This window comes from Pelobates fuscus, chromosome 3, assembly GCF_036172605.1.
Source record: "Pelobates fuscus isolate aPelFus1 chromosome 3, aPelFus1.pri, whole genome shotgun sequence".
Taxonomy (NCBI): Eukaryota; Metazoa; Chordata; class Amphibia; order Anura; family Pelobatidae; genus Pelobates; species Pelobates fuscus.
In genome coordinates this window covers 320,059,464-320,131,552 of record NC_086319.1, presented here as the reverse complement: position 1 = coordinate 320,131,552, position 72,089 = coordinate 320,059,464, and the positions used below count along the sequence as shown (strand labels likewise).

General features: G+C 43.2%; 1 protein-coding gene across 1 annotated transcript; it reads right to left on the bottom strand.

Annotated features, from left to right (window-relative positions):
• Positions 1-30,857: 30,857 nt before the first annotated feature.
• Positions 30,858-66,978, bottom strand: TTLL13 (tubulin tyrosine ligase like 13). Its single transcript, XM_063445651.1, has 15 exons — positions 66,765-66,978; positions 63,643-63,967; positions 62,805-62,845; positions 60,522-60,640; positions 59,837-59,967; positions 58,074-58,230; positions 56,748-56,891; positions 53,341-53,426; positions 52,132-52,357; positions 50,774-50,955; positions 50,002-50,190; positions 48,631-48,814; positions 46,414-46,626; positions 41,929-42,274; positions 30,858-31,165 (listed from the first exon to the last, which is right to left on the bottom strand). Exons 2-15 carry the CDS (start codon positions 63,945-63,947, stop codon positions 30,921-30,923), a joined length of 2,568 nt encoding a protein of 855 aa, XP_063301721.1. The 5' UTR covers positions 63,948-63,967; positions 66,765-66,978; the 3' UTR covers positions 30,858-30,920.
• Between the last annotated feature and the right edge of the window lie 5,111 nt (positions 66,979-72,089).

Genomic DNA, 72,089 nt, shown 5'->3' with positions numbered 1-72,089 from the left:
TGTGGTGTAGTCTGGGGATTGGGTTGTGGATGAGGTCTCTGAAGGCCTTCGGATCCAGCCCAGGTGGGAAGTCCCGGTCATGGACGAGTGGCAGTAAGGGTGAGGGGTGTCGGGTGAGGCCATGTACCCGGACGCTCTATGCCATACCCGTAGGGTATGTTGTGCCAAAGAGGAGCATCCCTGGCCCAGGCCCCCTCCGGAGCACCATGGTAGGGTCGACACCGGCCCTGCTGTCTCCGTCTCTTCCACCGTTTTCCATTGTTTGAGGACGTTAGTCTTGGTCCAGTCTAGGACCCTCCGTAGGTGTCCTGCCGTGTAATATAGGTAGAAGTCGGGGATGGCCAACCCCTCCCTCTCCTTAGGTAGAGTGAGGGTCTGGTACTTGAGACGTGGTCTTTTCCCGTTCCATATATATGCGCTAGTCAGCGTGCGTAAGTCAGTGAAAAATCTTTTAGGGATTGTTATAGGGAGTGTCTGGAATAAGTAGAGTAATCGTGGGAGAAGGTTCATTTTAATTACCTGAACCTTTCCCAGCCACGATATATGTGGATGGGACCACTCGGCTAGTTCCCTTTTGAAAGTGTTCAGCATAGGGGTGAAGTTTTCTCTGTATATATCTTCTTTCTGTCTAGTTAGCCATGTACCTAGGTAACGTATTTTGTGTTCTGCCCATTGGAATGGGAAGCTAGGGCGGATGGGGGTAGTTCTGTTGTCAGGTAAGTCTATATTCAGTATATGGGATTTGGAGTAGTTTATTTTGAGGTTGGAAATGTGTCCGAATGTCTTGAAGGCTTGCAGAATGTTGGGGAGAGAGATCTCCGGTTTCGTGACGTAAAAGAGGAGGTCATCCGCGTAGGCGGCCACCTTGTGATGTGTGTCTCTTGTGTGTATGCCCGTTATGTCGTGGTGTTCCCTGATGGCTATCATAAAGGGTTCAAGGGCAAGGACGAAGAGCAGTGGGGAAAGTGGGCAACCCTGACGGGTGCCGTTGTGTATCGGAAATTCGTCCGTCAGTGCCCCGTTTACTATGACATGAGCCGTGGGCCCATCATACATGGCTGTGATCCAGTCCTGCATGTGGGGTCCCAGTCCTATTTGACCCAGGATCTGGAATAGGTACTCCCATCCCACTCTGTCGAAGGCCTTCTCCGCGTCCGTGGACAGAAGGAGAAGGCCCTCGGCGTCGCAGGTCTTGTTATGCATAAGGGCAAGAGTTCGAATGGTATTGTCTCTCGCTTCACGGTCTGTGACAAATCCGACTTGGTCGGGGTGTACCAGTGCGGGGATGTGCGGTTGCAGGCGACCGGCAAGCATCTTCGCCATCAACTTAATGTCGCAATTGATGAGGGAGATGGGCCTGTAGTTCCCGCAGTGCTCCGCGTCCTTGCCCTCCTTTGGAATGATCGTAATGTGTGCTGTCAACGCCTGTTTGGGGAAATGGTGACCTTCTCTAATCGCGTTAAATGAGGCCAGCATAGGTTGGTACAATTTATCTGCGAAGTGCTTGTAGTAGCAGAGAGGCAGGCCGTCGGGACCCGGACTCTTGCCAGGTTTAGTTCCTTTAATCGCCCTCGACAGCTCCTCAATTGAGAAGGGTTCATCAAGCTGGTCTGCCACCTGTTGATCTAGTGTGGGTAGTTTATGGGTCAGTAGATATTGTCGGATGGAGTCTTTTAGGTGGGCGGCCGCTGTCTCCGACTTCGGTCGGGGAAGCGAGTAGAGTTCTGAGTAGTAGGTTCTTATCGTTTGCATGATTTCGGACGGTAGGTGGCGCGTCACTCCCTGTTTGTCTCTTATTTTATTGATGTATGTCATTTGGCGTCGTTTCGCCAGCATCCTGGCTAAGAGCTTGCCACTCTTATTGCCGTGTAGGGAAAAAAAGGCCCTATGTCTGAGGGCGTCTCTAAGATGTTTGGACTGGATCAGGGAGGTCAGGTCTCGTCGCAGTTGTAGGAGTTGTGTGTGGCGGGCTGGGGATTGTTTTTGTTTGTGAAGCGTGTCGTGTTTGTGTATGTCTGTTATGAGTTCTGTGATTCGGGCTTCCCGTTGTTTCTTGAGTTCTGCACCCTTTTGTATGAAGTGTCCCCGTATGACGCTTTTGTGTGCTTCCCATCTGATTGTCGGTGAGGTGTCCTCTGGTGCGTTGTCCTGAAAGTATTCGGTCAAAACTCTACCAAAGTGTGTGGTCATGTCTTGGCGTGATAGCAGGTATTCGTTCAGTCTCCATTTGGTTATTGCGGGTCTAAGAAGCGGGGATCGGAGGGTGATAAGGACTGGGGCGTGGTCCGACCAAGTCGCTACTCCTATCTTCGCGTCTCGTATTAAGGAGAGGTGATAGTGTGTGGTGAGAAAGTAGTCTATGCGAGTGTATGTCCGGTGGGGATGGGAGTAGAATGTGTAGTCCCGTTCGTCCGGGTGATGTGCCCTCCAGCAGTCAATTAGTCTGTGTCTATTCAGTAGGGAGCTTATTGCTCTAAGGTGTTGTCTGGGGAGGTGGGAGGTGCCCGTGGAGCTGTCCCAGGTTGGGTCCATGGCAACGTTCAAGTCGCCCCCTATTATGAGGACCCCCTCTGTGAAAGCGTGGAGTTTCCGCAGAGTGCTTTTAAGGTAGCGGTGGTGTTTGTAGTTCGGTGCGTACAAAGTGGCAAAGGTGTAAAGGTGGTCGGACACTGTGCCTTTTACAAAGAGGTATCTCCCTTCCCTGTCGGTCATGCTTGCCTTCTCAACAAATGGTATTTTCTTATTAAACAGTATCGCCACCCCCCTGGATTTCCCCTCGTGGAAGTCACTGTAGTACCCTGTTGGGAAGTGATGGTTGGTCAGCTTGGGCCTGTCCCCATCTCTAAAGTGGGTCTCCTGTATCATTACTACGGATGCTTTCTGCGAGTGAAAGTCCCTCAGTGCCCCTGACCTTTTCTCCGGTTTGTTAAGCCCTTTGGCATTTATGGAGAGGACAGTGAGGTCGCACGGTAGTAGTGATCCGTCGGTCATCGTGGGCGTGTGCACTTGTCTGTGTTGGGTCCAATCAGTGCGTGTCGTGGGTCAGTCGGGTCGTCCGGTAGGGGAGGGAAGGGAGGGAGGGGGAAGGGGGGGGGGGGACAGGTACGGGGCAGGAAGGGGAAGGGAATCTAGGTGGGGAAACTATGTACAGTGAACCAATCAGCCACTCGGTGGTGGCTGTTTTAAGGGTCGAGCGTCGGGGGACAAGGAGTGGTGGGGTCCACCAGTGGTCCACCAAGTCCCGTCCACCTATCTGTGGGCGCTCTATTCCTATTGGGGAAAGCGGAGGAGGTCGAGGGTCTCCGTACGAGTCCCGCCCGGTATTCCCGGGGTTGTGTGGCCTCCCGTGCCCTCACACCCTGGGCTCTCGTGCGCCGGGTCTCGTCTGGAACCTCCAACTCCCCTGCGGCTTCAAGTGTGGGCGGTGGGTGAGTGATTGTTTCATCCTCGTCCTAAACTCGTATTGGCTGGAGGCTCTTAGTGGGTAGGGTTTGTTTCGTTGGGCGTTAGGTTTTGGTGTGGCGTGTGGCCCGGTGGGCAAGTCGGTGAGCAACAACAAATAATAACAGTTTAAATGAGCATATTAAGCAAGTATAACAGTTTAAATGAACATATTAAACAAGTATATCGAGCAATCTATCTACCATAGAAAAAGTCCCGCTTCCCCATTCCTCAGGATTGGTCTCGGCCTTCCCATGCTACTTTACGGTTATAAGTTCCTTTACGTTCCCTGATTTTGTGTGAAGGTTAGGACAGTGTGCGACTCTCATGGTGTGGGTGGGAGGGGGTACCCCGTCCGTGATTTTAGCGGTTGCCGGGGGTGGGTTCAGATTCCAAGTTTGCATTCCTTAGTGTCTTGCACCCATCCCTAGGTCGAGGTAGGCCCTATATTCGTCTTCCGCCCACTGGTTTTGGTGTTGAGTTAACTCCCCTATTGCTATCTAAGAGGGGGGTCGTGCCCCGGGTGAACCGCACCAGCATCGGCCTCCGCCTCTGCTCCCCCACCGGTTCCTTACAGGGCGGTATCACCTCCGCGGTACGGTCTAGCCAGGAACGCCCCCCTCGCCCCTCCGCCAGGGGGGGTTCGCTAAAGTCGACTTAGGTCGTGTGTCTGGACTAGGGGGTAGTGATGGTGGGCCGGTTAAGATTTGCTCGGATGTGAGCTACCTGTCTCTCATGGAGTTGTACCTCTAGCGGGGTCCCAGGCTGCCTCAAGGCATTTAGCTCCTCTCCCCCCATCCCCCTCCCTCCCCCCCATCCCCCCCCCTCCTCCCCTCCCCCATCCCCCCCCCTCCCCCCGTTACTTGTCGTAATGATTCAAGTGGAGTCTAGTGGAACAAAAGGAAAAAGTCTTGTATGTGATGCATGGGTGATCACAGTCTCTGAGTTCATGAAGCGTATTAAATACTTGCGGTTGGAATCAGCTGTAGAAATGTCTCTCGGCTTAAGAGGTTGCTCCTGATTGGCGTATGGTCTGGGCTCTGGTTCTCCGTTGTCTGCGGGGTTGTGAGGCCGTTCCGGGGTGGAAGGAGTAGAATGCCATCGGGTCTGGCCATGTGAGCTGAATAGGCGGTAGTTGCAGTTCAGTAGTCAGGTCTGCTAGGTCCTCTGGGGTTCTCACCACAAATAGGCCGCTGGGAGTGGAAGCTTGTAGTCCTGAGGGATAAGTCCATCGGTAACGTATTTTGTTAGATTGTAGGACACGAGTCAGGGGTTTAAGTGTCCTTCTGTAGGCCAGTGTTGCTGGCGACAGGTCGGGGTACAGTTGTAGGGGTGTGCCGTTCAACAGGACCCGGTCTGAGTCTCGGGCCTGTCTCAGGATGTCCTCCTTTAGTTGGTAGCTCGCTAGGCAGCAGATTGTGTCTCTGGGAGGGGACTCCGGGGGGCCCCTGGGTCTCAGGGCCCTATGTGCCCGCACAAATTCGATGTTAAATAGTCCCGTGGGCGTTGCGCGGATCGGAGTATTCTGATCCAATTCTTCCGGAATCCCCCTAACCCGGATATTTTGTCTGCGTCCCCTATTGTCCAGGTCTTCGAGGTGCAGGGCCATCTGGCGTAGTTGTGCCTCATGTACCTTCAGGGTATTTGTAGTGGCGTTTTGTGTGGCAGTCAGATGGTCACTGTCCGCTTCCAGCTGGGATACCTTGTGGTGCAGGCCCTGCAGTTCTTCTCGGAGGGAGTGGAGCTCTGCCGTGATGGAGTTTCGGAGCTCAGAGTTCGCCTCCTTAAGGTCTGCTTTGGTGGGTAGTGCCCGGATTAAAGTCACCCAGTCCGGTGTGTTTTCCGGGTGGGGGTTGATGTCGGGGTGTTCCGTGCAGGGCTCTGTGTTCGGGGAGTGAGGGCGCGAGGCCCACGAGGTCCCGGAATCCGTCGAGGCCTGTGAAGCCAGGTCCGCCGGGGTTTTCAGGTATTTGTGCAATGTGGACGCCGGGGTGCCCTTGGTTATGTCTGCGGGCTTACCAGCGTGTGATGAGCGGTGTGTTTTGCCCATTTTGTAGTTGTAGGGAGTGGATGGACGAGGATTCAAGATAAGCCTGCGGGGAGCTCTCAGGTTAAGCTGCCATTCCTCTCGGCCTCCAAGCCACGCCCCCTCCTTCTTCACATCTTCAAATGCCGTTTGCTGTTCTTGAGTCCATAGGAAGGGGTCGTGTTCTGTACCCTTGATAGCTGCATACAGAGGTTTTGCCAATATCGCGTAACTGGGAATCCATATCCTACAGAAGCCTGCTGCCCCCAAGAACTCTCGCACTTGTCTTCTATTCTTGGGTGTTGGTATTTGGCACACAGCTTCTTTTCTCTCTGGCCCCATTATCCTTTGACCTTCAGAGATATGGAATCCCAGATATTTGACAGTTGGCAGACACAACTGAGCCTTCTTCCTAGACACCTTGTATCCTGCCTTCCAGAAAATGTGTAGTAGATCGTGCGTTGCTTGCTGACATATTTCCCTTGTGACTGCGGCTATCAACAAGTCATCTACATATTGTAACAATACACACTCTCCTGGGATGGACTCGAAATCCAGTAGATCTTGACTTAGAGCTGAACCGAACAGGGTAGGTGAATTTTTAAACCCTTGGGGCAGTCTCGTCCAAGTCATCTGGCGTTTTGAGCCCGTTACAGCATTTTCCCATTGGAAAGCGAAGATACATTGGCTTTCTGCGGCAATTCGGAGGCAAAAGAAGGCATCTTTGAGGTCTAAGACTGTAAAATAGGTAGCCCCGCCCGGAATTAAAGCAAGCAGGTTATACGGATTGGGCACAACTGGATGTATACTAACAACCGCATCATTGACTGCTCTCAAGTCCTGCACAGGGCGATACTCATCTGTACCGGGCTTTTGAACAGGCAGCAATGGGGTGTTCCAGGGGGAAGTACAGAATTTTAGGATACCATACCGTATGAACTTATCCAGATAAGATTGAATGTTCTTCTTAGCCTTCTGCGGAATGTGATATTGTCGTAGGCTCACTGGATAAACCCCAAGTTTTAGTTCGATTTTAATAGGTGGAATATTGCGGGCCAGTCCTGGTGGGTTGTTCTCTGCCCAAACTCCTGGTATGTTGAATAAGGATTCATCACTCCTAGGGTTTTGGCTAGTCAACGCTGTATAAAGTTGCCACTCTTCTTCCTTTGGTACGGATAATGTCATAATGCCTGAAGGTCCATTAAACTTTAAGGATGTTGTTCCGTTTGGTAGGAACGTAATCTGCGCTTGTAATTTGGATAGCAAATCACGTCCCAACAATTGGACTGGACATTCAAGCATGTAAAGGAATTGATGTTTTACTACGTGGCCTCCCAATGTACAGAGTCGACTTTTAAGAACCGGTTTTGCAGCACTTCTTCCAGTTGCTCCTATTACGGTAATAGTTCTTCCAGATGGAGGAGCAACTAGGTTAGTCACCACCGAATGTTCAGCACCAGTGTCGATCATGAACGCACTCCTTTTTCCCCCTATTGATACATCGACCATAGGCTCCGCTCGACCAAGGGGGATGGAGCCCGGTCGGTATCAATAGTCCTCCATGACCGTGTCAGCCAATCCTACAAAGTCCCTACCTTCTCTATCGCGGGACCTTTGCGCTGCTGGAAAATACCTATCTTCCCTAACACTTCCTCTGTTCCCATTGCTCCCTCTATTACCATTACTCCCTCCGGGGCCTCCTCTACCTCTCGCTCTGCCTCTAAAGTTTCCATAACCTGCCCTGGGTTGGTCTCTCTCGTACTGCTCTCTTTGTGGACACTCGTTCCTCCAATGCCCTTCTTCCTTGCAATACGCGCACTGATTCCTACTCAAAGGCTCCCTATTCCATCTACTGTCGCCTCTATCTGGGCCCCATCTATCTACGCCTGCGATCGCTACCGCTAACATATCTGCCTTTCTACGCATCTTACGCTCTTCCTCTTTCTTAGTCTCTGTTTCCCTGTTCATGTATACTTTATTCGCTACCTCCATTAGTTGGGTGATAGACATACCTGCAAACCCTTCTAACTTTTGTAGCTTGCGCTTAATATCTCCGTAAGCTTGGCTGACAAAGGCGGAGTTCACCATTCGGGAATTATCTGCGTCTTCCGGATTAAAGGGGGTATACAAGCGGTATGCCTCCAATAATCGGTCATAAAAGACACTGGGCGCTTCATCACTTTTCTGAATCACCTCAACTGTCTTCGACATATTAATGGCTTTCTTTCCTCCGGCTTTCATGCCAGCAATTATAGCGTCTCTATAGGCTCTGAGTTGAACCATATCAGCACCATTTACATTCCAGTCGGGATCGGTGTTAGGATAATGTGTTGCGGCCCATGCTGCTGGATTGGCTTGATTCAAAGCACGGGCTCTATCCTCTAGCGCTTTAATGGCCGCTTGATTAATCCTTGTCCTTTCCTCATTGTTAAACAAAGTCATTAATAACTGCTGGCAATCAGCCCATGTCGGGTTATGTGTCTGAACTATCGAGGTGAACAGATCGGTCATAGCTTGTGGTTTCTCAGTATACGAGGAATTGTGGGTCTTCCAATTCAAGAGATCGGTAGTCGTGAACGGGACATATACGAAGACTGGGTCAGCATGTGCCATTTGACCTGCGGCATCGATATAGGCTGACCCGGGATTCAGACGAAGAGGCATCTGATAATGTTTTAATTGTTGGGTACCAGTCAGTTGTCGGGTTAGTATGGGGCTACGTAGAGGGGCGTCAGTTAGAGATTCCGGTCGGGGGGTAATAAAGCATGAGGATGTGGGAGCTTGGTTTTGGGAAAAGTTAGTAAATAGAACACTTCGAGCCGAGCTAGAAGAAGCTTGACCGGAAGTCTGAAGTGGCGCCAAATCAGGATATTCAGATCTAATGGGGGTTGGTTCTGGTTCCGGAAGGGGAGATTTAGTACGAGAGGGGGTGGATTCTGTACTGGAGGAGGAAGCGGAAGTGGATGGGGGCAATGGGGGAAGGGGTGCAGGACTTCCTGCATTCGCGTCACTTCCTCTTAAAGGAAAGTAAGGGGGCGGCAAAGGGATCTCGGACTCAGGGGGCGTGTCCAAAATGGGCCTAACACCAGTCCTAGTGGACAAACAAGTCCTAGCCACCATGAGGCGACATTGCTCCTCGTGGCATGTCTGAATCCATTTTGGCGAGTCATTTACGGCCTGTCTCCAACAATCAATATAAGGAAACTGCCCGTAAAGTTCAGGCCTACCCAATACAGCCACGTGTAAGCGCTGTACCAGAGTTGGATCCAAACTGCCACGTGGCGGCCATGCCGCAACCAAAGTAGGCCACTCCCTAGTACACAAAGTGACCAAACGTACAGGAGACATTTTAACCCCAAAATCACATGTTTTGAATCCCTTTTTAAAATTCTTCACCATACAACCTAAGGGATCCGGAATCGTTGACTGCGACGCGCCCATACTTATCAATGGAACGTCGTTGACAACGAATACTATACACGCGTACTATTCAACAGTCACACCCGTTTCCTCTGGCAACAGCACCACGTGGTACGGTTACCAAGTGAAACGTACACAATAACACAATAAACACTCAGGGAATTCCCGTACACGCACAGCTGTTACACCAGTCACTAGATAATCAATATTATGCCCTTTGGCGAAACTATACAGTCACCCACGCTATAATTCTCTATATATGAATTACCCGTCTATAACACACCCCAGTAACATCGTCTTTTACAAATAGCGGTTACAGTACGGTTAGCATAGGTCAAAGCACAATTTAAGGTCACAATACAATTATTAGTGGTTATGGTGTTAAACATGCAATAGACGACAGTGATTAGTACTTATATACAGTGTCAGTAAATATACAGGGTTATGGTACCGTGCACTATAATACAGCAACACACTATTAACACTCTCGCTAGACGGCTGAGCTCGCGCTATCTAACAAGATATACACTTTACTAACAATCTTTAACACATTTACAATTCCCAACTAAACTATTGGCCAGTACCTTGAATGGACTACCTAAAACTATGTACACCCGTTTTGGTTAGCCACACTGCCCAAGCACCACATATAGCGAGCTAGAGGACCGAATTTACACAGACGCCTCTTAGTCGATTACTATCAAAAATCTAGTGGGTTCCAAATTTACACGCCTTCCCACTTAGCCAAGATAGGTTGAGAGCTAGCGAACCGAATTTACACAGACGCCGCTTAGTCTCCCGGTCCCTCCGACCTAGCGAACAAAATATACACCCTAGAACGCTAGTCTAGACAAGACACCGGTGTCCGGCTAGGGCTATTTACACCAGAACCCCGCCTGACTAACAAAATCAAACGGTCTGACTAAAGAGCGTTCGATCGAGCGGTGCGCCTTCGCTCCTTCCCTCCGACAGAGGGGGCAGATTCCATACACAAATAACCCCTTATGGGCCTACCGCACAATCGGTATACCCCTAGTGGGTCTGCCGTCTAAAACAGCAGTTGTCTTACCTCCTCGTTCCTGAACCTGAGTTCACACTCATCGACGGGGACACCCCAGCACTTCTTACGTAGAGGCCGATGATCTCCTGGACAACAGACCAGTGGCGCCGAGACGAAGGGAGGTCCACGCAGAAGTTCAGGGGTGCAGCCGTAGAGAACGTGGGCAAAGATAGACCGTCTCACGCCTCTGCCTCTCAGCTACCGTTGAACGATGAGCTTCCCGGCCAATGCACCAAATGATACCGGAGAAACTGACGGAAGCAAAGCACAGAGAGATGGACACAGGTTTCTTCAGGAAGGAAGAGATTCTTTATTGGATCACCGATCGGGACTCAGAGGGACTAATGTCACCAAAATACAGCAAGTTCTGAGCCCCGGACAATAGTGCAGGCTCCTTATATAGGCACATAACTCCTCCCATATTAAGCTCCACCCGCACATTCTCTTGACCAATCAATACAAATAAGAATTAACTTCCTGCTTGACCGCATGGCCTGTCCAGCACAATGGAGGAGGGGAATACTACATCCTGTATTCTTGCACATGCTCCGTACACTACTGATCGTATCTTGCCTCGTGCAACCAACTGATCGATACGTCAGCATATGCACGTACACATGCCACGTGGTAATCTCGGCCTACTAAATTTATTTTTACCGAGATTCCACCACAGTATGTATATGTGCAAATGTCAACCCTACATAAAAGCACACCACCATATTCAAAAACCACACTACAGAAAAATGCACTCCTGCATTCAAATGCCAATACATGCAAACACACCTGTACATTTACTCACACATACTCCATACAAAAACATGCTTACATTCAAACACACAAACAGTGCTTGGTGCTAAATACATAAAAATAAAAACACTGCTCAGTGCTAAAGACATAAGATTTTTTATTTTTTTTTACATTTTTAGGGGGAGGTGCCAAATATAGGATCCGCCCCGGGTGCCAAATGCTCCAGGTACGCCCCTGGGTTAGTGTTTTAGCTTAGAACACCCATGAAGGTGTTTCGTAGGAGCTGTAGCCTTTTAGGTTCAGTAGGTGGTTAGTGAACAGTTCTGCTTTACTTCGATAGCTTAGAACACCCACGAAGGTGTTTCTTAGGAGCTATAGATCTTTAATCATAAGTCAGGTAGACACTTCTGTTTTTCCACAGTAGCGCTGAACATACATGACGGTGATTCCCAGGAGCTGCTTTATCCATACTCAGCAGTTGGTTAGACAGGAAGCTTATTTGCACAGTTGTAGTGACCACCTATAAGATCCTATCCTGAGATATCTCTCTACTTGCCTCCAAGTTTATCCTCATCCCTAATCCGCTTGTCCTCCACCCCCACCATTGTGCAGTTTACCTCTCAGTGGATGATGTTTAACGCACCATTTAGCGAATAATCCACTGGGGGCTGTTTTTTCCTGTTGATACAGAAGCATTATTTTGATGCTTCTATATTAGTATCCATAAGATATGCACTGTCAAGTATTCACCCAGGGTAAACTATCCACATATTTAGAGGTAACTGTTCACACTTCCCTGGCTGGGCATTTAGGAGCATTTGTAGTTTTTTATTTTTTGATTACAATAAAGTTTCCTTTTGATTGTAGATACTTTGTTCCTAGTTAGCCCATTACAGGTACTGTGGGTTTATATACTACCAAGTTATTGTAGATTAGTGATGTACCGAACTGTTCGCCGGCGAATAGTTCCTGACGAACATAGCGTGTTCGCGTTTGCCGCCGCGGGAGAACACATGCGCGGTTCGATCCGCCCCCTATTCGTCATCATTGAGCAAACTTTGACCCTGTGCCTCACGGTCAGCAGACACATTCCAGCAAATTAGCAGCAGACCCTCACTTCCAGACACTCCCACCTCCCTCCCAGCATCCATTTTAGATTAATTCTGAAGCTGCATTCTTAGTGAGAGGAGGGAAAGTGTAGCTGCTGCTCATTAGATAGGGAAATTGATAGCTAGGCTAGGGTATTCAGTGTCCACTACAGTCCTGAAGGACTCATCTGATCTCTGCTGTAAGAACAGCACCCCAAAAAAACCTTTTTAGGGCTAGAACATCAGTCTGCTTTTTTTTTTCTTTTTTTTCTGTGTAATCTAATTGCAGTTGCCTGCCTGCCAGCTTCTGTGTCTGGCTCACAGTGGATACTGTGCCCACTTGCCCAGTGCCACCACTCATATCTGGTGTGACTATAGCGTGCCTTTAAAAACAAAAAAGTTTTTCACTGTAAGCTAATAGCAGTTAGTTGTCTGCCAGCTTCTGTGTCAGGCTCACAGTGGATACTGTGCCCACTTGCCCAGTGCCACCACTCATATCTGGTGTCACAATAGCTTAAGCTTGCATTTAAAAACAAAAACATTTTTTTTCACTGTAATAGATTGAAGAGCAGTTTGTTGTCTGCCAGCTTCTGTGTCAGGCTCACAGTGGATACTGTGCCCACTTGCCCAGTGCCACCACTCATATCTGGTGTGACTATAGCGTGCCTTTAAAAACAAAAAAAGTTTTTCACTGTAAGCTAATAGCAGTTAGTTGTCTGCCAGCTTCTGTGTCAGGCTCACAGTGGATACTGTGCCCATTTGCCCAGTGCCACCACTCATATCTGGTGTCACAATAGCTTAAGCTTGACATTTAAAAATAAACATTTTTTTTTCACTGTAATAGATTGAATAGCAGTTAGTTGCCTGCCAGCTTCTGTGTCAGGCTCACAGTGGATACTGTGCCCATTTGCCCAGTGCCACCACTCATATCTGGTGTCACAATAGCTTAAGCTTGAAATTTAAAAAGAAAACATTTTTTTTTCACTGTAATAGATTGAATAGCAGTTAGTTGTCTGCAAGTGTCTGGGTGTCAGGCCTTCAGCGTGTACTCTGCCAACCTCTGCCAGTGTACTTTGCCACTCATATCTGGTGTCTCTATAGCGTGCCTTTACAAAGAAAAAAAGGTTTTCACTGTAAGCTAATAGCAGTCAGTGACCTTAAAGCGGGTGTCAGGCCTTCAGCGTGTGCTCTGCCAACCTCAGCAAGTGTACTTTGCCACTCATATCTGGTGTCTCTATAGCGTGCCTTTACAAATAAAAATGTTTTTCCCTGTTATAGATTGAATAGCAGTTAGTTGTCTTCAAGCGGGTGTGTCAGGCCTACAGCGTGTACTCTGCAGACCTCTGCCAGTGCACATTGCCACTCTTATCTGGTGTCACAATAGCGTGCATTTAAAACCAAAAAACTTTTTTCACTGTTATAGATTGAATAGCAGTTAGTTGTCTTCAAGCGGGTGTCAGGCCTACAGCGTGTACTCTGCCAACCTCTGCCAGTGCACATTGCCACTCATATTTGGTGTCTCTATAGCGTTCTTTTAAAAACCAAAAACCTTTTTTCACTGTTATAGATTGAATAGCAGTTAGTTGTCTTCAAGAGGGTGTCAGGCCTACAGCGTGTACTCTGCCAGCCTCTGCCAATGCACATTGCAACTCATATCTGGTGTCACAATAGCGTGCATTTAAAACCAAAAAACCTTTTTCACTGTTATAGATTGAATAGCAGTTAGTTGTCTTCAAGCGGGTGTCAGGCCTACAGCGTGTACTCTGCCAGCCTCTGCCAGTGCACATTGCCACTCATATTTGGTGTCTCTATAGCGTGCTTTTAAAAAACAAAAAACGTTTTTCACTGTTATAGATTGAATAGCAGTTAGTTGTCTTCAAGCGGGTGTCAGGCCTACAGCGTGTACTCTGCAGACCTCTGCCAGTGCACATTGCCACTCATATCTGGTGTCACAATAGCGTGCATTTAAAACCAAAAAACGTTTTTCACTGTTATAGATTGAATAGCAGTTAGTTGTCTTCAAGCGGGTGTGTCAGGCCTACAGCGTGTACTCTGCCAACCTCTGCCAGTGCACATTGCCACTCATATCTGGTGTCTCTATAGCGTGCTTTTAAAAACCAAAAACCTTTTTTCACTGTTATAGATTGAATAGCAGTTAGTTGTCTTCAAGCGGGTGTCAGGCCTACAGCGTGTACTCTGCAGACCTCTGCCAGTGCACATTGCCACTCATATCTGGTGTCACAATAGCGTGCATTTAAAACCAAAAAACTTTTTTCACTGTTATAGATTGAATAGCAGTTAGTTGTCTTCAAGCGGTTGTCAGGCCTACAGCGTGTACTCTGCCAGCCTCTGCCAGTGCACATTGCAACTCATATCTGGTGTCACAATAGCGTACATTTAAAACCAAAAAACTTTTTTCACTGTTATACATTGAATAGCAGTTAGTTGTCTGCAAGCGTCAGAAAGTCACCCCCTTGCCCGGCGTCTGACACCTGGTTTGTCTGAACTATTAGCCCGCCAGCTTTTACCATACAAGCTGGTGGAGTCTGAGACATTCAAAAAATTTGGAGCTATTGGGACACCGCAGTGGAAGGTACCCGGCCAAAATTTCTTTGCACAAAAGGCAATCCCCAACCTGTACTCGACTGTGCAAAAGGAAGTAATGGCATGTCTGGCACACAGTGTTTGGGCAAGGGTCCATCTGACCACTGATACCTGGTCTGCAAAGCATGGTCAGGGCAGGTATATCACCTACACTGCGCATTGGGTAAACCTGCTGACGGCTGCCAAGCATGGAATGCGTGGCTCTGCAGAGGAGTTGGTGACACCGCCACGACTTGCAGGCAGGCCTGCTGCCACCTCCTCTACTCCTCCTACTCCATCCTCTTCCATAACCTCCTCGGCTGAGTCCTCTTCTGCTGCTGCGTCTTGCTCCATATCAACGGCACCCCCCCCCCCCAGCTCCCCAAGTACTATTCCACATCCCTATTCTGCTCTGTGTCAGTTTGTATCAGGGATCCTTAGGATAGGTGTCAATCCATACCTGCCAAGTGACCCTATGTAGGGGGAACAGTCACTATCCTGCTCTGTTTCAGTGTGTATCATGGTCTCTGAGGACAGGTGTCAATCCATATCTGCCAAGTGACCTTACGTAGGGAACAGTCTCTATTCTGCTCTGTGTCAGTGTGTATAAAGGATCCTTAGAATAGGTGTCAATCCATACCTGCCAAGTGACCCTATGTAGGGGAAGAGTCTCTATTCTGCTCTGTGTCAGTTTGTATCAGAGATCCTTAGGATAGGTGTCAATCCATACCTGCCAAGTGACCCTATGTAGGGGGAACAGTCACTATCCTGCTCTGTTTCAGTGTGTATCAGGGTCTCTGAGGACAGGTGTCAATCCATACCTGCCAAGTGACCTTATGTAGGGGGAACAGTCTCTATTCTGCTCTGTGTCAGTGTGTTTAAGGGATCCTTAGGATAGGTGTCAATCCATACCTGCCAAGTGACCTTATGTAGGGGGAACAGTCTCTATTCTGCTCTGTGTCAGTGTGTATCAGGGATCCTTAGGATAGGTGTCAATCCATACCTGCCAAGTGACCCTATGTAGGGGGAACAGTCTCTATTCTGCTCTGTGTCAGTGTGTATCATGGTCTCTGAGGACAGGTGTCAATCCATACCTGCCAAGTGACCCTATGTAGGGAGAACAGTCTCTATTCTGCTCTGTGTCAGTGTGTATCATGGTCTCTGAGGACAGGTGTCAATCCATATCTGCCAAGTGACCCTATGTAGGGGGAAGAGTCTCTATTCTGCTCTGTGTCAGTGTGTATCATGGTCTCTGAGGACAGGTGTCAATCCATACCTGCCAAGTGACCCTATGTAGGGGGAACAGTCACTATCCTGCTCTGTTTCAGTGTGTATCATGGTCTCTGAGGACAGGTGTCAATCCATATCTGCCAAGTGACCCTACGTAGGGGGAACAGTCTCTATTCTGCTCTGTGTCAGTGTGTATCAGGGATCCTTAGGATAGGTGTCAATCCATACCTGCCAAGTGACCCTATGTAGGGGGAACAGTCTCTATTCTGCTATGTGTCAGTTTGTATCAGAGATCCTTAGGATAGGTATCAATCCATACCTGCCAAGTGACCCTATGTAGGGGGAACAGTCACTATCCTGCTCTGTTTCAGTGTGTATCATGGTCTCTGAGGACAGGTGTCAATCCATACCTGCCAAGTGACCTTATGTAGGGGGAACAGTCTCTATTCTGCTCTGTGTCAGTGTGTTTCAGGGATCCTTAGGATAGGTGTCAATCCATATCTGCAAAGTGACCCTATGTAGGGGGAACAGTCCCTATTCTGCTCTGTGTCAGTGTGTATCAGGGATCCTTAGGATAGGTGTCAATCCATACCTGCCAAGTGACCCTATGTAGGGGGAACAGTCTCTATTCTGCTCTGTGTCAGTGTGTATCAGGGATCCTTAGGATAGGTGTCAATCCATACCTGCCAAGTGACCCTATGTAGGGGTAACAGTCTCTATTCTGCTCTGTGTCAGTGTGTATCATGGTCTCTGAGGACAGGTGTCAATCCTTACCTACCAAGTGACCCTATGTAGGGGGAACAGTCTCTATTCTGCTCTGTGCCAGTGTGTATCATGGTCTCTGAGGACAGGTTTCAATCCATACCTGCCAATTGACCCTATGTAGGGGGAACAGTCTCTATTCTGCTCTGTGTCAGTGTGTATAAGGGATCCTTAGGATAGGTGTCAATCCATATTTGCCAAGTGACCCTATGTAGGGGGAACAGTCCCTATTCTGCTCTGTGTAAGTGTGTATCAGGGATCCTTAGGATAGGTGTCAATCCATACCTGCCAAGTGACCCTATGTAGGGGGAACAGTCTCTATTCTGCTCTGTGTCAGTGTGTATCAGGGATCCTTAGGATAGGTGTCAATCCATACCTGCCAAGTGACCCTATGTAGGGGGAACAGTCTCTATTCTGCTCTGTGTCAGTGTGTATCAGGGATCCTTAGGATAGGTGTCAATCCATACCTGCGAAGTGAACCTATGTAGGGGGAAAAGTCACTATCCTGCTCTGTTTCAGTGTGTATCATGGTCTCTGAGGACAGGTGTGAATCCATATCTGCCAAGTGACCCTATGTAGGGGGAACAGTCTCTTTTCTGCTCTGTGTCATTGTGTATCATGGTCTCTGAGGACAGGTGTCAATCCATACCTGCCAAGTGACCCTATGTAGGGGGAACAGTCCCTATTCTGCTCTGTGTGAGGAGGAGGAACGGGAAATGAGTTGCTCGGCATCCAACCTTGTGTAAATGGTGTCTGTCATGCTGTCGTGCCTGTTGAGGGACCCTCGTATAAAAAGGCTGAAGGAGAACGACCTGTACTGGGTGTCCACACTACTAGACCCCCGGTATAAGCAGAAAGTGGGGGAAATGTTACCGAATTACAACAAGTCGGAAAGGATGCAGCATTTGCAAAATAAATTAAAATGTATGCTGTACACAGCGTATAAGGGTGATGTCACAGCACAACAGGAATCTAACAGGGGAAGAGGTGAAAGTCATCCTCCTCCTCCCACGACCACGCCATATCTGCCAAGTGACCCTATGTAGGGGGAACAGTCTCTCTTCTGCTCTGTGTCAGTGTGTTTCAGGGATCCTTAGGATAGATGTCAATCCATACCTGCCAAGTGACCCTCTGTAGGGGGAACAGTCCCTATTCTGCTCTTTGTCAGTGTGTATCAGGGTCTCTGAGGAAAGGTGTCAATCCATATGTCAAGGTGTCAATATGTCATATGTCAGGTGTCAATCCATATCCATTGTGATTTAGGAATGTTAGGTAATTTCTGCCCTTTATGGATTAAAACCGACTGTGTAAAAAACAACTGTGTAATTTTCCATGGGAGTTTTGCCATGGATCCCCCTCCGGCATGCCACAGTCCAGGTGTTAGTCCCCTTGAAACAACTTTTCCATCACTTTTGTGGCCAGAAAGAGTACCTGTGGGTTTTGAAATTCGCCTGCCCATTGAAGTCAATGGCGGTTCGCCCGGTTCGCCTGTTCGCGAACGTTTGCGGAAGTTCCCATTTGCGACATCACTATTGTAGATACATTAGTTAGCTTTCTATTATTATTTTTATTTCCAGTAATCTTACCAGTTTGGAATCCCACACGTCCCCCTGTTGTGGGATTCCTTCCTTCTCCTATATTGAGACATTGCCAAATAAAAATATTGGGAATTTATTGCATACTACATCAGGATTATGAAATTTTCTTTTGCAAATGGCTACACAAAACTCTCAAAATAACCCATTGGGAATACCCTCAGGTGTCTACTCTTGAAGATGGTATGCCATTATCGTGGTCATCTTCTTCACCAAACTGAAATAAGTAGGCCCCAAATTCAGCCCTGTAATTTTCTAAAATCCCATAAAATCTGTAGATGGGGGGTATTGTTATAATTGTGGCCAATTGGTGAAAAGAAATACAGGTGTTTTTTTTAGTAGTAAAACATATAAAGATGATATAAACAGTGAAAGTGCAGTTTGTGTATAAAAAAAACACAAAAAAAATATGAACACTCTATCTGGCCAGGTGTTGTGACTAAGTGCCTAAAAAAAAAAAAAAAAACTAGACATGTCCCTTTTGGAATACACCATGTTATCTACTTTTGCAAATGGTATCCAATATTGAAGGTAATTTTCATTCCTGGAATGCCATACTGCCTCAAAGGCGAAGTATGACCAAAAATCAATTAGTCAAACTTCCATGTATAAAAACTGAAATGGATAAACCATATACCTGGCCCTATAACTTAAAACACAAATCATGCAATATGTACATGGAGGGAGGAGGGGTATTGTTGTGCTTGTGGGAGGACATCACTGAGCAAAAATATGCATGTTTTATTGCAGCAAATATATAGGGATGATATAAAAAGTTAAAGTGCAGAATCCGTGTAAAACACACACACACACACACACACACAAAATGCCTTGTTTTTTGGCTACACAAAATGACTGGACTTACCACATTTGGAATACCAAGGGTTGTCTACTTTTTAAAATGGTATGCCATCATGGTGGTAGTTTTCTATCCTGGACTACCAGTTACTTTACCCTTCAAAGCAGAATGCGCTATTTTTCACCCCTCTGAGTTACTGATTTCCCAAACCAAACTGATCAGTATTATCTTCATAGTTCTGAAAATGCTTGTAGTGAAAAACTAGAAATAAGTAGTTATCGCTTAATCAGTTCACCAGTTCACAGAGGTAGAAAAGTGGATCGCAAAAAAACAAACTCTTCCTGAACACTGACAAAACTGTTACAATGATCTTTGGAACAGTACCCAAATTACACAAATTCCCACCTATCCATCAAAACAAATTCAAATGGCACACTGACCGCAGTTCACTCTTTCAAATATTTGGGTATGTTGTTAGACCCCAATCTATCTTTTGGTCTCCACATAGAAAAACTTGCATCTAAACTTTATCCTAAAACTAGGTGCCCTGTACAGAAACAAATCCTGCCTAAGCCCTACAGTAAAGGAAAAGATTGTACAGCAAATGCTGATGCCAATCATTGATTATGGGGATGTAGTATATGCATCTGCATCGCAATCGCACCTTAATAAACTCAACACATTGTATAACTCGTTCTGCCGATTTGTGCTACAATGTAATTACAGGACCCACCATTGTGACATGCTAAAAGAACTAAACTGGTTGTCGCTGGAATCCAGACGCACCCTTCATCTTTCCTGACTTGTGTTTGAGAGCTTTTCTGGGAAGCTCCCGCCCTACCTGAGCAGAATTCTTTCCCCTGCTGTTCCCACCTCCTATAACCTCCGATCCAGTACCAGCACTTTACTTAGTCTACCTCAATACAAAAAGAAAGCAGCCCGATCCTCCTTTTCCTACAGAGCACCGCAATTATGGAACGATCTCCCGCACTTTCAAATCTTCCCCAGGCCTAAAGTCCTATAAGAGATCTCTCTCTACATACATCAAAACAGAATGCACATGTCATGGTTGGTTATATATTTTCTACCTGTTCTATGTTGAATTTTGTATTTATTGTGTATTAATATTGTTTTGGTATTTTATTGTACCATAATGTATCAATGCAATGTTTTGTGGACCCAGGACATACTTGAAAATGAGAGAAATCTCAATGTATCTTTCCTGGTAAAATATTTTATAAATAAATAAACAATCCCCTCAAGTTATTACTTACTTGTACGTGGTATGCCAACCGGAGGACAGCTCCCACTTGGCTTCAGATTCCACTGAAAGATCAGGCTGCTTTGAGACACCAGGATGATGATATATCTTCAGAATGATTATATTCTTTTATTTAAAAAATCACAGGGTCTACTATTTGGTAATCTATTGCACCTATCCTAATTGATCACATTAGTATTCTGCTTTTATTGAGTGGATGGCATTTTAACCTTTTGTCATTCATCTTTAATATTTTGTATTTAACTCCTTTGTTGGAGAATTGTTAGGACTCTTTTTCATATATCTGTACTTGTTTTGGGTTTTTTTCTGAGAAAAAAATAACGTATTAAAAAAACAACAACAAAGTTTTATACTCCTTGTAAAGCTTCTAGCATAGAGAGTTGATGCATTCATACTATGTCTATCATGATGTTTCCCTCTCCCCCACCGTGGTTTTATACTCCCTCATATTGTCAGTTCCTACAATCCATGGTTGTTTATATGTTTTACTTTTCTCCCACTGACAACCCTCTTGGCTAGCCATTACTTGCCTGGCCTGATCTCACTTAGCATGTCCATATGTACAGCCTGGCCCTGTGCATCCTTTGATTTTCTCCTCATCCCAGGACTTGACCTGCTTATTTATCTCGCTATTTAGTCTATATTCCTCTTATTTCTTTTCTCTCTTGGTTAGCAAAAAAATAAAAAGTGCAGCATATTGTGACTACTCATATCACAAGATTCACAACAATGACACAGATCCCTTCTTGACCCAAGATTCAGGAGATACAGTCTATTTCTTTATGAATTTTCAATCCTTTGCAGGGTCTCGGTTCCTTGATCAATTTAGATTTGTACATCAGACACTCAGTGTGACCAATCATACTCCCCCTCCGCCATTAGCTCACTTCTTTATTTGTTAACATTGAAGCGTACATGAATTCTGGACCACTAGTGATGATAGTGCATTCCCTTAATCGGTTTTATTTATTTGAGATATAGATTCAGATTACGAAACAAGTCCTAGATGTTTTTTTCCCACTCATCACACACACTTTCTTCATTCAGATTATGTGATTTATTCATGTATGATCTGTGTAGTGATATTAATCAGGAATCAGACAATCACGGATACAGTTATAATTATTTTTATTAATTATTATTGTACAGCAATATACAGGCAGACATTTTAACATTGCTGCAGTTCCTGTGATTAATAATATGTGATTGATCCAGAGGAAGGCAAAGAAAAACCCAGGTACATGATGTCTTGCTGGGGAAAAAAAATTCCTTCCTGACCCCATGTATGGCGATCGGTTTAATATACTCTGGACCAGCCAACTAATGTGTTATAACTGTATATTGCTGAACATATTACACTAAAATGCTACTAGAAAGGATAACAGTCAGAAAATAACTTCCTTGCTCACAGAGCTTACACTCTAATATGAATGATACAATACAGAGAGAGAGGTCTAATATGAATGATACAATACAGAGAGAGGTCCCTGCTCACAGAGCTTACACTCTAATATGAATGATACAATACAGAGAGAGAGGTCTAATATGAATTATACAATACAGAGAGAGAGGTCTAATATGAATGGTATAATACAGAGAGAGAATACCCTGCTCACAGAGCTTACACTCTAGTATGAGTGGTACAAAACAAAGAAGAAGGTCCCTGCTCACCGAGCTTACACTCTAATATGAATTATACAATACAGAGAGAGAGAGAGGTCCCTGCTCAGAGCTTACACTCTAATATGAATTATACAATACAGAGAGAGAGGTCTAATATGAATTATACAATACAGAGAGAGAGGTCCCTGCTCAGAGCTTACACTATAATATGAATTATACAATACAGAGAGAGAGGTCTAATATGAATGGTATAATACAGAGAGAGGTCCCTGCTCACAGAGCTTACACTCTAGTATGAATGGTACAAAACAAAGAAGAAGGTCCCTGCTCACCGAGCTTACACTCTAATATGAATTATACAATACAGAGAGAGAGAGGTCCCTGCTCACAGAGCTTACACTCTAATATTAATTATACAATACAGAGAGAGGTCCCTGCTCACAGAGCTTACACTCTAATATGAATTATACAATACAGAGAGAGAGAGGTCCCTGCTCACACAGCTTACACTCTAATATGAATTATACAATACAGAGAGAGAGAGGTCCCTGCTCAGAGCTTACACTCTAATATTAATTATACAATACAGAGAGAGGTCCCTGCTCACAGAGCTTACACTCTAATATGAATTATACAATACAGAGAGAGAGAGGTCCCTGCTCACAGAGCTTACACTCTAATATGAATGGTATAATACAGAGAGAGAGGTCGCTGCTCACAGAGCTTACACTCTAATATGAATTATACAATACAGAGAGAGGTCCCTGCTCACAGAGCTTACACTCTAATATGAATGGTAAAATACAGAGAGAGAGGTCCCTACTCACAGAGCTTACACTCTAATATTGATGGTAAAATACAGAAATTGAGGTATCTGGTCTTTTAGCTTACACTCTAATATGAATGGTACAATACAGAGAGAGGTCCCTGCTCACAGAGCTTACACTCTAATAGGAATTGTACAATACACAGAGGGAGGTCACTTCTGACAGAACTTACACTCTACTAGGAATAGTACAATACAGAGAGAGAGGTCCCTGCTCACAGAGCTTACACTCTAATATGAATTATTCAATACAGAGAGAGAGGTCCCTGCTCACAGAGCTTACACTCTAATATGAATGGTACAAAACAAAGAAGAAGGTCCCTGCTCACCGAGCTTAGACTTTAATATGAATGATACAATACAGAGAGAGAGAGGTCCCTGCTCACAGAGCTTACACTCTAATAGGAATGGTACAATACAGAGAGGGAGGTCACTTCTGACAGAGCTTACACTCTAATAGGAATGGTAAAATACAAAAATTGAGGTCCATGCTCACAGAGCTTACACTCTAATATAAAGTGTACAATACATAGAAGGAGGTCCCTGCTTACAGAGCTTACACTATAATAAGAATAATACAATAAATAGAAGGAGGTCCCTCCTCACAGAGCTAACACTCTAAAATGAACAATACAATACAGAGAGATAGGTCCCTGCTCACAGAGCTTACACTCTAAAATGAACAATACAATACAGAGAGATAGGTCCCTGCTCACAGAGCTTACACTCTAATATGAACGTTACAATACAGAGAGAGAGAGGTCCTTGCTCACAGAGCTTACACTCTAATTAGAATGATACAATACAGAGAATAGATGTTGCAGCTTTCATATTGAGATGAATGGTAGAATATAGAAAAATATATTTGATCACAGAGTTCTCGTATTAATATAAATGGCAAAACTGAGGGAAAGGCAAAAGCTCACAGAGCTGTCAATATAAAATGAATGATATAATACAGAGAATGATCTTTGCTTACAGAGTTTTCTTATTTGTAAAGTACAGAAATATTCTTGAGAATCTTCATTTGTTCTCCTTTCATTCATTTTTCATTCCTTCCAATGGAGCGTTAGATGGACATTTTTATTCATTACACTTAACAGTATACAGCTGGAATGTATTCAGGTTGGCTTCTTGTTCATATAGCATCTTTATCATGAAAGTAATTATCTCCCAAACAACAATTAGAAAACTTCCAAAAAGTTCAATCAAACTTGAGCCAATTGATATTGACCTTAAAATTTGGCAACAAACCTTGCACCCTAACATCCATGCATTTCAATACGAAATTCGAGTGTTCCACTATTATGATTATCTTTGCTAACCCAGATATGACTTGTTTTCCACTAATTTGCCATCCAAAGTTCAATCTGGCCAGAGTCAAATAAAATTGATTGCAAAATGTTGCATCAGAGTTGGCACCCTAACATTCATGCATTTCAATGGGAAATTCTGAAGAAGTAACTACATTTTTCCTGTATAAAAACCATATTTACACATTCAAATTTGCTTTGTTTTATTCTGAATGGGCTACCCTCTAAAGGAAAACAGTCCATCTGGCCTAAGCCAAATTGTTTTGATAGATAAAAAAATATACAACTAAACAAGGCAATCTAACATCCAAGCATTTCAAGGGGAAATTCTGAAGAAGTAACCATGCATTTTCCCCCGAAAAATAAACACCTTGCCTCACCCATATTTGGTTTGTTTTCTACTAACTGGACACCCAGTTCCATCTAGCCGTAACCAAATGATATTGATTGTGAAATATGGCACCAAACCTGGCATCCTAACATCCAATAGGAAATTCTGAATAAGTAACCAAGTTTTTCCTCTATGGAAATCATCCTGCCTCACTCAAATTTGATTTATTTTCTTTTAATTAGGCTTCCCTCTTTATAAAAATGTTCACTCTGGCCTGAGCCAAATAATATTAATCATACAATACAACACAGAACCTGGCACCCTAACATTAATGAACTTCAAATGGAAATTCTGGATAGGTAACCAGAGATTTCCCCTTCAAAAACCATCTTGGCTCACCAAGATTTGGCTTGATTTCTACTAACTGGCATCCCTCTACACGAATAAGATCAAACTGTTCTGCCAAAAATATATTAATCATGAGATTAATATGCCAAACATTAATTAATGTTTCCCTATGAGAACCATCTTGGCTCACCTACATCTGGCTTGTTTTTGACTAATTGGGCATCCATTATAGGCCTGAGTCAAGTGATAGTGATCGCAAAATATTGCATTAAATTTGGCACCCTAACATACATGCATTTCAATAGAAAATTTTGAATAAGTCAATAATCAATCTTTTTCCCCTATAAAACCATATTGTCTCACCCAATTTGTTTTTGTTTTCTTCTGATAGGGCTTTACTCTAAAGGAAACAGTTCAATCTGGCCTGAGTCAAATTGTATTGATCTTACTACATTACAACAAACCTGGCACTAAAAAGGTAACCAATTTTTTTGCCCCATGAAAACCACCATGGCTCACTCAGATTTGGCTTGTTTTTTACTATTTTACTTCCCTCTATAGGAAAAAGTTCAATTGGCCTGAGCTAAATGATATTGATCACAAAATATGCAATCAAACCTGGCACACTAACACTAATACATTTCAATAGTAAATTCTAAATAAGTAACCAAGCTTTTCTTCTATGAGTACCATATTGGCACACCAAAATTTGGTTTATTATCTTCCTTCCCTTCCTGCCCCCCTTAATATAGTAAAATCTTACATTTATTCCAGTCTGCTGCTGCTGGCTCTATATGAGGAAAGTCCAGTGTCTCCATGTAGAGTGTGGATACACTAAATGCCCGTGCTACTGTGCAGCACTGTCCTAGGTAGCACCTCAAGTAGCCATATGAGGAGTGGCCACTCGAGGTATCCCTAGTCTGTAATGTAAACACTGCATTTTTTGAAAAGGCAGTGTTTACATTAAAATACCCACAGGGACATGCTATAGACACGAGAAAAGCTACATTAAGCTGTAGTTGTTCTGTTGACTATAGTGTCCCTTTAATCTAGATTGAACCTTTGGAAGTTGTTTTTTTAGTAAATAATTACTTTTATTAAAAAAATGTTGGTTGAACATGAAGCAAACCTACATAATAAGCATGGTGAATATGAAGCTAACTTCAGTCTTCATATAAGAGGCTGACTTTGGCATCATTCTTTCATATTAGTATAAATAGTATAATGCAGGAAGATACTCACAGGCTCGCAGGTTCCACATTAATATAAATGGTACAATACAGAGAAAGGCTATCCCTGTTTATAGTATATATTCTGATATGACAGATGACATGTATGAATATTCTTGAGAATCTTCATTTCTTCTTCTCCTTTCTTACCTCTCAGTAGATCTTTTGTAGTAGATGGATTGGTTTTCTTTACAATTCCCATTAGAAGATCTGCAATAATTCCACTCTAGATACTAATATTTCATGGTTCCCTTAGAGAGGAAGACTGAATATAAAACAAGCTGACTAGTGAATTCCCCTGCACTGAATGAAGAAACAAAGCTGAGCTGGATCACTGGAGATATCTATTGTATTCTGATGTCATCAACCTGTCATATGTGTGATATGATGTCACAAATGGGCATGTTTCTAACATTTTGTATAGTGAATTAGCCGTAAAGTCCACCCACGTTTTTCTCACATTTTTACTTTGTTTTTTATCGATACAAAGGGACCATGAAACAGAATGAGAATAAATAAATTAACATATTTTCCTTTGCTGTTATTTCCTTTAAGATTATTTGATGATATTTAAGTTTAACTAACACACAGAGAAAACATGGATCTCCATCATAAGTGTTAGTTGAAACATCTATTGGGTGTTACTTTATATTCACATATATGTTTACAAAATAAATAAAACTAAAGTATGACTTTTTTCGTTCATAAGCCATTGGAAATTAAAACAAAAATACCCACTTTTCTGTTAAATATATGAAAGTCCAGAATCTTAGCAAGGACACTAAGGACGTTTTTTAAACACAACCTTTTCTTTTTTTTTTTTTTTAAACCAAAGCATGGTTAGTGATTAAATAGGCTCAGAATATAAATTTGTCAAATTTCCATGTATGATGACTGAAATGGGCATACCCCATATTTGACCCTGTAACTTTCCAGAACCCCAGAAAACAGCACGTGGGTATTATTGTACTTGTGAGATGTTGCTGAACAGAACTATAGGTGTTTATTGCAGTTAAACAGATGATGATATGAACAGTGAAAGAGTAGTGTTTGTATGAAAAATTCGAATTTTTCTATGTTTAATCACAAAGTGGCTACAAAGTTAAGGATTGAAATGGACAAGCAACATTTTTGGCTCTGTAAGTTCCAAAAACAAAAACCCATAAAACCTGTACATTGGGGCAATTGTTGAATTGTGGTACCTGTGAGGCATTACAGAATACTAATTTATTTAAGTAAAATCAGAATAATGATATTCACAACAAAAATATTTTAACTATACATGTTTGTGTTCCTGACCTTGTGCTCCTTTAATGTGAAAAGGTTATATTAGGCCCAAATTCTTGTTTTGGTTCAGACATTAGACAATTGCCTCAATACTTGGGGGGCTAACCCTCCCTTATATGAATAAGGGGGTCATATTGTTTCCCATATGCCTTTTTTTGTTTTTATTATTATTATTGGTATTTATATAGCGCCAACTAATCCGCAGCGCTTTACAATATTATGAAGGGGGGGGGATTTACAATAAGTGGGACAATTACACAGTGACAGAGGAACAATAGGTAGATGAGGACCCTGCTCAAACGAGCTTACAGTCTAGATGAGGTACAAATACACAACAGGGCAGCAAGGGTGACAGCCAAAAAACAAGATGGAAAAGTAGCAGAGCTGGAGGTGTGACTGGAGTATGGCTATTTAGGAGAGCAAGAGGCAGATTTGGGTAAGTATAGATAAGTTACTCTGGGAGTCCATAAGCATTCCTGAACAGATGTGTTTTGATGGACTTCTTAAACAATTGAAGACTAGGGTGAATCTGATGGGGGTAGGCAGGCTGTTCCAAAAGAAGAGAGCCGCCTTCGAGAAGTCCTGCAAGCATGAGTTAGCAGTAAAGGTGTGAGCAGCGGACAGGAGGTGGTCACCGGCAGAGTGGAGAGACCGAGAAGGGGCATATCTATGAATCAGGTAAGAGGGACTAGAGTTGGTTAGAGCTTTATAGGTAAGGGTTAGTATTTTGGATTGACACCCATAGGATACAGGAAGCCAGTGTAAGGATCGACAGAGGGGCGAGGTATGACAGGTGAAAAAGATCAGCCTGGTGGCAGCATTCATCACCGATTGTAGCGGGGGAGTTCGGCTTTTGGGGAGACCAACTTGGAGAGAATTACAGTAATCCATGCGAGAGATTACCAAAGCATGAACAAGCTACTTGGCAGCATCTTGCATGAGAAAGGGGTGGATGTGGCCAATATTTTTAAGGTGTAATCGACAGGTTTTAGCAACATACTGGATAGGTGGCACAAAGGTGAGGCCAGGATCAAAGATAACACCAAGACAACGAGCTTGCAAGAATGGACTGATGCAAGTACCATCAACTTGCAGGGAAAGCGAAGGAAGAGGATCAGCATTATGAGGGGGAAAATAAGAAGCTCAGTTTTAGAGAGATTGAGTTTCAGAAAGCGTGAGGCCATCCAATCTGAGATTGAAGAAAGGCAAGCAGTGAGATGTTGCAGGAACGCGGGGGAGAGATCAGGGGAGGAGAGATATATCTGGGTGTCGTCGGCATGCAGATGGCAGTGGAATCCAAAGGAGTTAATGAGTTTGCCAAGAAAGGCAGTATAAAGAGAGAACAGAAGGGGACCAAGAACAGATCCTTGGTTGACTCTAATCGAGACAAGAAGAGAGAAGGAAGTGTCATTGCAAAAGGAGACACTGAACGAACGTTGGGAGATATAGGGGGAGAACCACGAGAGGACAGTGTCACAGAGACCGAGGAATTGAAGAGTTTGGAGAAGGAGGACATGATCAACACTGTCAAAGGCAGCAGAGAGGTCAAGAAAAATTAGTATGGAGTAGTGGCCCCTGGATTAGGTCATTTGTAACTTTAATAAGAGCAGTTTCAGTAGAGTGGAGGTGGCGAAAGCCAGATTGAAGAGGATCGAGGAGGGAGTTGGAATTTAGGAAGTGAGTCATACCAGTAAAGACAAGTCTTTCTAGAAGTTTTGAGAAAAAAGGAACCTGTGATATGGGATATAGTTGGAAGAGGAAGACGGGTCTAGGGATGGCTTTTTTAGAATGGGTACGACAGTAGCATGTTTAAGGGGAGCAGGGACAACACCAGATGAAAGAGAGCAGTTTAGGATGTGTGTTAAGGATGGTACAAAACAAGGGGAGAGAGATTTGATAAGGTGGGAAGGTACTGGATCAAGCGGACAGGTGGTGGGACGAGAGGAGAGGAGAAATGAAGCCATCTCCTGTTCTGAAGCTGGGGAGAAGGCCTGTTGAGTAGGGAAGGTACGGTCCATGTGTTGTTGCAAGAGGGAGGAGCAAAGACCGGTAAAGTAGCATGCAAGGCTATCTGTTGAAAGGTCAGTTTGAGGAGTGGCTTAAGGTGGGCGAAGGCGAGAGTTGAAGGTATTAAAGAGACGCCTGGGATTGCGTGAGCATGAACTAAAAAGAGAAGAAAAGTAGGATTGTTTAGCAAGGGTGAGGGCACAAAATTAATTTATAATGGCGGAGGTCTTACAATGTGGTGTGGTGGCTGGCTAGCAAGACCCAGTCAGACACCACATGATTAACCCTTGTGCCGCTGAGGATTTTTTTAACTATTTGCCCTGTTGTCACTAGTGCTGGCAATGGGTAAATAGAAAAAAAATATACTCACGACTCTAAGTTGTTGGATTCGGTAAGGCAATTTATTGATCGATATGTGACCAATATGTGGAATTAAATCATCTCAGCTGATATTTACAATGAAATGTACATGTATTAGTTAAGTCACATGGCTCAAAATTTCCACTCTCCACTAGCCATTGGCTAGTGAAAATTCAGCCCTGACGAATAGAAATTCACCACTGATGGGTGTGCCATGTACTATCCATGTGTGTAGTTGTAAATATCTTTTTAAGCCTTCCTAGTTGTGTAGGACTAAAAATTTTAGGCCCCAGCTTTAGATATCCGACTTCCAATAAGCCTTTAAAAGCATTTATTTAATCTCTCCATAGTGATATATGACTTATCGGAAGATGATAAACTCCGGTTAATGACGGTCGGCTCTAATTTAATCGAAGTCTTGGTTATTTATCAATTTGGCAATTCTTTTCGCTAAATAAACCAAGAAATGTCCTTGTATCCTGCTGCATAGGTTTTTAATTATTGCTCTAAAGAAACTGTAAATAATAAGAATAAGACATGTTATTTTAATTACAATATTTACTTTGCAGATGTGTGTGTGTTCATTTACAAGCATTTGTATGTATATATATATATATATAAAATTCACAGTATAAGAAACATTGTCTATCACGTCAAATGCATTTATCTATCTACAGTGACTGAGTGCATCTTCCCAGAACTTCTAACACTAAATGTGTTCTCCCTGAATGATGAAAGTTTAGTCCAACATTTTCCCTTACCTTTATTAGATACATTAATAATTCTTGACAGAAATCTTATTTTGCATAGCGTGCCCCATTGGATGTTTGCAACAAGATCCCATTAGTTGTGATGTGCATCAAACAATTCCTAGACTACTTGGCTGTGAATCAAAAGGTGAGCACTCATAAGCATCAAAATCCAGGAGTATTTTATAGGTTACAAAAGTCCAGGGGCTTTAGCCCAAAGGTAAATCTCATGGCTCTTTTCAGCATTTATTTGTTTCATTTTCAAAACTTGGACTCTTTATGTTAAATCATTACATAATTACACAATTTGTAATTATGAAATTGTGCAGATCAGTAAATGGGTCTTTGGACATCTGTCAATAGGGTTGTTATTTTTCTCTCAATATTACAAACATTAATATTGAAATAATACCGCAGTTGCAGATTTTCAGGAAACTCAAGGCTTTCAATTAAATGGTGGTAAAATAGGACCCAGGATCCACTTATGGCTTTCACACAGGTCATCCCACAAGCAACACCCCTGATTATAATAGTATTTTAGGCTAGTTCTGCTTTAACCACTTCTCCTCCTAAGGAGGTAGGATGTCAGTGCAGCAGGTAGATCTATTTTATCATGATCGCTACTTCTTTCACTCTATTTGCTTATATTTATAGCAAATGAAAAATACACCTGGTTATTAAAGTTTCTTCCAAATTGGTCATCTTGAAGGACTTTATGTAAAAAATGGTGATTGGCATTAACTTAAGTTCATTTCCTTAAACAGAAACTGAATTTTATTTGATGCATGAAATCAGGTCCGGAGGAAACAGATAATTACCAGTTTATTTTCAAATTGACGATACCCAGAGGATTCTGACGTGAGTGATCTGTGCGATGTGCAATGGGAGCAGAAGTTGGTGCAATGAATAATGACCGATCTGGAATTTGGGTTCCAATCACTACAGGTAGTAAACAACCATTTGTAGGCATGTGTGGACATTTCCCACCATGGGGTAGGGTGTTCAGGGATCCAGAAGAAGCACCAATGAGGCGAGCTGGTTTATTGTTAGTTGCACCTTCTGCAGCAAGAAGAAACATGTCAGAATAAAGGTAATGAAGCATTAACAAAGAAAAGTCAGGCTATTTTATGTACTGCAATGTCCAAGAGGTTTACTGAGAACCACTTAACATGAAATCCACAGTTACTAGAGTCACCCATAGATGTACTCTAGAGTTTAAATATGGGAATACCTAACTAATTTAACTAACCAAAACCTGGTTTGTCTTAAAGAGATTCTCTAACTCTTTCTTTACAATCTCTATAATCTAGTTTACAATGCCCCACTTCACTAAACCTTTATAAACCTGCACATAGAAGATAAACGTACCTGGAATTCAGTGCCAAGCTAAGCGCTTCTCGCTGGATTCCATGCCTTTGTCCAATGTCATTGGTGCTCCCTCATGGTCTAATCAAATGCAAAATTCAACCGATTTACTGGCTCAGAGCGCATATAAGACCTCTGAGCCAGCAAAAGGAGGGAGAGAGTGCAGATGGACAGAGAAAGGATATTTGAAATAAAAAAAAAGGAATGTTAAAGGGAAACTATAGTCAACAGAACAACTACAGCTTAATTCAATAAATTTATTTGGACTAAAGATTTAAATCTTTTTGCCCGTAAATTAGCCCTATTTAAATATCACACCACTAGGAAAGAGCATAAAGCACAGAATCTAGGGCTGACGGTAAAAGATTTAGAATGTCTAGACATGCTAGTCGATTTGTTGCAGTGTAATGAGGAAGGTGGACAGTTTGACGCATCTCATACGGACTTGAAACCCAGGAGTACCTTTACTCCCCATTTTAAGGACTATAAAAGCATAGAGGTTTTTCTGGAAATGGTATGCAGGGACATTGAACGTATTAATCCTAATGACTTGGATTTTAAAACAAACGGCAATTTAACATATGCCGAAATGAATGCCCTTAAATCTCTCCGCACTAACTCGCACATAATCATTAAACCTTCGGATAAGGGCGGTAACATTGTAATAATGGACCGCTCTTATTATATAGCCATGGTTAACCAACTACTGAGCGATACCAAAACTTATCGTACTTTACAGACAGACCCTACGGGGGAATATACCCTAGAGGTGAAAGTGATTTTGTCCCAAGCATTTGATAACAAACTTATCACCAAAGATGAGCTTGACTTCATGTTTACGAGGCATCCCATGATATCAACTTTTTATAGTTTGCCAAAACTTCATAAATCTATGACGAACCCTACGGGACGTCCAATAGTTTCCGGTACAGGAAACTTAACCCAAAACATGAGTATTTATCTTGACAAAGTAATGAGCCCTTTTGTCCTAGCACTTCCCTCGTATGTAAGGGACACCAAACAGATGCTCCAGACTATGGAGAGTCTCACAGTCCCCAAAGATGCAGTACTATGCAGCCTGGACGTGGAGGCTCTCTATAGTTCTATTCCACATAACCTTGGTATTAAGAACTTAAGACTAATTCTACAACAACAATCTAAATTCGCTCAAGAATATATTGATTTTGTCTGTGCCATTCTGAATTTTGTACTCACCAAAAACATCTTTCTGTTTAATGGGGTTATCTACCATCAAATTGTGGGCACAGCAATGGGCACATCCTGTGCCCCATCTTATGCTAATTTATACTTGGGCACATGGGAGCATAGTCTGTCAACTGACGTACGCTTGACCCAATATATGACTCAGATACATTGTTGGAAACGCTATATTGACGATGTGCTGGTAGTGTGGTTGGGGTCCACAGAAGACTTCAATAAGTTTGTGCAACTGCTTAATGATAATGATTTAAATCTACATTTTACTAGTGAAATTGGGGGCAAACAGTTACATTTCCTGGACATTACTTTGTCCTTGCAAGATGACCACATATCCACCACCCTATTTCGCAAAAAGACTGCCACAAACAGCTTTTTGAACTGGCAGAGTCACCATCCCTACCCTTCAAAGGCTGGCATACCGACCGGACAGTACCTGCGTTTACGCAGGAACTGTTCTACGGTGGAAGATTTCAAAATTAAAGCAGCTAACCTAAGAAAATCATTCAAAGATAAAGGGTACCCCAATAGGGTATTAAAAAGGGCTTACTCAAGGGCCTTAAAGTCCGAAAGAAGCGATCTTCTTAAAGACAACAGTCCAATAATTAGTCACCAAATCCGTTGTATCGGAACCTTTGATGCAGGCTGGCACACTATGCTGTCGATTCTCGGCAGATACTGGCCCATCCTGACGGCAGATGAACAGTTAAAATCGGTGGTCTCCCCCTTTCCGTCAGTTACAGCTCGGAGGGGTAAAAACCTTAGGGACCTATTGGTACCTAGTCATTTCGGACCAATTGGCAATCTAGCCAAACCATATCTCCCTAAAGGCACGTATAGGTGCGGACACTGTAGCGCCTGTCAATACATACCCAAAGAAACTAGGATGTTCTCAGATAGTTCCAATCAAGATTCCCATTGCGTACAATCTTTCTTTAATTGTCGTACGGAGGGGGTCATCTACCTTCTGACGTGCTCATGCGGAATTAAATATGTTGAGAAGACCTTTCGCCCCTTTAAATTCCGCATTAGGGAGCATGTGAATTCTGTCAGAAGGAGATTGGAAACCCCTATCTCCAGACATTTGAAGATACATCATGCCAACTCATCTATTAGGCTACGTTTTATGGGTATAGAACTAATACCTCAGACCCAACGTAAAGGCGATTGGGACCGTAAATTGAGACAAAGAGAGTCCTATTGGATTTATAAATTAAAAACACTCTCCCCCAAAGGACTCAATGAAGGGTTCTCATTCACGTCATTTTTATAGTATAAAGGGTACTTAACATCCACGGTTAATAGGCTGGTCACCTTTTTTTGACTATTTTTAATTTTTAAATTGCTGACCGTGCAATGGTGTATATATGTAAATAATAAAGTTTTTTTGTTTTTTGTCCTTTGTTCCTTTGAACAACACTGTGTGTAATCATTAGCCTTACCTGACTAAACAGCAATTTTACTGACTACCCCTTTAAATTGGGATCGTAATTTAACACAGTCTAACTCATAGCCTCTTTTTTCTTCAGTCCTATGTTTGCAGCATATGGGGTTGTTTTATTAATCCTTAATATGCATTAACATAACTCCTTTGGACAGTGGAGCTATAGAATTGGGTCTGCAGCGTTTGTTTTATTATCTTCAGTTTTGGGGAACATGCCGAAATTATTTGACCTTCTATCCCTGGGCACTGGTATGTGACCCACCAATTACATATTAGCCTCCGCTAAACACCTTTCAAGGTGTATATGCGATATGCTACTTTGGTGAGTAATTCCCACTGACCGGTCCATAGTGAGTGACATTAAGCCCCGCCCTCCAGACGGGGCTTTACACTCTCACTCGTTCGGACAGCCCAGTGCTAGAGGATACATGGCGAGCAGCTCGCCAGTAATTGCATCCCCCCTCCTCCTTTGCCCACACTTGACGGACGTGTCGATTAACCTATGACCGCCGTCGAGTGTGTGCTGCAGCAAGGAGAGGTGGACTCTTCGTGCGATCAACTTTGATTGACCCACATAACCACCAATGTACAGCCACTAGCTGGCTATGACGCGGTATAGGAGGCGGGACAGAACGGCATCCATACACACGCCCCTCTAATTTGCTCCGATCAGCTGTAGGCTGTTTGGTCATGATATGTCAGGTATTTAAGAAGCTTGTGAACACACAGTGGTTGACTGGCTCCTGACGACGGCGTGTATTCACGCTGAAACGCGCGTCGAGCGTTTCCTTCACTTTATTTTTTTCTTATGTTTGCTTTACACTTTATTTAGGTAGCACTTTAGTAGTTTTTCATTAGGTGACCCTTTAGTTTGCTAGTGGTATCAGGTATTTAGCTAGCTTGCCTTAGTCCAGGTGGATGTTTCCACAGGCTATACTATATTAGGCAGCTATTGGAGAGGTTTTTGGGTTTTTTTTTCGTCTGTTACCTCCTTATAGTCCCTGTGTTGGGCTACTTATTACTAATCTGTATAAGTATGGTATATTAAGGAAGTTGGGGATATCGCATAGGTTTTTTTACCTGCTTTCTCTCCTACTACTCTCTCTCTCTTTCCTGTTACCAGGCATTCAAGTGCCCTTTCCGTGTCCAAAGCTGCTTCTCAGGATCCCCTTGTTTCAAGGGTCTCCCTTTTCTGTGTATTTTTTCTGGGTTACCCCCTATCTCGCAGCTTTGAGGTAGGCTATGCATAGGGTTTTTTTCAATATTTTACATATGGTTATGTGAATTATTGCATCTACCCTATTCATCATTCGTTCTCTTGTACATTTTATTTAGGTGTTATTTCACCACTTAGCCTACTATTTTATTTTATTTGTACCCGTTATTATCCTATAATCCCATCATCTTTACCAGAGGTACTGTATATAGTCTCTTTATATGGCAGGCTTCCTGTCCAACAAACCTGATGCTCAACAGTGGTGCACTGATGCAGATGTGGTTTTTTCCAATAGTGCCTCCCTGTCATCCCCCTTTGCTCCTAACATTCATACAAGTTTCAATAGATTAACTAGGACCTTTAAGAAACAAATTAAGACCAGCTGGGAAATTTCGACACTTAATACATATATTTCCAAAAAAATCATCCCGAGGGGCCTAAGAGTTCTTGTGCCACCCTCTAGGAATATAGAGATTGATGGTTTTAATAAAGAGTGGGAGGAGGCAGCATCCAAATGTTCGACTACATTTATGACTATCATTTGTAAATATGAGAACTTACAACTTGACAAAATACAAAAGGAACTAGACACTGAGATAGAGGCAATCCAGAATTTTAATGTGGATCCTCTGTTCCAAGGCCTGGAAGTCAAATTAAAAAATAACCTTGACAAGTTCTCATATCAAATTAAGACCAAGAAACATCAGAAATTCTTAAGAGATACTAATGATTTTGATACCGGCAGAATATACCGTCATTTCAAAAAAAGAATAAGAACGGATTCTGACCGATTTAGTACCTCAGAATATGAGTCAACTGACAATGACGAATCAGACCCGTCTACTTCCTCTAGCCAGACATCACAAACCCAGGTTCCAAAAAGCATATTACGCAAAGGTGTGGATTTTTTAGGCCTAAGACAGGCCGAGGAACTCAAAGGTCCAAACACCAGACAATCTCAAAGGGGCAGGGGCCAACGGAAGTACCGAAATTAGGTTCCGATGATCTTAAAGTGGTCAATTTGTCCTCCACCACTTTATCAGCAATAGAACTTTTTGTCCTACAGAAGGGCCTCACGTTTGTACCTATCCCTTCATTCAATAAATTTATTTGGACTAAAGATTTAAATCTTTTTGCCCGTAAATTAGCCCTATTTAAATATCACACCACTAGGAAAGAGCATAAAGCACAGAATCTAGGGCTGACGGTAAAAGATTTAGAATGTCTAGACATGCTAGTCGATTTGTTGCAGTGTAATGAGGAAGGTGGACAGTTTGACGCATCTCATACGGACTTGAAACCCAGGAGTACCTTTACTCGCCATTTTAAGGACTATAAAAGCATAGAGGTTTTTCTGGAAATGGTATGCAGGGACATTGAACGTATTAATCCTAATGACTTGGACTTTAAAACAAACTGCAATTTAACATATGCCGAAATGAATGCCCTTAAATCTCTCCGCACTAACTCGCACATAATCATTAAACCTTCGGATAAGGGCGGTAACATTGTAATAATGGACCGCTCTTATTATATAGCCATGGTTAACCAACTACTGAGCGATACCAAACTTATCGTACTTTACAGACAGACCCTACGGGGGAATATACCCTAGAGGTGAAAGTGCTTTTGTCCCAAGCATTTGATAACAAACTTATCACCAAAGATGAGCTTGACTTCATGTTTACGAGGCATCCCATGATATCAACTTTTTATAGTTTGCCAAAACTTCATAAATCTATGACGAACCCTACGGGACGTCCAATAGTTTCCGGTACAGGAAACTTAACCCAAAACATGAGTATTTATCTTGACAAAGTAATGAGCCCTTTTGTCCTAGCACTTCCCTCGTATGTAAGGGACACCAAACAGATGCTCCAGACTATGGAGAGTCTCACAGTCCCCAAAGATGCAGTACTATGCAGCCTGGACGTGGAGGCTCTCTATAGTTCTATTCCACATAACCTTGGTATTAAGAACTTAAGACTAATTCTACAACAACAATCTAAATTCGCTCAAGAATATATTGATTTTGTCTGTGCCATTCTGAATTTTGTACTCACCAAAAACATCTTTCTGTTTAATGGGGTTATCTACCATCAAATTGTGGGCACAGCAATGGGCACATCCTGTGCCCCATCTTATGCTAATTTATACTTGGGCACATGGGAGCATAGTCTGTCAACTGACATACGCTTGACCCAATATATGACTCAGATACATTGTTGGAAACGCTATATTGACGATGTGCTGGTAGTGTGGTTGGGGTCCACAGAAGACTTCAATAAGTTTGTGCAACTGCTTAATGATAATGATTTAAATCTACATTTTACTAGTGAAATTGGGGGCAAACAGTTAAATTTCCTGGACATTACTTTGTCCTTGCAAGATGACCACATATCCACCACCCTATTTCGCAAAAAGACTGCCACAAACAGCTTTTTGAACTGGCAGAGTCACCATCCCTACCCTTCAAAGGCTGGCATACCGACCGGACAGTACCTGCGTTTACGCAGGAACTGTTCTACGGTGGAAGATTTCAAAATTAAAGCAGCTAACTTAAGAAAATCATTCAAAGTGGTTGACTGGCTCCTGACGACGGCGTGTATTCACGCTGAAACGCGCGTTGAGCGTTTCCTTCACTTTATTTTTTTTTTTCTTCTTATGTTTGCTTTACACTTTATTTAGGTAGCACTTTAGTAGTTTTTCATTAGGTGACCCTTTAGTTTGCTAGTGGTATCAGGTATTTAGCTAGCTTGCCTTAGTCCAGGTGGATGTTTCCACAGGCTATACTATATTAGGCAGCTATTGGAGAGGTTTTTGGGGTTTTTTTTCGTCTGTTACCTCCTTATAGTCCCTGTGTTGGGCTACTTATTACTAATCTGTATAAGTATGGTATATTAAGGAAGTTGGGGGTATCGCATAGGTTTTTTTACCTGCTTTCTCTCCTACTACTCTCTCTCTCTTTCCTGTTACCAGGCATTCAAGTGCCCTTTCCGTGTCCAAAGCTGCTTCTCAGGATCCCCTTGTTTCAAGGGTCTCCCTTTTCTGTGTATTTTTTCTGGGTTACCCCCTATCTCGCAGCTTTGAGGTAGGCTATGCATAGGGTTTTTTTCAATATTTTACATATGGTTATGTGAATTATTGCATCTACCCTATTCATCATTCGTTCTCTTGTACAGCTTAATGTAGCTGTTCTGGTGAGTATAATCATTGCCTTCAGACATTTTAATGCAAACACTGCCTTTTCAGAGAAAAGGCAGTGTTTACATTTCCCCTATGGACACCTCCAAGTGGCCACTCCTCAGACGGCCACTGGAGTTGCTTCCTGGGGCAGTGCTGCACAGTAGGCAGCACTGCCGTTCAGCGTCTGCACAAACTATGAGGAGGTGCTGATTGGCCAAAATGGCATTTGGCCCCACCCCCTTGCTGATTTTAGCCAATCCAATGCTTTCCCCAGGGGAAAGCATTGGCCTGGCAAACAAACGGCAATTCTGATGTCACCAAGGGGCGGGGCCAGTGCCGGCAAACCCGCGCGGCGCTGGAAATAAGGTGAGTTTTAATTGCTTTTAAGGGGGCAAGCAACCTAAATGGTGTGTTTAGCACTATAGGGTCAGGAATACATGGTTGTGTTCCTGACCCTATAGTGTTTCTTTAAAGGTATACGGAGGCAGGGATGGCTGGGAGGGAGGGGGGCTTAAATTAAAGAAGGGAGGAAGGGAGTGAAGATTTGCTGCCTACAATAGACAAGCTCATTTGCTGCCTGCAAGAACGAAACTCATGTCATGCGCTGACGACAGATGTCATTTTTGCACAGACCGGAACAGAGTTCTGGGCTTCCTAGATTACGTGTGCCAGGGATACAACTAGCCCCAATCACAAAAGTGCAAATATCTTTGGATGTGCATCTTTTCAAGCAGAAACGCTGCACATAGAGATTCCTAACACCATGAACAGTACACATTACAGTGTGTTATAATGCTGCCAGACTTTTTAATGCAATCTCTGTAATGTTGATAGGGATTCTAGCACTCCTATCCATGTCAAGTATTCTGAACTCCTAGAATAGAGGCCATCTAAGAGAGAAAAAGGGATACGTGACTTATGTTATACCACGAAGCAGAGATACCTTGATCATATTATATCCAGGTTTAATCTGTTGTTAATGTTCCACCAACATCTTATCTTTGTTTTACTAGACAATTCAATTATTCTATTATATGTGATTGATTGTGGGGGTGGAGGATTCACCTTTCATTTTTCATTATATATTGGCATGGCCCTTTTTACCTTTGCTTGCTGCTACACCACCAGTTAGAAAGGGATAGCGTTTCCACTGCAGCACACTGTTCTGGCAATACAATGCACATGGACACCCACAAATGTATAAAAGGTAAAAAAAAAAAAAAAAAAATTTTTTTTTTTTATAAAATATTGCCTCTCCTATCTTTGGAATAAGCAAGTATTAGAATATACAGAGCAGAACATTTTCTGTCGGTTTGTGGTTTTGCAGGTCTGATTTGTGACATTGGAATGCAGTCTTGTTATTTTCAAATTAGGTGGAGTGACTTTAAAATGAAGAACAGCTTAGCAACTGCCATCAGTTTAACTTACAATGTAAAGTGTAAAAATATATCAACTAATTGTTTTTTATTAGATATTTTGTATAAAGCCGCTTTCACGGCTATACTTGTTCTCGCAGTCCTCGACTTGCAGTGATTCTTACTTACATCATACTATTATTATATACCTAATCTCAAGTTACACTGTGCCCAACTATGACTCACTGATGATAGTAACTCCACAACTAGATCTAATGACACGTAATGGAGTTTATTCAATTTAAAAAGTGTAAGCTGGCAAAGTTTCAACCCAAGATTGTCAAAGCTGGATTGAAATGTTGCCAAATCAGTCATACAAGATTAAATAAACTAAATTATTTGTCATAACATGATGAAAAGGAGTGATTATTTTCCTTAAACAGGCACTCTTAGCATTATAACCATTACAGTCTGTTCAGTGGTTCTGGTTCTATCAGGAGAATAGAGCCGTGCATAGTTGCGTAGCCGTCAAATGTTTTTTGAATGGTTTGACACACATATGAAAAAGCTCTAAGGTCTATCATTCACATTAGCAATGTCAATGTAATCGAAATTTGAAGATCCTGACTGTGATGGTAGTCACCATCACTTGGAACGTAAGATGGACACTTTAATAAGGTCTCTGGATGATTCCTATGTTTAAGTCACCCTGTGTCCATTGTGGGTGCAGGGTGTGTGTGTAATGTGGTTGTTTGGGGTTAAATGTTAGTGTGGTCTCCTGTCCTCATGGCTAATTCTTGCAATCAACTAGATGGATTTGGCTGCGGAGCCTGTACACTGTTCGTTGCAAGGATCAAGCAACAGCTATATGCACTACCTGAATAACAATGCATGATAATTTGCATATTCAGGTAGATTTGCATATTGCTAATTCTGCCGGCAGGAGAGATATTTTGTGTTTATTGTGTAATATTGTTTTCCCTACCCCTTTATAAATATGTTATTATAATTCTCTGTATGTTTTATGACATGTTTTGGTTATTTGTATTTTATTAAGTTTGTCACAGCAATCTTTATGTAATATTCATATGGACTAGTCCCGAGTAAAAATAAAGTTTTGCATGTTAGTTCCTTTTGGCACTGTGTCCTGTGTATAGTTTAAGGGATTCCAGTAACAGAGTCTTTGGACCTGTTGACTGGCTGCACAATCCCTCTAGCCCTTGGATAAATCTAGATTGCTAGGTGTAAGGAATAGGCAAAGGGGACAATACCTGCCTGGAAGGAAACCTGTTGAGGAATAGGCAGAGGGGATGACGCCTGCCTGGAAAAAGAGTCTGGTCTGGTGGAAGACTTCTGGAGAGACCCCAGTCATGCTTAGACGTCTGGGGCTGAAGTGGCTAGGAAGCATATTGGGCATAGGTACTCAGTCGGAGTTCAGGAGATTCTTCACAATGACTAAATTAGAACATCGGCTGACATGCTCACCCAGTCAATGCTCAAATTGGGAAGCAAAACTCATGCATACCACTCATGTGACTCAGTATTCAGTGAACAGAATGTAGTTTTAAGTTAATACACCCCATGGGAGTTTACACACTAAACTTCAGTAAATTGAATGGCAAAATTGAGGCCAAAACGGCTAAGCTGTAAGTACAAGAAATGTTCTAGATCAGTTATTTTTGCCAATTAGATCTTAACTTGCTGTAGTTCAGGTGTGTGTTCCCTATTTAGGTTTATTTAGACTATATGGTTTTATAAGAAAACCCACTGCTGTCTCATTCAATATTTTGACATTGATCTGAAAACGGCAAGGTTAGTTGTTAGTGTTGGACTTATCAAAGAGGTATGCCTTCATTTTGACGGGTAAGCTTATACTTCATAGCCATAAAGTGGTACTTAAAAACTCGCAGGGTTATTTAGACAAATGGATATCATAAACTGCATGGATATCATGATAAATCATGATAAAATCCAAACAACCCTTTAGCAAATGAACAGACAATAAGCGCATAAACCATAAATAATACAATAAACTTACTCTGCTCACTCTTGTTTTTGGCACTGTTGAATCGTATTTGGCTCACACCTTTTGGTGGTTTGGCAAATGAAAGTGGCTCATTGGCAGCAAGTGCTGGCCAAACATTTTGAGCTCCTTTCCAGATCATGGCTTTCTGGGGACCATATTTCCTCACTGCATACTGTGCTGAAGAAGGTGCACCTCCTCCTGACCAAGGAAAGCTAGGAAGATATGCTTTATTTCCATAAGGTATGTGATTAGATATGGCATCAGTAGCAGCTTGCACCCCTGTCTCTGCCACTCTCTCGCCCATGTAGGTCATGGGCACAGAGCTCATATCTTCAGAGTCCTGGCACAAGAATGTCGACTGAAAGACAAAAGTAATAAGTTAAACAAGTAAACAAACATCAAACATTAACCCCTTTAGGACCGGACTGTTTTGGCCATGTTGTGCGTTAAGGACCAGGGCTCTTTTAACACTTTTGTGGTGTTTGTGTTTAGCTGTAATTTTCCGCTCTCTCATTTACGGTTCCCATACAAATTATATATTGTTTTGTTCAGGACAAGAATGGTTTTCTTTACATACCATTATTTGTATCATGTCATATAGTTTACTTTAAAAAAAAATATGGTGAAAAATTGAAAACAACATGTTTTTGTACTTTCACTTGAAAAATCCTTTACTCATCTACAAAAGCTAATGAAAAAAAAACTGCTAAATAGATTTAACATTTTGTCCTGAGTTTAAAAACACCCAGTGTTAATCTGCTTTTTTGCTTTTGTTTTGCAAGTTATAGGGCTATAAGTACAAGTAGGAAATTGCTGTTTCAAAATATATATTTTTAAAATGTATCAATAGTGACATTGTAACACTGTTATCTGTCATAAATCTCTGAATCACACCCCACATGTATATATTTTTTTTAAAGTAGACAACCCAGGGTATTCATCTAAGGATATATATATATATATATTTTTTTTTATTCTTTATTTTTATTGTGCTTAGAATAAAAAAACACGCTTATATTGCCACAACAGCAAATACAAGCCGATGGAATGAAACAAGAATATCAATAACATGGCAATCATTATCAGCACATTTTTTTTTTTTTTTTAAACAAGAGAAGTCAGGCTAGGTAAAACAATCTGTAGTTGTAGGTTCATTCATGCAGGTAACTTTGAGAAGCAATATATATACTCGATATATCGAGTAGTATTTACAAACGCTACTACAGCGTGCAGGCATGTATAAACGCAGGTACATTAAACAGTGGCACGGTAAAATTGCACATTTCAGTTATATAAACACATATGTAACTTGTCTGATATGTCTGATGCTTGAGTAGCCTATGTAGTAGGATTAGTGAGACCTGTGTATGGTGTACTAGCGAAATGGTGTAAGTAATGCAAGTTAAGTGGATCAGGCTTGTAACACGTGAGGTCTATCTGTGGTGTCCTATTAGCATCTTGTATAATAGCTTTAACGAGTTGTAGGGTCGGATGTATGTGCATGAGTGTACAACAAATGCTAGGCTCGTCGTGCTTGTGTAATATACATAAACGTGTGACAATAGGCTTATGAAGCATGCTAGACAGGCTCTGTACAAGCTTAACGAAGTTGTGCTGCAATATGGTTACGTTTACAAGTAGATCGGGTTCGCCCTGCTATATACTGCTGCAGTGGCTTGCGTGGTAGGACGTACAGGCCCGCTGGGGAGACCAGGCAGGCGCGTCGGTTTTAGAGGGCAGCAGACATGAAGATTGATGAAGTAGATTAGTTAACTAGGCTGTATGATCATTGCAGTTCACCTCTAAGTCCATACTCCCTGGGTCTAAGCTATATGGTGCCTTACCCCTAGCGGCAATATCGTTAGAGTCCACAGGAAGGGAAAGAGAGGATTTAAAACAAGGAAGGAAAACACAAAGAATGAAACCTCATTATCAGGCATGTGGATGTCAGGCTGAGGTCGGTTGTGATTAGATAGTCCAGCATCAGCCCATGCCCCAGATTGGAGATGGGTGAAGGCTGTCCTTGGTTCGTTCCATGAGGGCACCTTCAGCCGATGCCCAGTGCATGGACGTGTCTCTTGCCCTCTGCGTTTGTCCCAGCAGGGGTGCCTCTGGTTCGGGACTCAGCTCCAGCAGCTTTCAGAAGAGTGTGCAGCTTTGTGGCTCCCCGGTTTGCTGCTGTGACGTGGAGGGATGTAGATAGGCTGTGTCGAGCACCGGTTCCCCGGTCGGGTGAGTAGCTAGGATGGATGCCTGGTTTGGTGGTTTCGGTCTCATGAGTGTGAGTGTGGGGGCAGGTGCGTTCACCTGAGTACCCTGGTGTTGTTTCCCGCCCGTTGGATCGACGGAATTTGTGTAGTCTGGCGGCCTTTCTGGATGCCTGTGGTAGACTCCTGTAGAGGCGGGGCCGAGTTACTGGGCGAAGCCATGTAGCCACCAGTTTCACTGCTAGGTGGTAATCCATTCCGTGGTCGCACAGCATGGCCCAAAGGCTCGTGCAGAGCTGGTCGAAATCCCCTAGGGGGTGCGTAGTAGGTTGGGCGTGTGTGTTCCACATTTTGGGCCTTCGCTGGGCGACCATCTTAGCTGCGTCTCGGTGTGGGTGATGCCTTGGGGCTCTGCCTTTGGTGGCCTTCGGCCTGGGTGATCTCCTGCCAGGAGATCTGTATGCTGTGGAGGCATGGGTGATCAGAGGGGGCCCACTCACCGCCCGACTTTCAACCTCCATGTTCTCTCGGCGTTGGGGAGCTGCAGCAGTTTGGCGTGCGGCCAGCGCTGCCCAGAAGCGGTCGAAGATCTCATCCAGTCTCCTCTGCGTAATCTGTACGGGAGTGAGAGGTGCCATCTCAGAGCGCTGGGTGTCTGGTTCCCGCTGTTTTTTCCAGGCCGCCATTTTGTGTGCATCTGCTGGGCTGTAGATTAGTGGAGTAGGTCGGTGAGAGACTCTGTTGTGCGAGAAACGAGCCAGGGTGGACCGGGATGACCCCCGCCGGTCCATAGGGGGGGAACAGGGCTGAGAGGCAAACTTGGGAGGGCACAGCGTCGGTCTCTCAGAGCGGGGGATCGGCCGCTCCACCCGTCCGGTGACCTTGCTAGGCCTCTCTCCCACCAGCTCCGTCGGATGTGCCGTGCACCCGCAGGCAGTGAACCCGGTATCCTCGGCTGGCCCCAGAAGCAGGTAGGTCCCGATTTGTGGCTTTGTTAGCTGGCTGGGTAGCTGTAATCAGGCTAAATTACTGAGTTTGAGCTCAAAGCTCTCATGAGGCATGTCCAGCCGCCATGTTGTCCAGGCCCCGCCCCCCATCTAAGGATATTTTGACACTTTCTATGCAGCCATTTCACCACCAATCTTTGCCAAACTTTGCATAAGTAATTTCTTTGTTTGATTTTTTTCACATACATTGCAATTCAGGTATAAATTCACAGATCCTGATATGTGTTGCTGCCACAAAACACGCTAATATGTGTTCAGCAACATCTCCTGAGTACAGTGAGCACCCATGCATAGGTTTGTCAGTCATGGGGTTAGAAAAGGATACTGACAATCTTTCACAGGTTCTGGAACACCTCTGGCCACAAATTATCACTGATCTCTGTCTCTCTCCCTCTTAAAATGCTACAAAGGAGAGAGGGACAGATATCACTGTCAAAGTGAGTGTTTGTAACACCCACTTTGACAGCAGCCAATAATGAGCGATCACATGTCACTCAAACATAATAATTGGCTGTTACTATCTGCCTCACATGCCTGGCAGATAGTAACAGCGGTATTTCGGCAGAAGCGATCTCTATAAATAGTGTTTGTATGCAAACACACAGTTTGGCTGAGGAGGGGGGTGGGTATAGAAAGCGAGCTGAGCTGTCAGTCAGACAGCTCAGCTCGCGAACGCGCATTCCGCTAAAATGCGCGGTTGAGCGCTGAGTATCTTCATAGGGCGGCATTCAATGCCGCTCTATGAAGAATGCGATTGGTGCAGCGCAAAAACGCGCATGCGCACCACATCGCGATGACGCATCTCAAGGAAAAGCGTCTTATTGGGCCCTGCAATTTCAGCATTTTTACGAAAAAGGGGGCGTGGCCTAGCGGGGAGCTCGGCGCTGGAACGGAGGTAAGTTTTATTATTAAAACTTACTCAGATTTTTTTTTGGCTATAAAAGCAAGAAAGAAGGCTGGGTGACCTGTCTTTCTTGCTTTTATATGTTGACTATAGTGTCCCTTTAAGTTATGATGGTTCAGGACCATCATCAGTCCTCAAGTGGATGTTTCCGATGACGGTCCTGAATCGTCATCGGTCCTCAAGGGGTTCATGTAAACAATATACATTATCATAAACATTAAGTATTTTAAATACTTATAGAATATGTAGCAAATCTTTAAAATGCTTTTAAGCTGGCACAGTGTTTGCTAACTTCATCTGAACTCTATTAATCTTGTAGCCTACTTGATCAGAGAGATACACTTAGCTTTTTTATTATGATCAGTACTCCGTTGCTTACTTTATTATTCGTTTGAGTTTCAGGAAAGCTGTAGTGAGATCTTTGGTGGTCAGCAGATTTGGGAACCACGATACTCATCAGTCTTGACACATAATCCACTATACCAAGGTCACGTACGAGATTCTCTCTCTGCCGAAGACCATTCAATCTCTCCATTTCTTCTTGTTCATCAATATCTAGTGGTTTCATGGAATCACTTTTCATCCAGTGTAGCTTTCAAAGTAAGTTAAGAAAGTTAATTATAGCTCTTTTTCTAATACAGTTTATACATTATGCATAAGCTAAATCTATACAGCACAGCATAATTATTGAAAAATATAAATCACAAGAGAAGTACAAAAATAAGCCGTTCCTCTGACATTTATAAACATAGGAGAAACACCTGAACCCATTCGTGCTCAACTCAACATAAAAAGAGGCATCAACGGGCAATTTGTTTCTTCTCATAAAGGAGGCAGACTTGGGTTTCTGGATGATAGTTACTGAAATGTTAGAATATATAAAAAGGTACGGTGACGTAATAGTAGCAGAAGAAAGAGAAGTAAGTAACTTTAAAGGTTACATGAAATGAAAGCAATCTAATCAGCTTCTAAATGCAAAATAATTGAAATTGTACAACAACATAAGACAGAGGCATAGCCTAATCCCACAAGTATGTGATATATGCTATATAGTGTTTTACTGCCAGTGGCAGAAATATTTTTGGGGTGTCTCATCAGTGAATATTTATAACAAAGCTGTTTCCAGGGATTTGGGGATTGTTAAAGAGGTAACTTAATTTTTCAGTTTAAAGACTTGGAGCCAGAATGGTAGGAGTTGATAACAAGACAATTATATATAATGGTAAACCACAACTGTGCCACATGAATAACACTTTTGCTGGTGACATAGCTTAATATAGTTGTTCTAGTCGCTGCAGGCTTTTTGCAGTAAACACTATCTTTTCAGAGACACCTCCAATGGCCACTCATCGGGTGGCTGCTAGAGGGGTTTCCTGGGTCTGTGCTGCCACTAACATTCAGTGTCTCCACCCTCTTCATAGAGACACTAACTTTCCTCAAAGAGATGCATTGATTCAATTCATCTCTATGAGGAGATGCTGATTGGCCAGTGTGGCATTTGGCTTCGCCCCTGGTCTGCCTCCTTGGCTGAGATCATCAGAATTGACAATCTCAGCTATAGGAACGTGTTGTGATTGACTAATATTATCACTTCTGATCATGACAGCCAAGGAGGCAGATCAGGGGCAAAGCAAGCACCAGCAGACTGGTACAAAGGTAAGATTTTACTATATTTAAGGGGGCAAGGAGAGGTGAGGGGGGCTAGATAGTGTGCTAAACACTATAGGGTCAGGAATACTTCCTCTGGCAAAAACACATGATCCTAAGTCAAGGATAGCAGAATGAAGCTGCACAGTAACCGAGCTATCAGCAAAACATTGCAAATAAATGTCAAACACTCCGCATTACAAATAAAAACTGGAAAGTTTTAAATTGTATTTAGATATATCCCCCTTTACAGTGCCTTAACTATTGGGTTAATTTATCTCAGATATAGTGGCGAAAGGATCCCATGACATAGCTCCACTCCACTGACTGGAAGATAATTTCTGATGATGATCTGCAGGCTGGTAGAATAGTTTTCATAGAGAAGCATTTGAAGACAGGGCTTGTGTGCGACCATCACCACAACATGCTGGCAATACTTCTCAAGCATTGAATCCAGTGCTTCTGTGTGAGAAATATTGTGCTGGGGCACAAAGTGATCAGGAAGAAGAGGTATCCCCCAGCTTTTCGATTGACACCTGGCTTGGAACGTACAACCTTTCTCTATCAAAATCAGCACATTCATAAAGTGAAAATGTGTGACGTTCTGTTAGCCCCCTAAAAGCACTTCAGCAAAAACCCAGAGATTTGCAGTATATGCATGAACCTTATCTTTTATTGATGTTTATGTAGTTGTGCACTTTTTTTTAAAAATAATTATGTATACTTTACAAAGTGAAGGTCATCTCCACCCGGAAGTATCGTTTTTACAAGATTATTGTATTATTTTGGAGCAATGTATTTGCAACCTCACAAATCTATTTTGCTCAATTACCCATGCGTTTTAACCCCTTAAGGACCAATCTTCTGGAACAAAATGGAATCATGACATGTCACACATGTCATGTGTCCTTAAGGGGTTAAAAAGAATCCCTTACAAATAAACAAATACCTTTTGTTCTGAATTTCTGGAGCTGTTAGACACAGGTCGGGTTGATGGCCTCCTTGTTACTTTGTACTTCATAGGCTTTTCACCTGCTGACTCTCCTTGCAGATGGTCCTTATTCTCTTTTTTGTTCCTTCTAATAAGCATTCCCTTCTGCTCTTGTTTCAGACGAAGCTCCTCGAGTTGCTGCCTGAAATGAAAAAGAAAACACGGAAATCCCAAGATAAACAGGAATATTCACTAAATCATAAATTGGAATGAAATTGCACAGTGTTGCTTATTTTATGCCTAAATATCCAAAAAGGAAAAAAATTCTACAAGTGAACTATATTTTAAGCTGAGCTATTTTTGCACTTTCGAGTGAATTCCCATGTGAATTTAGACAGTTCGTAGTTGAGTGAGTAACCCTATAAGTAACCCTATAAGTACCCTTCACAATCTGATACTGGTTGAGATAACTGACAGGTGCTCAATGAACTGTATGAACATGAGCACTGAAATGTATCACTAGTTTAGGGTTAGGGATGGAAAGAAACTTTATTGATAATCACAACAGCAATACTGAAAATATGCTTGTGGCCAAATTTGTGCATTAAAGGAATACTAATGAATCTGAATGAAGTGGTCTATGTGCACTCTCCCTATCCTCTTAACCCTGCAATTTTGCAGTGTTTTAGAACGTGCAATGTTTACATTACAGGGTTAAGTCCACCTCAAGTGTCTGTCGGTATGAGAGCACCTAGAGGCACTTCTGCGGCACTGACCGAGTAAACCTCACATGACGCAGAAGCCCCATAGGAAAGCATTGATTGAATGCTTTTCTATGGCGAAGTTTGAATGAGCAAGTGACACACCCTGTGCATGTACATTAGGTCCCCATTGCCCCTCTATGGGGAGCACTGGATTGGACATCAGCTGAGGAACTAAGCCTGCGTTGTGATGTTGAGGGTATAAGCAGCACTAAGGGAGCCTTGGCGCTGCAAATATGTAAGTAAAATTATAATAATGTACAGAGTGGGGGACATGATAAAGAGTAGGAAAAGGGGCACTATAGTGTTAAGGATACAGATTTGTACTCCGAACACAATAGTATTACTTCAAGAAAAATAATAATATATTGTAATCCTAAAAATTGTCATATATATATATTATCTTCTGTGGGAATCTCAGGAAATCAAAAAACATTCACAAGTAATTTTTCACAAGTAAGTGAATGGGTGGACGTCCACTGAGTAATGTTTTACATGGATTTTCAGTGCAATTTCTATCACTGAGGAGGGAGGACAATATTGTGGGGCAAAGTTAATTTCAGAGACCTTTTTTGGGGTAAAAGACCTGTTAGCAGACCAATATCTGTATGTATTTGGGCATTTGTACCTGGCACACTCTTCTCTGGCTTTTGAAGCAGCTGTTTCCTGGAACAAAGACCCACTGTGCCTGAAGTACTTATCATATTCATCTCCATTGGCTCTGGGGAAAATGCGACGATAGCCTCCCAGGTGGTTGGCTTCATACTTTTCCACTTGCTCCAACCAAGCAGCCTGGGTGCTTTCCAACTGCTCACGCCTATGTTTACAAGACATGTATAAGATTAAATAAGCAGGTTTGGTTCCTCCATTAGTTTTAAAACAAGCCATATGTACCAGCCAATAATTAATAGATCAAAATGTCCCCTTGTTTACTCGTTCGGCAATGTTTACAATAGTGAGCTTCCTCATTCATTCATCCCCATCCATCCATTTAGAAATGAAAACTAAATGAGGAAGAGATAGAAAGAATAAATAAAGAAGGCAGGACGAACGAGAAAGGGAAAGGGGAAATACAAAGTTGAAGATAGAGGAAAGAAGGGGAATTAAAAGATAAGGATTACATTAAAAGGGAGAGCGATTGTGGAGAAAGTGGAGGGAACTTGGAAGAGTAGACAAGGAGATGGACGGCATATTAAATGGATATAGAATAGTAAGGGGAGTTGAAATAAAAAGGGGGTTTAAAAAAACGAGTGGAGTGAGAACTGTTAGAAGAAGAGAGAATGGAATTATAAGATGGGACATTTGGAATAAGGAACTAGATGAAAGAGTGGAGCTATATATGCATCTAATGTGAAGTAATATATAATCTGTGAACTGAACGATGAAGACTGAGATCAAACCTCATTTCCTTAGGTGGGTTCTTCTGGAGTAAACGTTCTTTGACTCTGCGTTTCTCTTCCTCAATAACTTTCCGTTTGTCACAGGCATTCAAGTTAATCAAATTAAGGGTATCTTGCAAAAGTGCATCTTTGACTTCTCGATCTAAGCGTGAGTCTGTAGTAAAACTTGGGGAGTGATTGACCTGTGCAAGCAGAAAAATAAATAAACAACCGGATTCAGATCTTATGAGAGGACTCATAACATTATACCCCCATTATACATACATTATACATATACCCCCATTATACATACATGGGAACTTTTCAAGTTTCACCAAGAGTCTCAGGGATTATCAGTTGATTGCTGGGAGTGCTTGTGATACAACTTGTTTCTATTAGCATGAGACGCATTGTGCAGCTCTGCTCATAAACCCAAATAGGGTGGCTAGGCCCCCTTGTGACCATTTAAGTTTTCCCAAGGCTGTAAACATTTTGTAGTTAGTATCGTAAGAGATACAAGTAGACTGGATATAGTTGATTCACAGTTTCTCATATTATACAGTTATCATATTAAGGTTATTTGTCTAGGTTTTGTTTTTTAAAAAAAAATCAAAAAACTGAAAAAGTAAAAAAACTGAACAAATCTCCCACTTTGCTCTGTAATTGTAATATACACTAAATGCAATTCAGTAAAATAATTTGAATGTCATACTTTAAATTAATGATCAAATAGCTCATATTTGATCAATTGTCTTCAAACTGGCACACTTGGAGATTTCTGTTTGCCTACTTTTTGCAAGTGAAACTGAACAAGTCCGCAATACCTGTCCAGTGGCAAACAGTTTTAACATAATAACAAGAAAAGACAAATAGTTCTCTCATACCACCTGAAACAATAGGGATGTAATGCTATGGCTTCACCTGCTCCATCACACCACTGGTGGAAGGACAGGTACTACTTTAACTTATCTTTAACCCCTTAAGGACACATGACATGTGTGACATGTCATGATTCCCTTTTATTCAAGAAGTTTGGTCCTTAAGGGGTTAAAGGTGAAATTAAAGCAAAATCCTTTCTCTCATCTTAGTATGTGTTATTGAAGCATTGACTGGGGTAAATACTTTCACATTCACAGCCAACATATGATGCCTTAGGTGTACTCATGTGAATATATTCCTGCAGTAGTGCCATATGTGTGTACAGCATTGCAGGGATTAATTTCGATTACACACCATTCCTTGCCAGGGCATGTACATTTTGACCAAATAATTCGTAGAAACCATAGCTTTATTGGCTTGTACAAAACTCTCACTAGTGACAGTTCCACTTCAATTCCAAATCAACCATATTCTGAACATTGTCATTTTGTTGCACTTACCTCTAGTAGCCATGGTTTTAACTTTTTATCCAGAAGGATGTCAAATCCCAGAATTTCAAAGCAGGCACTGCCAGCAACATGGTTTGGGAAGCAAGTTCGATAGTTGTGCTTCAAAATTGGGTGGGCGGAAACAAGAGTCTTAATGATAACATCTTCAATATCTCCCCAAAGTTTGCTCGTGTCATAACAGTTTTTTTCCAACCAGCTGTTTAGTGTTGACAGTTTTCTATTCAGATGACAAAATAAAATATATTCAAGTTACAAAACATAATAAAGTATCATTAATGGGGTTATCTATTAAAGTGAGAATTTAAAGGGAATTCACGTTTAAGGTTAAAATAGCTAAACTGGAAACATTGTCCAAGTCAGCTATGCTTTTATTTTGGCTACTCTGGACTGAAATTTGAAACTCACTTGTAATCCTCATTTTGGTAAATAATCTTGTAAACTTTCATAACAAGCAAAAATTAAAAATTATGCTGCTTAAAATTTTTTTTTAAGCAGCATAAAATGGATGTATATCTCTAGAAATACACATTGACCTATGGGGTAGACAGGAGGTATGCAGTGACATTTGCAATGGGCCATTTTGTGCAGTGGAGTTCTCTCAATGTTACTGCAGTGCTATGTTTTATAAGTTTCTCACTGTGGGTAACAGTAGCCAATTACTGGCAACCTAAGTAGGCTGAATTGTTTATACTGAAGCATGTAGTCTCCTGTGCATAGGCTGAAATAGCAAATATAAGTAGTGCATGACATCCTATCGCTATGCTAAGGGAAATTGTTTTGAAATTTACATACAGAGATTATACCCTTTCGCTGCAGGAGATATTACTCTCCGGCAGCATCATAGAGGTGTCACCAACTAGCCCGGAACTAGAGCTCTGGGCTGGAAAATGTCAATTATGTGCAACTTTTTGTGGACAGAATGTCATTCATTGGCTTAGAGCTGTCAGCTGACACTCTCAACCATTGAATGTCCACAGACATGAATTCTAGCTTCTGCAGTGTGATCCAGGTAAGGGGACAATTAGTTTGCACCATTACCGGGTAACCAAACCATGTTAACCCTGGCATCATAACCACTACAGTGATTATGATGCTTGGAGTAATCCACCAAGAAAGCTAAATTAAATAATTTACTTGCTACATAAAAGAGAAATGCATTAAAAAATATCAACCTAATTTTAATCGGTTATAGAAACCTACCTTTTACTTCCCGTTACATCATCTCTGATAAAGTTGTCATTGTTTTTGTTGATTGCGTAATTGGTGAGATGCATACAGACATCATCCTGGGGGAAAAAAATATATAATTTATTTTGCATGGTTAACACTTCACATCCAATGAATTTACCTAGAAAGTCATATTGAATCAAGTACAATGTCAGTTGCCAGCTCAGTGACTGACCATTATAACAGACAAAGTGAGTTTTCCCAAAGAAGAGCTACTTGTAAGAACTACAAAAGATCTGGCAAGCTCCTTAGTTCAGAGGCGCTCCAATAAATAGAGCCATCAAGTTGGCTAAAAGATTATTATCATTTTTTTTACTAAGCTGACAATTCTTGGGAGAAGCTGCGTGATTAATAGGGATTTCCCGAACAGTTCGCCAGGAACCGTTCGCCGGCGAACATAGCTTGTTCGTGCCGAACACGGCGTGCGAACATATGCGATGGTCGGTCCGCCCCCTATTCGTCATGGAGGTGGGAGGGTCTGGGAGGGAGGGTCTGCTGCTGATTGGCTGGAATGTGTCTGCTGACTGTGAGGTACAGGGTCAAAGTTTACTCAATGATGACGAATAGGGGGCGGACCGACCATCTCATATGTTTGCCCGCCGTGTTCGCCACGAACAAGCTATGTTCGCCGGCGAACGGTTCCCGGCGAACTGTTCGGGACATCACTAGTGATTAACCATACTGCCAACACCAGGGCTGCCATCAGACATTTTGGGGCCCCTGACAAAGCACATGGTCTGGGGCCCCAGAAATATAACAGATAAATGCATTATACCTTTAGAGGGACACTATATTCACCAAAACAACATTAGGTTATTGAAGCAGTTTTTGTGTATAGATCATGCCTCTGAAGTCTCACCGCTCATTTCCCTGCCATTTAGGAGTTAAATTAGAGTTCCCACTCTTACTTCCTCCTCTGCTTCCTCCCGCTCGGGCTCTTTGTATGCTGGGAGGAGTGACCGGGGCAGTCACTTCCTCCCAGCATGTGATCTCATCACAGGGGGCCCGGTTGCGCTGTTAAAGCGCCGCAGCGCTGACCGGGCCCCCTGATCCATCTCCATCGGGTGGTCCTAACAGCATGGGCCACCCGATGGACCCCTTGAACGGCGGCCCTGATGGTTTGTCGCACAAGCCGGGGCCGCAAAACATGGTGGCTGGTACTCGGTCGCAGGAGTCCGCAGGGGGGCCAGGCCCCCTGGAGTGACGGGCCCGGTCGCAGCTGCAACCCCTATATGTACGCCACTGGGAAGACACACACACTCACTGACAGACACACAGACACATACACTCACTGACAGACACACACTCACTGACAGACATACTCACTGACACTCACTCACAGACAGACATACACTCACTCACTGACAGACATACACTCACTCACTAACAGACACACACACACATACACTCATTGACATACATACATACACTTACTCACTGACAGACACACACACACACTCACTGACATACATACATACACTCAGTGACAGACACACACACACATACACTCACTGACATACATACACTCACTGACAGACACACACACACAGGCAGACACTCACTGACACACACACACACACACTGACAGTCAAACACTCACACACACACACACACAGGCAGACACTCATTGGCATACATACACTCACTCACTTACAGACACATACACACTCACTGACATACATACATACTCACTGACAGACACACACACAGTTACTCACTGACATACATACACTCACTCACTGACAGAGACACACACAGGCAGACACTCACTGACAGACACACACACACATCCTGGTTATCATCCTGTTCCTTGGTGGGGACTATACCACCTACGCTATAGAAACTAGAGCAAGTTCTGCTCTAGTAAATGTGAGTACTGATTTTATATCATTTTATTCATCCTTTATTTTATAATAATATAATTCTCCTGTCTCTCCACATATTACTCCATCCGAGACGATTGGGACCACCACTACCTCATATATATCCTTAGACGGGGATTGTTCCGTCCAGGCGTACTAACGGCAGAGCTCTAGGTTAGCTCTGGGATATGTGAGTGGAAAATTATTAGTATTATTCATCTACATACTTATTGTACTAAACATATTGCACTATTATTCTTTGTATGTTCCTTTTATTTCTGAGGTCATATTGTGTAAGAGGACCATTACTTCAATTATTGTGTACGTATACTTTTTTGTATATTTATCTAGTTCTTTATATTTAAGGCGCGGTCTCCTCCCTTTCTTTCTCACACACACACACACACACTGACAGTCAAACACTCACACATTCACTGACACACACACACACACACACACACAGGCAGACACTCACTGACATACATACACTCACTCACTGACAGACACACACACAGGCAGACACTCACTGACAGACACACACACACTGACAGTCAAACACTCACACACACACACACACAGGCAGACACTCATTGACATACATACACTCACTCAATGACAGACACACACACACTCACTGACATACATACATACATACTCACTGACAGACACACACACACACACACACACAGTCACTCACTGACACACATACACCCACTCACTGACAGACACACACACAGGCAGACACTTACTGACAGTCAAACACTCACCTCCCTGGGGTACATAAGGCTATCCTAACTATAAGATAAGGCCAGGGACTTATTAAAGTATTTAGAAAATTGGGCAGACTAGATGGGCCGAATGGTTCTTATCTGCCGTCACATTCTCTGTTACTATGTACAGTGTGGGGCAGCTCCTTACTCCTCCAGCGCGCTGTTTAGTATGCTGAGGCCATGATTATGTCATATTCCGGATCCCGGCATCACAGAGGGCGCAAGAGGGAGGAGTGAGAGGCTGCAAGAACAGGCCTGGCTTGTCCTTCCACCTCTCATCCGGACGGTCATTGGGATTTGTTGGCAGAGCAGGCACCTGCCATCAAGGTAAGCAGGTGCCTGCTCTGCCTTACCTAGCACAGCTTCGGGGGCGCCCTGAGGTGGCCACCTCCTGGCCCTCTGTAACAGGGCTCCTCTTGGTGCCCCCACCTTCGGGCGCCTTGATGATCGGCCCGGCGCTGGTGGGCGGCTCAAGAGCCATCCGCCCAGTGCTGCGGCACCAGACAGGTGCAGGTAACCCACCAGGAGATACCACGGTAGGCGCCCCCAGCAGGCCGGTGCCCTAGGTGAATGCCTAGTTCGCCTAACTGTTGCGCCGGCCCTGATTTTAGTAACAATGCATAGTGAAAAGAAACATGATTTGCTTCATCAAAGTAGAATAAAATAAAAAAATATATATTGAATGTTTTCATCTTGGAATAAAAATGTGGTTAAAGGAACAGTTTTGGTTTCCATAAAATATATTTACCAGGTTATTGTTGCTGGGATCTGTATAATTCATGGTTGCAAAACGGGCCAGGCCCTCATTGTAGATAAAAATACGCAGAGGTTCACAAGATGTGACAAGGACATATATTCTCAGATCAAACTTATATCCATCTATGAGGAATGGCTGTAATTAAATCAAATATCAATTAGCAGTATATTATAAAATCATGCAGTATATTATAAAATCCCCAAATGATTACTTAAAGGACCACTATAGTGCCAGGAAAACATACTCTTTTTCCTGGCACTATAGTGCCCTGAGGGTGCCCCTACCCTCAGGGCCCCCCTCCTGCCAGGCTCTAGGGTGAGGAAGGGGTTAAAAGCTCCCTTGGCGCTGGGGTATCTCCTCCTTTTTCTGCCGTCATCGGCTGAATGCGCATGTGTGGCAAGAGCATTCATCCAGTCTCATAGGAAAGCATTCTCAAGGCTTTCCTGTGGATGCTGGCGTCTTCTCACTGTGAAAATCACAGTGAGAAGCGCGGAAGCGCCTCTAGCGGCTGTCAATGAGACAGCCACTAGAGGCTGGATTAACCCATTTGTAAACATAGCAGTTTCTGTGAAACTGTTATGTTTACAGCAGAAAAGGTTAATCCTAGAGGGACCTGGCACCCAGACCACTTCATTAAGCTAAAGTGGTCTGGGTGCCTATAGTGGTCCTTATACACATTTTTTAAACAACTTTAAACATATTGCAATATTAACTAAAGATACTGCGTCATGTGTTGAAGCAAATCAAATTCCACATATACTGGAAAACTGAATAAAGTGTACTCCAGAACTTTTATGTGTACCTTAGCATTCAAAATCCCTTGAAACCCAAATTCTAAAATTCAGGTCAATATAGCTGATTTGCAAACATTTCCATCTTGGCTATTTTAGCCTAACTTTTGCAATATGGTTTTCATTCACTACGATTGGTTGTTTAGTGAATAAACTCTTCAATGTAAAAATCCACTTTGATTCTGATCCTCAAGGAATAGGTTTGAACAGTTTTGGTTCGTATACTCTCAAAGATTTTATTTTAAATCTCCATAACGGAGGTTTGAAAAGAAAAAGCCTTTCTCTTGGTAAATGTATAGCAATTGGTGTAGTAATAAAATAAGAAACTAATAGGCAAAGCTGTGATTGCTTTCTCATTAATGCGCATAAATGAACCCGTCTGGGGTTATTTACATTTAGTAATCATTACAACAGTAAATCTCAATGGTTGCAAAGTAGACCATAGCAGTATAGTTTTGGAAATAGGAAAGATGCCTCTTGAGGTAATGATTAAACATACTCTCTCCAAACTCTTTCAATCTGTTACCTTAGAAACGTACTGTTGACAGATCATGTGATCACTGTGTTTAATGTCTTTCAGATTGCGGGATAAAAAAATCCCGCGACCTTGGCAGCCACTGTCAGGCTTGCAAATATAGGTCTTGTTTTTCTTTGTGCGGCAGTAGGCCTGCAAGTCACCGAAACTGTGGAACAAAGAAATGGATTTTAGAAGTAACAATTACAAAAAGACATATTCATTTGAATGAAAAAATGCAAATGCTTTGGCACTTGTTTGCCAAGCTTTCTAGGGGTGACAGCTCATGGTAGATGGATTATCAAATGTCCCCTATCCATGGTACAGATACCATGATCACTCTACATTACCAACATTCAATTCATAGTTATCACTTTTAGACATTAAAGGGAAACTATAGTGTTAGGGATACCAACCTGTATTTCTAACACTATAGTTTCCTCTGCCTCCCCATCCCTGCTGGCCCCTGGCCAATAAAGGTTAAAAATCCTTTAGTCACTTACCTGATTACCCGATTGTCCCTCGGCGCTGGGTCAGTACTCTGCATCCTCTGACATCATCTGATTGGGGGTGGGGCTAATGCTCAAGCGCGGTGATCACCACAAGAGCATTAGGCCCTCCCCACAGGAAAGCATTGACTCAATGCTTTTCTTATGGGGATTTAACTGACAATGGTTGTCCTCATGCAGAGCGTGAGTACGTCCAGCATCAGTTGGGTGACCTAAAGTCCAGTAAAATCCTTAAGGCGCCTCTGTGGTTGTCTACCCAAGGCTGTCTTAGTGCTGCAATGTGAACATTGCAATTTCTCTAAAACTGCGATGTTTCACATTTATTTATTTATAAAATATTTTTTTATTTATAAAATATTTTATTTATTTATAAAATATTTTACCAGGAAAGATACATTGCAGGACTAAGGGCAATAGGGAAACTGCACGTAGACCACTTCAACGAGCTGAAGTGGTCTGGGTGACTATAGTGTCCCTTTAAGGATAATGAATCAAAGTAAGAAAAATGTCCAGGCACTAAAGAGCTTAATAAGGCACATTTATTAATAACAAAATGAATCCAGCAACGTTTTTTACTTTGTATTTCTTACAATATAGAATCCATTTAATCTGATATGTTATCCTACAATTATGCACTTGTTTCAAACAATGCTTGTACTATTTTGTAATGAGAATACCTTGGTAGAGAAAGGGTTAATATTAAGGCATTTCCTATACATTATTTCACACATCATTTATAAGAGAATGTGAGTTACCCAATAGAAGTCGCAAACATTTCGTGGAACAGAACAGGACTGTTGGGCTTCTGATAAGAATGGAAAGTAGCATAACTCAAGTGTCACTTAAACACTCTTCCCTACTCTGTGTATTATCACATTTATATTGTGCCAACATTTCCTGCAGCACTCTACAATTATACAGGGGGAGAGGGATGGGGATGGGGGGGGGGGGGGGGGAGTTATAAAACAACAAGAAATCAACAGACAAAAATAAAGTTGACAGAGACAAGGAGTATTTAGTGGCAGTTAGAGCGTTGATCTGTGGATTAGTCAATAACCCTTTAGTGTAATGAATTTTTTATGCAGTGTGCATTCACTGAGCCTTCATTAATATGGATTAAAACATAGAGCTATTTTTCACATATCTCAATGCAAATACAGAGGTATAAATGTACCACTGGCATGTTTCACTTCTTATATTGGTTTTACAACTTGGGCTACATGAAAGATCTGTCAGATAATCATAGTCTTTGATTAAAATACTCACTCAGCAGGCAAGCACCATGTCCGTGGAAAAATATTGTACTCTTTAGGGAAAAGCTTTAAGAGTCGGTTCATATTCCTTGCCAGTAAGTCCTTCCTGCATATCTCGCTCATTCCTGGAAAGTGGTTTATTTTCTGTTAAATGGAATATACAAGAGACATGGTGACTATTAGAAAAGCTCTTCAAATGTTAATTTCAATGAGTCAGTAATGTAACCAGTATTAGATGTTAGACAATTGTACATTATGTTTTACATTACTCTGCTACTTAAACAGCACTGTAGACTGCATGGGTTGTCCCAACACTCTTGCTTTGAAAATATGCTATAAATTTCATAACTCATGGAAAATACCTGAATGTATCCTTTGGATATTCACCACAGCAGTTTAATGAGGAATAATGATACATATATATATGACGCACAATATGCCATCATGATTTGAATGAATTTACTCTACTAACATAAATATCCCTGCAGAAGTCTGGATACAAAGTATAGGAATTTAGATAATTACTATCCCGTTTGGACATATTCCAATGAATTCAGAGGTAGTCTTGCACATAGCTGGAAGATCACACATTTTGTTCATTGCTTATGGTTTTATTTTGCCTCTGAATTGCCCAGAATGCTTTTCTGCTCAGTGACCCTGCCACCTCTATAAGAAAATAGTTTTTCAAGCCAAAGGACCTGAAATCTTTTCATATCCATTACACGTTCCAGTGACACAGAGCAGTCTGTCCAAAAAACGGTCCATTCTTCGTCATCTCCAACCTCCTTGAATCCACACTTACGAACAGCTCGACGCACTGAAATACAATTGATGGAATGAGTAGAATATTTTATTGGTTTCCATGGTGACTGCTCCACTTTCAGACCTTGCACAAGTTGTCTATTACTATTACAATTTATTACAATTACAATATTGTAAAACAATATCTATTACAATCTATTACAATTTTGTAAAAACAACCACTTTATGTCAGGTGTAAACAAATGACTTGCTGTAGCAGTCTCTACAGCAGGGGTAGGCAACTTTTTAGCAGCACTGTGCCGATATAGGATTGTGATGCCCCGTAGCGTGCCGGTCCTATTTTTTTTTATAAAATCGAGGTGTGTATGCTGCCGTATTCTGCTTGTGTTATTTTTACTATAATTGCTTTGTATCGTTGTATTTGTACGTATATATGAAGGTCTGTCTTTAATAATGACTGGACCCTGGGCAAAGCATTTGCTTAGAGCCCCTGGACCCTGTCCCCCCTTCCCAGGCATGCAATCACGTCCTCCACCTCAACACAGTGGCGGACCTAAAGTAGAGAGGTGCAAGAATTCTTGGCGGTCTCCCTGTTGCACGGGTGATTCAAAGGTAGATCCCCATCTGTCGTGCAACTCCAGAAATGCATTGACAGCTGGAGCTCTACCATTTACTCATGTTTGCAGGTCTGTATTTAACACTAAGCAGTTTTTGTGTGTTTTTGTGGAATATGTTTGTATGTGGTGTTGGCATGATTGCAAGCGCACACACACACACACACACACACACAGAGACATACTGACACACACATAGACATGCTGACATACAAACATACTGACACACAGATATACTGACACACACAAAGACATGCTGACACACAAAGACATGCTGACACACAAAGACATACTGACACACAAAGACATACTGACACACAAAGACATACTGACACACACACACACACTGACAGACATACTGACACAGACATACACTTTAAAACTCACCCTCCAGTTTCCTACCTTTTCTGCTGGTGGCTGAAGGCGTTGGGAGTTGGGGTCTAGAGCTCTTGGCCAGCCCCCTCCAATCTGCCTACTCTTCTTTCCTGCACGCTCCTCTCTTTGTGGGAGGAAGTGATGCGTGGCCATCACATCCTCCCAGCCTGCTGCCGAAAAGCAAGGGGCCCGCTCGCGCTGTTAAAGCACCTCAGCGTGTGACCGGGTCCCTGCTGACAGAAGCCCAGCGGGTGGTCCTTTGTGCAGATTACCAGCCAGAGGGTTAGAAATAGTTGAGGCCAGCAGGGCTCACGGTGCAGCTGCCCAGTTTGCCCCGCGTTAAAGACGGCCCTGCGTATATGAGCTATTATATTGTTTATGTTCATGAGTAGTTTATGGTATTGTGTATGATACATATGAATGTAAGCTGTGTATGGGTGCTGCTTGTGGAATTGTATGTGTGTGTGGATGGATATGTCAAAGTGTGTGTTTGGTAGTGTGTGGGGGCTGTTTGGGGTATTGCATGTGGGGTTGTGTGCATGTATGTGGATTGTTAGTGTTGTTTCGTTTGTGCGGATTGTGTGTATGTTTGTGTGTGGGCTGTCCATATTATTTGTATGAGGGGAGGGTTATTCTGCATTTCTGTGTATATCTAGCAGTGTGGGTGACTTCCCTGGGTTCCAGTGGGGACTAGTCCGGCCAGGTACATGTCAAGGACAAGAGCTGCAACAGCAACTGCGAGCTGCTCTACTACAGTGTGGCTTCCTATTCACAAGTGCTGGGAGGAAGTAATCTGAGATCACTACCTCTACGTGCTGCAATGCATAAATTGAGGATTGTCCTTCACCACCTTTTCGGATTAGCAGATATCTAAAGTTTTACTGGGACTCCTGATAGGCCAGAGCCTGTTTGACTCTAGCAGCCTTGAGTGCCGTGCAAAGACACCTCGAGTGCCGTGCATGGCACTAGTGCCGTAGGTTGCCTACCCCTGCTCTACAGTATCTATGTACATTTTCCAGATACCTGGCTCTGGGATGGGGAATTCCTATCACCCGATACCCGGGACACACAGTTCAGGGCACTGGGCAGTTTTTTGGGGGATTTTAGCCCTGCTGCATGGCTTGTTCCTGCATAGTTTAACACTCATGATTGTCGGGCTGAGTATGATGGGAGTCATAAATCGGCCTTTTAAGATGGTGCCTATAATTATATCACTGAAACTGTGCTTACCACTTTCATACTTGCAGTTTGCTAAGTTGATACCAAGGGACCTAAAAAAAAAAGAAATAAAAAGGTGCATTAATATAGCCTTGCTGCTTAACTGCCATACATGGTACATCATCTAAATGGTGGGTTTGTCATTTATAAAATTAGGTAAATACAATTTATAACCTGCACCTGTAACAGGGGAAATTGGAGGGTGCAAGTAAAATTAATAATAAAAAACTATATTCCAAATTAATAAATATAAAAATAAGTTAAAAGCAGTACACTAAGGACTACTAAACAGTGCTATGTACCATAATGCAAAATGCAATATAAAGTTTGTAAAAATGCATTTCAACACATTGTTTAACTCATTGTTAAATGTATTTGTATTAACGTTCAATTGCATTTTGCATGGGAAAGAAACAATCAGGGTTATTCACTAACATGAGAATTAAAAGTGAATTTAAACTTGAAGGTAAAATGACCAAACTGTAAAAATTATCCAAGTTGGCTATCCTGCCAGTTTCGCTTGAAAAAGACCCTGAGGGGTTGAAACGTCGCTGTGTAGCTGCTGGTTCTAATAAATTGCCTATTTTTTGGAATTTATTGGAGTGCCTGTATTCATTTTCTACATTTTACAAGTTATATTTGGTCCATTCTGGTACTGGGACGTATCCAGTGAAAGCACCCTGGATCCCTGGACAAAAGGTTGAGTGCACTTCCACCAATTTTTTTACAGTTTCGCTACCTTGGCATCAAATTTGAAATTCACTTTAAATTCTCACTTTAGTGAATAACCTTGAATGATTTAATGAAGATTATGTTGCTGATTGTATGATAAAACAATACGGTAAAAGACCTGCGTTTTTTCTTCTTTTTCTTTTTGGGTGGATCTACTGCTGGATCTGCTACTGGTGTGTTCAAATCCATGTTATTTTCTTTCAGTATACCATCCAGTTCAACGAGACCCTCGTTTTCTGGAAAATCAAGAGGTTCTTGTCCAAGGCCCACAGTGTCTGATTGAGGATCTTGCATCTTTATGAACTTTATTTCCAGGTTCTCGTTATCGGTATCAGAGTCACCTGAGACAGCTTCTTCGTCCCCTTCGTCATCATCCCCAGATTCAGCGTCAGATTCATTACAAGCTTCTGAGAGGACCTTCATTTTACTAAGTAAAACTAAGGCTGAAATACCAGAATGCAGAATCAAAATATATCAGCTATAGGAAAACTACTGCTCTCCAAAAGCTGAGCAAATTGTGTTAATATGCTTAACATATATTTTAATTTTATAAACATTTAAATCGTTGCCATCTAACCCTTGTATTTTAAATGCCAATGTCCCTATAGTGACAAAGACATGTTGCTGCTTGCTTAAAAACACTGCAAGTTGTTTTGCTGTGAACAATGGGACTGTTTATAGCACCATAACACCAATCGAGTACAACTAGGGTTTAGGGGGAATTAGGGTAAACTTAATGTTGGGGGTTAGGATTAGGGGGATGAAGTTTAAGGACAATTTAGAATTGAGAGAATTTAAGACCAAGGGGATGATTAGGGCTCCTTACCTTCAAGATGGTGTTGACTGCAACCAGGGCCGGCCTTAGGTAATTAGGCGTCCTGTGCGAAAATTCTACACGGCACCCTCCCCCCCCACCAAGTTGCCTGTATACAGTCACACACACAGGCACCAGGGGCGGCACTTTGCAGGGGGCGGTAAAAAAAAGCCGCCCCCAAACACCCAGGCAGATATCTTGCTTGCCTCGCTTCCTGGGGGGCTCAAGAGCTGGCCGGCCGGCCACTTTTGAGCCTCCCCCCCCCCCCTCCCCGCAGGCTGGCATACTCTCCTGAGCTCTTCCTGCTCAGCTTCCTCCGTGACGCTTAATGAAGCCGGGAGCCGGAATATGACGTCAGTCTGGCTCCCAGCATCACTAAGCGACGCCTACTCAGCCTGTGCGCCCCCGGCCTGCCCGCCCGCCCAGCAGCCACACTGGACTGCAGGTAAGAAATCCACTCCAGCTCTCCCAGGGAGGCTGGGTGGATTTTAAATAAAATTAAGAAAATATTAGTTTGTGAGTGTTGGTGGAAATGTCTGTGTGTGTGTGTGTGTGTCTGTGAGTGTCTATGTCTAAGTGAATGTGTGTGTGAGTGTGTGTCTGTGAGTGAATGTGTGTGTGTCTGGAGGTGTATGTGTGTATGTGTCTGTAAGTGTTTATGTGTGTGTGTCTGTAAGTGAATGTATGTGTGTGTGTATAAGTGTTTATGTGTGTGTCTGTGAGTGAATGTGTGTGTCGGTCAGTGGGGGCGTGCCTCTGTGAGTGAGTGAGTGCGTGCGTCTGTCAGTGAGAGTGTGTCTGTCAGTGTGTGTCCAAGTAATAGTGTGTGTCATTGTTTGTCAGTGTGTGTCTGTCAGTGAGTGTGCGTCTGTTAGTGAGTGAGCGTCTGTCAGTCAAAGTGCGACCTTGACAGAAAGGGGTGGGGAAATTTAAACTCTGTTACAGGCATGTACACACACACACTCAGTTAAAGGCAGTCACACATCCAGGCACAGGCACACACAACGGCACAGCTACAGCGACACACACAATTAGAGTCACACATAGTTAGACAGTCACACACACACAGGCAGTCACACACACACACAGACAGAGAGTCACACAGACACACACACACAGGCAGACAGTTATACACACACAGTCACACACAGATAGACAGTCACACATACACAGATAGACAGTCACACACAGGCAGACAGTTATACACACACACACACACACACACACAAACACACACTGATAGACAGTCACACACCCACAAACACACACTGATAGACAGTCACACACACACACACACACACACACACACAGGCAGACAGTTATACACACACACACACCCAGATAGACAGTCACACACACACACACAGATAGACAGTCACACACACAGGCAGACAGTTATAAACACACAGACACACACAGATACACACACACAAACAGGCAAACAGTCACACACACACCTTTACCTCTTTCCAGTGGATGCAGTTGGTTGATGGGGAAGCAGGGACTCCTTACCTCTTCCTGTGCAGCAGTTACCAGGGGCTTCGGGAAGGTATTAGTTCCGCCTCGCGATAAGCCCCGCCCCCGCCGTTCGATAAGCCCCGCCCCCGCCGTTCGATAAGCTCCGCCACCTCGCTTTTTTTTTATTTTTTAAAAGACCCGGGTGGAGAATAATTAATCCTCCACCCGGGTACCTGTTTTAGCTCCCCTGCACTGCGGCCATGTGCGAGCTGTGTCGGCTGTCAGGGCGCCCCCTGGTGCATGGCGCCCTGAGCTCGCACACCCCTAAGGCCGGCCCTGACTGCAACTCCCATGTCTTTTTAGTACATGCCAAACTGGTCTGAGAGTGACAGAAGTTAGAGTCCTCACAATCTTTAAGGCAGGTTTCCCGAGCCACCTAACCCAACCCAAATTACCCTAACATTACCCAACATTGCCAATCTATTGCATACAGGGTACACAGTGCTGTACCGATGCCCGTATTGAGGTGACATGAAAGCAACATTATGTTAAAAATTTATAAACCCCATCACACATTCAACTAAAAATGTGATAAGTGTCAGCAGTTATTCCCATTTTAAAACATCTGCTATAATCCTTTATTGGCTAAATACTGAGTTTTGGTAAAATAATGTTTTTTGAAGAATTATGTTAGATGTGCATGGGTAAAAAAAATGTTTTGTTGTTTTTTTCTAGAATCAGAAATCTATATACATTTATATTCCATTATTTTTAAATGATGAATTCATAAATATAATACAGTGTTTAACTTTCATGTCATTTGCAAAGTTTCATAGAGTGATTTTATTTTTAAATATCATTTTTTATTTGTTAATTTGTTATGCATAGATAGGAGAAAATAAAATCAAAGCACAGAGGTGAAGATTCATAAAGATGCAGTTTGATAAACACAGACTCTCCCAGCATACCTTATATTGTAAAGGAACTTCTCTGACTGTTACTGTACAGGAGGGCTGGCTCTCTATGGCGTTGCTATGGACGCTTCCCCCTGCTTCCGGCTGGATTTCCAGGGGTGAGGGGTAACATGTAAACCCATGCCCCCCCATGTGGGGTACAGACAATGCCTCCTTACTGTCCCCTGGCAGAGAGAGCTGCCCCAGCCTCCTCCCGGATAGCACACACTTCAGGAAACTTGATACAACAATTCACCGGTTACCCTGGAAACCGAGCCTAGCCATTACCGGCCAGAGTGCGGGTGGGGCTGAGGGCGTGCATGCAGACTAGGGGGCAAATTCCATTATTTAACCCCTTATTGAAGGGCAGTTTAGGAGTGTGACCTCAGTAGGGGGGAGAAGGAGCTTATTATCTGAGTTCAGTTCATTAGCTGTGCTTACATTAAATCATAGGTGTCATTAGTTTCTGGAGCAAAAACAAATTACCGACACACCCTCCAGCACTTACTGGAGTGTCTGTGAGGGTTACTGGGGTGAGTGCTGGAGTGGCTGTGAGGGTTACTGGGGTGAGTGCTGGAGTGGCTGTGAGGGTTACTGGGGTGAGTGCTGGAGTGGCTGCGAGGGTTACTGGGGTGTGTGCTGGAGGAGGTGTGAGAGTTACTGGGGGAGAGCTAGAGTGGCTGTGAGTGTTACTGAAGGGAGAGCTGGAGGAGGTGTCAGGGTTACTGCAGTGAGTGCTGGAGGGAGTATGAAAGTTACTAGGGTGAGTGCTGGAGGGGGTGTGAGTGTTACTGGGGGATAGCTGGAGGAGCTGTGAGGGTTACTGGGGTGAGTGCTGGAGGGAGTGTGAAAGTTTATATGGTAAATGCTGGAGGGTGTGTGAGGGTTAGTGGGGTGAGTGCTGGAGAGGTGTGAGGGTTATTGGGGTGGGAGCTGGAAGTGTGAGGGTTTGTGGGGTGAGTGCTGGAGTGCTTGAGGGTTGTGAGGGTTACTGGGGTGAGTGCTGGAGTGGCTGTGAGGGTTACTGTGGTGGAATCTCGGTAAAAATAAATTTAGTAGGCCGAGATTACCACGTGGCATGTGTACGTGCATATGCTGACGTATCGATCAGTTGGTTGCACGAGGCAAGATACGATCAGTAGTGTACGGAGCATGTGCAAGAATACAGGATGTAGTATTCCCCCTCCTCCATTGTGCTGGACAAGCCATGTGGTCAAACAGGAAGTTAATTCTTATTTGTGTTGATTGGTTAATAGAATGTGCGGGTGGAGCTTAATATGGGAGGAGTTATGTGCCTATATAAGGAGCCTGCACTATTGTCCGGGGCTCAGAATTTGCTGTATTTTGGTGACGCTAGTCCCTCTGAGTCCCGATCGGTGATCCAATAAAGAATCTCTTCCTTCCTGAAGAAACCTGTGTCCATCTCTCTGTGCTTGGCTTCCGTCAGTTTCTCCGGTATCATTTGGTGCATTGGCCGGGAAGCTCATCGTTCAACGGTAGCTGAGAGGCAGAGGCGTGAGACGGTCTATCTTTGCCCACGTTCTCTACGGCTGCACCCCTGAACTTCTGCGTGGACCTCCCTTCGTCTCGGCGCCACTGGTCTGTTGTCCAGGAGATCATCGGCCTCTACGTGAGAAGTGCTGGGGTGTCCCCGTCGATGAGTGTGAACTCAGGTTCAGGAACGAGGAGGTAAGACAACTGCTGTTTTAGACGGCAGGACCCACTAGGGGTATACCGATTGTGCGGTAGGCCCAAAGGGGTTTTGAATCTGTGTATCTGCCCCCTCTGTCGGAGGGAAGGAGCGAAGGCGCACCGCTCGATCGAACGCTCTTTAGTCAGACCGTTTGATTTTGTTAGTCAGGCGGGGCTCTGGTGTAAATAGCCCTAGCCGGACACCGGTGTCTTGTCTAGACTAGCGTTCTAGGGTGTATATTTTGTTCGCTAGGTCGGAGGGACCGGGAGACTAAGCGGCGTCTGTGTAAATTCGGTTCGCTAGATCTCATCCTATCTGGGCTAAGTGGGAAGGCGTGTAAATTTGGAACCCACTAGACTTTTGATAGTGCGACTAAGAGGCGTCTGTGTAAATTCGGTTCTCTAGCTCGCTATATGTGGTGATTGGGCAGTGTGGCTAACCAAAACGGGTGTATATAGTTTTAGGTAGTCCATTCAAGGTACTGGCCAATAGTTTAGTTGGGAATTGTAAATGTGTTAACGATTGTTTAGTAAAGTGTATATCTTGTTAGATAGCGCGAGCTCAGCCGTCTAGCGAGAGTGTTAATAGTGTGTTGCTGTATTATAGTGCACGGTACCATAACCTTGTATATTTACTGACACTGTATATAAGTACTAATCATTGTCGTCCATTGCATGTTTAACACCATAACCACTAATAATTGTATTGTGACCTTAACTTGTGCTTTGACCTATGCTAACCGTATTGTAACCACTATTTGTAAAAGACGATGTTACTGGGGTGTGTTATAGACGGGTAATTCGTATATAGAGAATTATAGCGTGGGTGACTGTATAGTTACGCCAAAGGGCATAATATTGATTATCTAGTGACTGGTGTAACAGCTGTGTGTGTACGGGAATTCCCTGAGTGTTTATTGTTATTGTGTACGTTTCACTTGGTAACCGTACCACGTGGTGCTGTTGCCAGAGGAAACGGGTGTGACTGTTGAATAGTACGCGTGTCTAGTATTCGTTGTCGACGACGTTCCATTGTTAAGTATGGGTGCGTCGCAGTCAACGATTCCGGATCCCTTAGGTTGTATGGTGAAGAATTTTAAAAAGGGATTCAAGACATGTGATTTTGGGGTTAAAATGTCTCCTGTACGTTTGGTCACTTTGTGTACTAGGGAGTGGCCTACTTTGGTTGCGGCATGGCCGCCACGTGGCAGTTTGGATCCAACTCTGGTACAGCGCTTACACGTGGCTGTATCAGGTAGGCCTGAACTTTACGGCCAGTTTCCTTATATTGATTGTTGGAGACAGGCCGTAAATGACTCGCCAAAATGGCTCCGGACATGCCACGAGGAGCAATGTCACCTCATGGTAGCTAGGACTTGTTCGTCCACTAGGACTGGTGTTAGGCCCATTTTGGACACGCCCCCTGAGTCCGAGATCCCTTTGCCGCCCCCTTACTTTCCGTTAAGAGGAAGTGACGCAAATGCAGGAAGTCCTGCAACCCTCCCCTCATTACCCCCATCCACTTCCGCTTCCTCCTCCAGTACAGGATCCACCCCCCCTCGTACTAAATCTCCCCTTCCGGAATCAGAACCAACCCCCATTAAAAACGAATATCCTGATTTGGCGCCACTTCAGACTTCCGGTCAAGCTTCATCTAGCTCGGCTCGAAGTGTTTTATTTACAACCTTTTCCCAAAACCAAGCTCCCATATCCCCATACCCTATTTCTCCCCGACTGGAACCTATGACTGACGCCCCTCCACGTAGCCCCATACAGACCCGACAGTTGACCGGTGCCCAACAATTAAAACACTATCAGATGCCTCTTCGTCTGAATCCTGGGTCAGCCTATATCGATGCCGCAGGCCAAATGGCACATGCTGACCCAGTCTTTGTATATGTCCCATTCACGACAACCGATCTTTTAAATTGGAAGACCCACAATTCCTCGTATACTGAGAAACCACAAGCTATGACTGATCTGTTCACCTCAATAGTACAGACACATAACCCGACATGGGCTGATTGCCAGCAGTTATTAATGACTTTATTTAACAATGAGGAAAGGACAAGGATTAATCAAGCGGCCATTAAAGCACTAGAGGATAAAGCCCGTACTTTAAACCAAGCCAATCCATCAGCATGGGCCGCAACACATTATCCCAACACCGATCCCGATTGGAATGTAAATGGTGCTGATATGGTTCAACTCAGAGCCTATAGAGACGCTATAATTGCTGGCATGAAAGCCGGAGGAAAGAAAGCCATTAACATGTCGAAGACAGTTGAGGTGATTCAGAAAAGCGATGAAGCGCCCAGTGTCTTTTATGACCGATTATTGGAGGCATACCGCTTGTATACCCCCTTTAATCCGGAAGACGCAGATAATTCCCGAATGGTAAACTCCGCCTTTGTCAGCCAAGCTTACGGAGATATTAAGCGCAAGCTACAAAAGTTAGAAGGGTTTGCAGGTATGTCAATCACCCAACTAATGGAGGTAGCGAATAAGGTTTATATGAATAGGGAAACAGAAAGTAAGAAAGAGGAAGAGCGCAAGATGCGTAAAAAGGCTGATATGCTAGCGGTAGCGATCGCAGGCGTAGATAGACGGGGCCCAGATAGAGGCGATAGTAGATGGAATGAGGAACCTCTAAGTAGAAATCAGTGCGCATACTGTAGGGAAGAAGGGCATTGGAGAAATGAGTGTCCTCGAAGAGAACAGTGTGAGAGAGACAGACCTAGGACAGGTTACGGAAACTTTAGAGGCAGAGCGAGAGGTAGAGGAGGCCCCGGAGGGAGTAATGGTTACAGAGGGAGTAATGGGAACAGAGGAAGTGTTAGGGAAGATAGATATATCCCAGCAGCGCAAAGGTCTCGCGATAGAGAAGGTAGGGACTTTGTAGGATTGGCTGACACGGTCATGGAGGACTATTGATACCGACCGGGCTCCATCCCCCTTGGTCGAGCGGAGCCTATGGTCGATGTATCAATAGGGGGGAAAAGGAGTGCGTTCATGATCGACACTGGTGCTGAACATTCAGTGGTGACTAATCTAGTTGCTCCTCCATCTGGAAGGACTATTACTGTGATAGGAGCAACTGGAAGAAGTGCTGAAAAACCGGTTCTTAAAAGTCGACTCTGTACATTGGGAGGCCACGTAATAAAACATCAATTCCTTTATATGCCTGAATGTCCAGTCCAATTGCTGGGACGTGATATGCTATCAAAATTACAAGCGCAGATTACGTTCCTACCAAATGGAACAACATCCTTAAAGTTTAATGGACCTTCAGGTATCATGACATTATCCGTACCAAAGGAAGAAGAGTGGCGACTTTATACAGCGTTGACTAGCCAAAACCCTAGGAGTGATGAGACATTATTTAATATACCAGGAGTTTGGGCAGAGAACAACCCACCAGGACTGGCCCGCAATATTCCACCTATAAAAATTGAACTAAAACATGGGGTTTATCCAGTGAGCCTAAGACAATACCACATCCCGCAGAAGGCTAAGAAGAACATCCAATCCTATCTGGATAAGTTCATACGGTATGGTATCCTAAAATTCTGTACTTCCCCCTGGAACACCCCATTGCTGCCTGTTCAAAAGCCCGGTACAGATGAGTATCGACCTGTGCAGGACTTG

What these genes read in the sequence shown, in the direction of transcription:
- TTLL13 (XM_063445651.1), bottom strand. Translation starts at nt 63,947, where the DNA reads ATGAAGGTCCTCTCAGAAGCTTGTAATGAATCTGACGCTGAATCTGGG. An exon ending in TGGATATGAAAAGATTTCAG is followed by an intron (nt 59,968 to 60,521) that starts GTCCTTTGGCTT and finishes TCCATTTAACAG; the next exon opens with AAAATAAACCACTTTCCAGG. An exon ending in CAAAAACAAGAGTGAGCAGA is followed by an intron (nt 31,166 to 41,928) that starts GTAAGTTTATTG and finishes TTCTTGCTGCAG; the next exon opens with AAGGTGCAACTAACAATAAA.